Below are 72089 nucleotides of genomic sequence, written 5' to 3' on the forward strand. Positions count from 1 at the left end.
ACCATAAGTTTGTCCCCTTTTATGCCCATATCAGCCAGAGATGCAGATGTTTTATGTGCAGCATGAGATGGTGCATTATCATGCAGAAAAATGATCTTGCTGTGAAATACACGGTTCTTCTTCTTGAACCATGGCAGGAAGTGCTGTTTGAGAAAATCCACATACATTATGGAGTTCATCTTTAGCGCCTTCAGGGATCCTAAAGGGGCCGACAATCTCTCTCCCCATGATTCCAGCCCAAAACATTACTCCACCTCCTCCTTGTTGGCGCTGTAGCCGTGTTTGCGTGGGGTGTCCATCAACCAGCCATCCTCCACTCCATTCATCTGGACCATCGAGCGCTGCACGGCACTCATCCGTGAACAAAACAGTTTTGAAATCAGTCTTCATGTAATGTTTGGCCCACTGGAGCCGTTTCTGCTTGTGTGAAGTGGATAGAGGAGGTCGACAGGATGGCGTATGCACAGCTGCAAACCTCTGAAGGACCCTGCATCTTGTTGTTCGGGGGACGTTGGAGGCACAAGCAGCTTCAAAAACTTGTCTGCTGCTATGACAAGGCTTTTTTGCCGCTGCTCTTTCAACCTGACGTAATTGCCTGTAGGAAAGAGTCCTCAATTTGCCCTTATCAGCACGCACACATGTGTACTGTGAATCAGCTACATACTTCTTGATTGCCAAGACACTTCATCCTGATCATCGCACAATGTTGATTGTAGTCATGCCTTGACCTAAACACTCCACAATTTGTTGCTTCTCAGCAGCCGACACATCCTTTTTCTTTCCCATTTTGGCAGAAAATGTAGGCTGCTTAATAATGTGAGAGAGCCTTCTTAAGTAGTCTTGCCTTTCATTGGACACACCTGCCAAACTAATTAGCACAGGTGTCTGCAATTGCTTACAGTGATATAAAGAGCCCTGACACACATCACCATCAATGAGTTTAACTGACAAACAAACAAATTCTTCCCTTATCACTCCTAAACACTTTTTGCATAATAATTTGGAACGCGGTGTACATGTGCTTTTCCACAAAACACCAGTGGTTCACGTAGTGAATCTTACAGTTCTAACTTGCCAACCGTGGTCTGTATGGAATTGTTCAATAAAGGGCCCAAAATTAAGATAACATAGATGGGAGAGGTCTCTATGAATAGGAATTCCTAAGTATTTGATACCCTGTGAGGGCCAGGCAAAGGGAAAGTTGGACTGGATGGAATCCTATATGGATTTAGGGAGGGAGACATCGAGGGCCTCAGACTTCGCTGCATTGATTTTAAAATTTTACCATGTAACAAAGTGATCTATTTCAGCCATAACAGCAGGGATGGATATATGTGATTGAGTGATATATACTAGGACATCATCAGCAAATAGAGAGCACTTGTACTCGGTGCCTCCCACCTCAATCCACCTAATATTGGGGTTATGGCGAATTGATGAGAGCAGGTGCTCCGTCACTAGGATGTATAAGAGAGGGGACAGAGGACATCCCTGCCTTGTCCCATTGGTGATTGTGAAAGGTGATGAAAATGTTCTGACGCACCCCCTGGGCCTTGGGACACCCGGAGCCGGACCCTTTTTGGTGGATGCTGGTGGTTGTAGTCTTCGTGGCGGCGATCCGGTTCCGTGGCTCAGGGCGGTCAAACCAGTGGCGGAACTATTTATGTGGTTTTGATGTTTAAATGTCCGACTACGCCACCCGTGGATTGCGGTCAGAGTGAACCGCCGCTACAGGGCAGACCGCTAAGGCTGGTGTTGTGGGTGCAGCAGAGCGTAGCATAACTCCCCACGGGAGGAGTATAGCCTCAGGGCAGTGTATGCGGAGGATGGGGGTGATGGTGCAGGGCAGCAGCAGTAACGACACGGAGTCAGTGATGCAGTTCAGGGCCTTTACTCACAGTTCTTATTATCCAGACCACGTCTGCAGGTAACGGCTGCCCACGTCGTACTGTGCTCACCAGGTGAGGGGCTCAGACAACTCCCAGATAACTTTGGAGCGCTTCACAGGACCCCCTTTGTGTGTCCTTTGTCTGGCCTTTCTTACCAACACTTCTGTCCGGCTGCCTCGGGCCTCCTCTTGGTAAACTTGGCGCCAGTTTCCCTGACCCTATGTGGTGCCTTCCTAGCGGGTGGAGCAAGGGGCTGCGCCACATAAAATGTCAGAGCCTCCGGTTTCTAGCTGAGGGTCGTTTCCTGCCTCCACTAGTTCGGGGACCGGTCTCCCCCTTTGGCCTGACCCCTCCACGCAGGTGGATTCGGGCGTGCGGTGGCGACTCGCCCGTCCGCACCCCTGGGATCCCTTCATTCCTCGTTCCTGGAGCCTTCTCCGCTCCTCTTCCTTCCTTCTCCCTCTTGCAGGCCTGGGCCTCTTTTACTAGGCCCGCCTCCGGAGCAGAGCTCATGCAGAGCCCCTGCTCCCTGCCACTTCTGCTCAGACTTCTCTGCACTGAACTAAGATGGTGCCCACCTTTTATACTCCCTTCTCAATGCACCCAGGAACTGCTTCCTCCCTGCTCCTGCACTGCAGGGTTCCCCTTCCTCAGTGTTCCCTCCCCCCACTCCAGCCAGGGACAGGGACTGTCGTGCCCATCTCAGGGGCATATTGGTCGCCCTGCCCCACGGCAATGTGGTGTAATGCATGCAGGTGTCGGGTCCTGATCCACACTCCATCCTTATCTGAGAGTGAGATATCACACCTCTGGGTGAGGTGCAATACGTCTGTAGCAACCGAGCCCTCGGTGCTACAGTTCCATTTATCTTCAGCCTAGGTGACGTATTGTGATACAGGGCCGTGATTTTGGCTATAAAAGGGTCCCCTAGACCCCTACCCCAAGCTTTTTAAGAGAATCATATATGGCGTGCCAGGAGACTCTATGGAATGCTTTCTCAGCATCCAACGAGAGTATCTACTTACAAATTTTTAACTGCATCTAGCCCAGGAAATACTTTGTGCCTAGTAGCAGTGTCTGCTAGTCAGCGGATTATCCCGGCTGTTAAGCAAGCTACACCACCTGTAGTTTGGACACTTAATTTTTTCAAAGGAAATGCTTCGGGACCACGGGATACTTAGTGAAGAGCATCAGGAGGCACCCCAAGGCATAGGGGCTGGGACTGGCAGTAGATGCCTTGCGGTGGAAAGCCGAGCTCGATCCTTATAAAAGCTTTTTAACTGCAGCAGCTTTAGTGGATGCTACTGGAGCTGGAATTACGCGGCTGCTGGCATGAGACTTGCCCTCCAATAGATCCTTGTAAATGGATTTAAAGTGTATTCATTCAAATTAGAGGGACAATTTAAATTAAAAAGCTTAGAGCTGCCTCCACCACAGGGGGGCTCTCTCGACCCACCAGCGGACAGGCACCAGTATTGGGAGAGGGGGGCTGGCCGTCAGGGTTCACCGCGGCTCTGGCACAAACCCGGCGACACGGAGGTGGCATGGGCAGGAGCGGACTGGCCGTCTCGGCTTCTCACTTTTTGGATTTTAGAAGGGCATGACATGCCTATATCTGTGTCTCCCCCTCCTTTTACTCCTCCACCTCTTTTCTTTTCGCATGACTATATGTACTTGTCACTTTTCCATGTGTTAGTTGTGTCTTCTGAGCAGTTTGTCAGCTTTTGGACACCTTTGAAGGTGTTTTCTATGTGTTTCTATGTGTTTTTGTTTGCCTGCCATTGGTTTTAACGGTGTTCGAAGGTGTTCGACGAACAGTTCGACGAACAGTTCGGCGAACACACGGGTGTTCGACGAACCGAACCGAACTCGAACACTACGGGGGTGGCTCAACACTACTAGTGACGCTTACCCAATCTGAGTATATTCCATTTATAACCACCCTCTGCCTTCTATCCTTTAGCCAGTTAGCTACCCACTTGCAGACATTTTCCCCCAGCCCCATCATTCTCATTTTGTATACCAACCTATTATGTGGCACGCTATTGCACGCTTTTGAGAAGTCGAGATACACGACATCCACTGGTTCCCCCTGATCTACTCGAGAGCTAACCTCCTCGTAGAAGTCAATCAGGTTTGTTTGGCAGGAGCGATTCCTCATGAATCCATGTTGGTTCGGGATTAAAAGATTATTAGCATCAAGATGCTCCGTAATTGCCTCTTTAATGAAGCTTTCAAAAAATTTGCCCACAACGGACGTCAGACTCACCGGCCGATAGTTTCCGGCGTCACTTTTCGCTCCCTTTTTGAATATTGGCACTACATTCGCCTGTCGCCAATCAAGTGGCACAGACCCAGTCTCAACAGAGTCCTTAAATATAAGATATAACGGTCTGTCTATCACATTACTTAGTTCCCTTAGTACCCGTGGGTGTATGCCATCAGGTCCTGGTGATTTGTTTATTTTAATGTTACTGAGGCGTTTCTGTACCCCAGCTTGGGTTAGATTTGTCATACTTAGTGGAGGATTAAGTTTGTCACTTCTCATTTCTCCTGTTATTTCGATTTCCTTTGTGAAAGTTGTCGAAAAAAAATTATTTAATAGATTAGCTTTATCCTCATCTTTCTCTATGATTTTGCCTTCCTCACTTTTTATCAGTCCAATATTATCCGATTTAATCCTTTTACTATTTATATACGTAAAGAACAGTTTGGGATTTGATCTACTTTCCCTAGCAATACGTCTCTCTGTTTCCTCCTTCGCTATTTTTATTTGTTTTTTACAGGTTCTCGTTTTTTCCTTGTAACACATTAGTGCTTCCTTACTGTTTTCCTGTTTTAATCTCTTGAATGCCTCTTTTTTGCTATTTAACGCCCCTTTTACGTTCTTGTTCAACCATATTGGTTTCCTCTTATTTCTGGCCTTTTTATTCCCATACGGTATATATCTCTCGCACTGAGTATTCAGAATTCTTTTGAAGGTTTCCCATTTACTATTCGTATTCCTTTGATTAAGAACTTTGTCCCAGTCAATAAGTTGAAGGCTTTCTTTCAGCTGATCAAACTTCGCCCTCCTAAAGTTTAATGTTTTTGTTGTTCCCTTATTGATAACCCTACTGAAGGGCATTTTGAAGTCGATAATATTATGGTCGCTATTACCTAGGTGCCCCCCTATCTGTACCTCAGTTATTCTATCAGGCCTATTAGTCAATATTAAGTCCAACACGGCCTTCCCTCTCGTTGGTTCCTGCACTAGTTGGGAGAGATAATTATCCTTAATATTTGTCAAGAACCTTTTTCCTTTCTGAGATCTACAGGTTTCTGTTTCCCAGTCAATATCCGGGTAGTTGAAATCCCCCATTGCAAACACTTCATTATGTTTTGCTACTTTGTCTATTTGTCCTAATAGCAGATTCTCATTCTCCTCTGTTATATTTGGTGGCTTATAGCAGACCCCCAGTAATATTTTATTATTATTTTTAGTTCCCTCTATCTCTACCCACATGGACTCGACCCCCTCTTCTCCCTCTCCTATATCTTCCCTTAGTCTGGGTTTTAGACATGACTTTACATATAAGCAGACTCCTCCGCCTTTCCCCTGTTTCCGGTCCCTTCTAAATAAACTATAATCTAATAAATTTACCGCCCAGTCGTAGCTATCGTCTAGCCAAGTCTCTGTTATACCTACGATGTCATACCTCTCCTCCGATATAAGCGCCTGCAGCTCATCCGCCTTATTGGTCAGGCTTCTTGCGTTGGTCAGCATGCAAGATAAAACTTTGGGGTTATTTAGCATCCTATTCTTCTCTAACGATCTAACTGTACTATCCCCACCCCCCTCTCCACCCTCATTATATTCACTTCTCCCCTTCCCCCTTGCTTGCCTCACATCCCACCTATTTCCTTGGTTTCCCCCCAAACATCAATTTTGCGGAATCTTTTCACCACTTTTTTAGCCCATCCTTTGCAAGGCCACAGGAGACAAGAAGTCTGACACATAGTCAACGCCTAGAGACGATGGTACAGGAGAATCTCCAAGTAAACATTGAAGCCATGACTGTGTCACTAGACCCTTGCTCTTTTTGGGCTTCCAATCTGGATAAATGGCCGGAGCTCGCCACTTACGCCTTGGAGATCTTGTCATGCCCCGCAGCCAGCGTTCTGTCTGAACGCGTGTTCAGCGCTGCTGGTGGTGTGCTGACAGATAAGCGCACGCGGCTCTCCACTGATAATGTAGACAGACTCACATTCATAAAGATGAACAAATCATGGATCCGAAACGACTTTTCTACCCCTGTGTCATCCTGGGGAGAGTAAAAGCTTGATGATTTGTTAAAATCACCTCACCAACCGTTTTAAGCTTTAAAATTACTAATCATGTTTATCTGTATCTTGGCTGGAAAATAATTTGGGCTTTGTAGCAGTGTGCAGTACTGATTCTATTAGGCTATCTATACTAAGCTCCACCAGATTTAAAATTAATAATAATTTTTATCTGCATCTAGCCCGGAAAATAATTTTGGGGCTCCGAGATGCGCAAGACACATGAGTGCCTTCTTGCTGCACTACCTGCAGCATGACCCTCAGATTGTCAGAATTCGAAGTAATCCTGACTACTGGGTTGCCACACTCTTAGATCCCTCACACTCTTCGATCAACATTTTCATTTTAATAAAGACCAAAAAAATTGTCATTTTTTAAATTATAAGCATTAGCAGGTTATTAGAAACTGAAATCAAACAGTTTTCAACTCAAAACTTTATTCTAGGTGATGTTAAATTTGCACATAGGACTCCTTGTTCGAAAGGAGCTTCTGAACTGTCTCGTCCATTGAATTTGTCAGGTTTTGGATGGTTTCTGCTTCAATTGTTTTGCATGAGGACAGAATACTCTCCCAGAGCTGTTGCTTAGATGTGAACTGCCTCCCGCCATCATAGACACTCCTTTTGATGATGCTCCAGAGGTTCTCAAAGGGATTGAGGTCAGGGGAGCATGGGGGTCATACCATAAGTTTGTCCCCTTTTATGCCCATATCAGCCAGAGATGCAGATGTGTTATGTGCAGCATGAGACGGTGCATTATCATGCATGAAAATGATCTTGCTGTTTAATACACGGTTCTTCTTCTTGAACCATGGCAGGAAGTGCTGTTTGAGAACCTCCACACACATTATGGAGTTCATCTTTACCCCTTCAGGGATCCTAAAGGGGCCGACAATCTCTCTCCCCATGATTCCAGCCCAAAACATTACTCCACCTCCTCCTTGTTGGCACCGTAGCCGTGTTTGCGTGGGGTGTCCATCAACCAGCCATCCTCCACTCCATCCATCTGGACCATCGAGCGTTGCACGGCACTCATCGGTGAACAAAACAGTTTTGAAGTCAGTCTTCATGTAATGTTTGGCCCACGGGAGCCATTTCTGCTTGTGTGCAGTGGATAGAGGAGGTCGACAGGATGGCTTACGCACAGCTGCAAACCTCTGAAGGACCCTGCACCTTGTTGTTCGGGGGATGTTGGAGGCACCAGCAGCTTCAAAAATTTGTCTGCTGCTATGACAAGGCTTTTTTGCTGCTGCTCTGTTAACCTGACGTAATTGCCTGTAGGAAAGAGTCCTCAATTTTCCCTTATCAGCACGCACACGTGTGTACTGTGAATCAGCTACATACTTCTTGATTGTGCGATGATCAGAATGAAGTGTCTTGGCAATGTTGATTGTAGTCATGCCTTGACCTAAACACTCCACAATTTGTTGCTTCTCAGCAGCCGACACATCCTTTTTCTTTCCCATTTTGGCAGTCTTCCCATGTGGGACAGCCTTCTTAAGTAGTCTTGCTTTTCATTGGACACACCTGCCAAACTAATTAGCACAGCTGACTGCAATTGCTTACAGTGATATAAAGAGCCCTGACACACATCACCATCAATGAGTTTAACTGACAAACAAAAAATTCTTCCCTTATCACACCAAAACACTTTTTGCATAAGAATTTGGAACACAGTGTACATGTGCTTTTCCACAGAACACCAGTGGTTCACGTCGTGAATCTTACAGTTCTAACTTGACAACCGTGGTCTGTATGGAGTTGTTCAATAAAGGGCCCAAAATTAAGATAACATAGACGGGAGAGGTCTCTATGAATAGGAATTCCTAAGTATTTGATACCCTGTGAGGGCCAGGCAAAGGGAAAGTTGGACTGGATGGAATCCTGTATGGATTTGGGGAGGGAGACATCGAGGGCCTCAGACTTCGCTGCATTGATTTTAAAATTTGACCATGTAACAAAGTGATCTATTTCAGCCATAACAGCAGGGATGGATATATGTGATTGAGTGATATATACTAGGACATCATCAGCAAATGCAGAGCACTTGTACTCGGTGCCTCCCACCTCAATCCACCTAATATTAGGGTTATGGCAAATTGATGAGAGCAGGTGCTCCGTCACTAGGTTGTATAAGAGAGGGGACAGAGGACATCCCTGCCTTGTCCCATTGGTGATTATGAAAGGTGATGAAAATGTTCTGACGCGCCCCCTGGGCCTTCGGACATCCGGAGTCGGACCCTTTTTGGTGGATGCTGGGGGTTGTAGTCTCCGTGGCAGCGACCCGGTTCCGTGGCTCAGGGCAGTCAAACCAGTGGCGGAACTATTTATGTGGTTTTGATGTTTAAATGTCTGACTACGCCATCCGTGGATTGCGGTTAGAGTGAACCGCTGCTGCAGGGCAGACCGCTGAGGCTGGTGTTGTGGGTGCAGCAGAGCGTAGCATAACTCCCCAAGGGAGGAGTATAGCCTCAGGGCAGTGTATACGGAGGATGGGGGTGATGGTGCAGGGCAGCAGCACTAACGACATGGAGTCAGTGATGCAGTCCAGGGCCTTTACTCACAGTTCTTATTATCCAGACCACTTCTGCAGGTAACGGCTGCCCACGTCATACTGTGCTCACCAGCTGAGGGGCTCAGACAACTCCCAGATAACTTTGGAGCGCTTCACAGGACCCCCTTTGTGTGTCCTTTGTCTGGCCTTTCTTACCAACGCTTCTGTCCGGCTGCCTCGGGCCTCCTCTTGGTAAACTTGGCGCCAGTTTCCCTGACCCTATGTGGTGCCTTCCTAGCGGGTGTAGCGAGGGGCTGCGCCACATAAAATGTCACAGCCTCCGGTTTATAGCTGAGGGTCGTTTCCCGCCTCCACTAGTTTCGGGGACCGGTCTCCCCCTTTGGCCTAACCACTCCACGCAGGTGGATTCGGGTGTGCTGTGGCGACTCACCCGTCCGCACCCCTGGGATCCCTTCGTTCCTCATTCCTGCAGCCTTCTCCGCTCCTCTTCCTTCCTTCTCCCTCTTCCAGGCAAGGGCCTCTGTTACTAGACCCGCCTCCAGAGCAGAGCTCATGCAGAGCCCCTGCTCCCTGTCACTTCTGCTCAGACTTCTCTGAACTGAACTAAGCTGGTGCCCACCTTTTATACTTCCTTCTCAATGCACCCAGGAACTGCTTCCTCCCTGCTCATGCACTAGAGGGTTCCCCTTCCTCGGTGTTCCCTCCCCCCACTCCAGCCAGGGACAGGGACTGTCGTGCCCATCTCAGGGGCATATTGGTCGCCCTGCGCCACGGCAATGTGGTGTAATGAATGCAGGTGTCAGGGTCCTGATCCACACTCCATCCTTACCTGAGAGTGAGATATCACACCTCTGGATGAGGTGCAATACCTCTGTAGCAACCGAGCCCTCGGGGTGCTACAGTTCCATTTATCTTCAGCCTAGGTGATGTATTGCGATACAGGGCCATGATTTTGGCTATAAAAGGGTCCCCTAGAGCCCTACCCCAAGCATTTTCAGAGAATAATATATGGCGTGCCAGGAGACTCTATGGAATGCTTTCTCAGCATCCAACGAGAGTATCTAATTACAAATTTTTAACTGCATCTAGCCCAAGAAATACTTTGTGCCTAGTAGCAGTGTCTGCTAGTCAGCGGATTATCCCAGCTGTTAAGCAAGCTACACCACCTGTAGTTTGGACACTTAATTTTTTCAAAGGAAATGCTTCGGGCCCCCGGCATACTTGGTGAAGAGCATCGGGAGGCACCCCACGGCATAGGGGCTGGGACTGGCGGTAGGACGCCTTGCGGTGGACCGCCGAGCTCGATCCTTATAAAAGCTTTTTAACTGCAGCAGCTTTAGTGGACGCTACTGGAGCTGGAATTACGCGGCTGCTGGCATGAGACTTGCCCTCCAATAGATCCTTGTAAAAGGATTTAAAGTGTACTCATTCAAATTAGAGAGACAATTTAAATTAAAAAGCTTAGACCTGCCTCCACCACAGGGGGGCTCGTTCGACCCACCAGCGGACAGGCACCAGTATTGGGAGAGGGGGGCTGGCCGTCAGGGTCCAACGCAGCTCTGGCACAAACCCGGCGACACGGAGGTCGCACAGGCAGGAACGGACTGGCCGTATCGGCTTCGCACTTTTTTGGCTTTAGATGGGCATGACATGCCTATATCTGTGTCTCCCCCTACTTTTACTCCTCCACCTCTTTTCTTTTTGCATGACTATATGTACTTGTCACTTTTCCATGTGTTAGTTATGTCTTCTGAGCAGTTTGTCAGCTTTTGGACACCTTTGAAGGTGTTTTCTATGTGTTTCTATGTGTTTTAGTTTGCCTGCCATTGGTTTCAACGAACAGTTCAGCGAACATGCGGGTGTTCGATGAACCAAACCGAACTCGAACACTACGGGGGTGGCTCAACACTATTCGGGAACCTTTAGTCTAGTTTCATGTGGACACTGACTTGCACATGGAAAAGTAGCATGTGTATCCCACATAGGCATATAGGTGGTATGGCTATCAGGCGCCCAAAGCGATTAGTTTAACAAAAAGGACTCATCCTTATCTATGCATGCAGTCTAGTAGTCATTCAGTGGGGTCTGCACAATTGGACTCATTGCAATTAGACTTAAATGTCTACAGTTTGTGATATAAAGACTGCAAATTAGAGATGAATGAATCTGTTCAAAGTGAATTGCCGATCTCAAATGTGCCTCCAGCCACCATTCGATACTCTTTGTGTCTTCTTCAACTTTTCCAAGATCTGGGTTCTGGCAGAAAATAGGTTTCAGATGTCACAACATGAATCATGTCAACACAACACGCATCACCCGAGGCCTAGTCAGAGAAGAGGATTCACTTTAGAACCAGACACAGGGACTCTGAGCTCAGGCAGTGAGACAGCTGAGCAAAGAGTTTGTTTTCACCCCATGTTTTTTATGCTCTGAAGACTCCAGAGCATAATAAAAAGGAACATTTGATTCACATTGAATAACTTCTATACAAACTGAATTTACTGTCCAAATTTAAGCAAATTGGCTCATCTCTGCCATAAATCTGCACCTATTGTCTGTGAGATCAAAGATGGGAGAAGGATTTTTTCTTAATAGGGCTACATCTTTTAGCAGTCTTTTCAAGGCAAGATTAAACAAACTTCATGAACCTGATACTGACTATGACTTTGATCGATGGCCGCTGAGTTGTAAGGTCGCCACAAATGTCAGGTATTTGTTTGCAAATCTTGTCCATTCCTCAGGCATTAGATTGTTAGGACGTCTCATCATGACTTTTTTAGCACTGCCAACAAAGATCTAATGTCTATGACCAGTGCTGTAACTAGTCTGATGGGCCCCGATACAAAATTTGGACCTGAGCCGTCACTTGCATGATCGTCGGATTTATGGGTCCCTTTAGCAATTCAGACACTGTGAACACATACAGTACAGACCAAAAGTTTGGACACACCTTCTCATTTAAAGATTTTTCTGTATTTTCATGACTTTGAAAATTGTACATTCACACTGAGGGCATCAAAACTATGAATTAACACACGTGGAATTATATACTTAACAAAAAAGTGTGAGACAACTGAAAATATGTCTTATATTCTAGGTTATTCAAAGTAACCACCTTTTGCTTTAATGACTGCTTTGCACACTCTTGGCATTCTCTTGATGAGCTCCAAGAGGTAGTAACCGGAAATGGTTTTCACTTCACAGGTGTGCCCTGCCAGGTTTAATAAGTGGGTTTTCATGCCTTATAAATGGGTTGGGACCATCACTTGTGTTGTGCAGAAGTCAGGTGCATACACAGCTGATAGTCCTACTGAATAGACTGTTAGAATTTGTATTATGGCAAGAAAAAGCAGCTAAGTAAAGAAAAACGAGTGGCCATCATTACTTTAAGAAATGAAGGTCAGTCAGTGTGAAAAATTGGGAAAACTTTGAAAGTGTCCCCAAGTGCAGTTGCAAAGACCATCAAGCGCTACAAAGAAACTGGCTCACATGAGGACCGCCCCAGGAATGGAAGACCAAGAGTCACCTTTGTTTCTGAGGATAAGTTTATCCGAGTCACCAGCCTCAGAAATTGCAGGTTAACAGCAGCTCAGATTAGAGACCAGGTCAATGCCACACAGAGTTCTAGCAGCAGACACATCTCTACAACAACTGTTAAGAGGAGACTCTGTGCAGCAGGCCTTCATGGTAAAATAGCTGCTAGGAAACCACTGCTAAGGACAGGCAACAAGCAGAAGAGACTTGTTTGGATTAAAGAACACAAGGAATGGACATTAGACCAGTGGAAATCTGTGCTTTGGTCTGATGAGTCCAAATTTGATATCTTTGGTTCCACACACCGTGTCTTTGTGCGACGCAGAAAAGGTGAACGGATGGCCTCTACATGCCTGGTTCCCACCGTGAAGCATGGAGGAGGAGGTGTGATTGTGAGAGGGTGCTTTGCTGGTGACACTGTTGGGGATTTATTCAAAATTGAAGGCATTCTGAACCAGCATGGCTACCACAGCATCTTGCAGCGGCACGCTATTCCATCCGGTTTGCGTTTAGTTGGACCATCATTTATTTTTCAACAGGACAATGACCCCAAACACACCTCCAGGCTGTGTAAGGGCTATTTGACCAAGGAAGAAAGTGATGGGGTGCTACGCCAGATGACCTGGCCTCCACAGTCACCAGACCTGAACCCAATCGAGATGGTTTGGGGTGAGCTGGACCGCAGAGTGAAGGCAAAAGGGCCAACAAGTGCTAAGCATCTCTGGGAACTCCTTCAAGATTGTTGGAAGACCATTTCCGGTGACTACCTCTTGAAGCTCATCAAGAGAATGCCAAGAGTGTGCAAAGCAGTCATCAAAGCAAAAGGTGGCTACTTTGAAGAACCTAGAATATAAGACATATTTTCAGTTGTTTCACACTTTTTTGTTAAGTATATAATTCCACATGTGTTAATTCATAGTTTTGATGCCTTCAGTGTGAATGTACAATTTTCATAGTCATGAAAATACAGAAAAATATTTAAATGAGAAGGTGTGTCCAAACTTTTGGTCTGTACTGTATGTGTTTTCCCTTTCATGTAACAATGTCCACCATCCTGTAATGTTTTTGTAATAATGTCCTCCATCATGAGTCCCTTACCTGTAATAATGCCCTCGATCCTGGCCCCTTCCTGTAATAATGTCCCCCTTCCTGTTCCCCTTTCCTGAAATAATGTCACTCATTCTGGTTCCTTCTTCTTGTATAATGTCTTCATCCTGGACCCCTTCTTGATATAATGTTTCCCTTTCCTGGAATAATGTCCCCCATCCTGGGTCTCTTCCAGTAATATATGTCCCCCATCCTGGTGTAATGCCCTTCATCCTGGGCCCCTTCCAGTAATATATGTCCTGCATCTTGGTATAATGTGGCCCATCCTTGTATAATGTGCCCCATACCTGGCTTCATCCAGTAATAATACCCCTGTTCTGCAGCTCTTTTCCAACAAATGTTAAAAAAATTAAAGGATTCTACTCACCTTCCCCCACTCCCATGATATGTAGTATCCTTTTCCATAGCCGACGTCAGCTGCCGGCTTCTGATTGGCCAGCAGCATGTATTGCAGTGGAGGGAGCCAGCAGGTTCCTGCGTTGCAATCCATTTCAGCTAAATTTGAGTCCTCGAACTGACACTCTCTGTGACCACGATCGTTACGCCCCTGTCTATGACCACCCTAAGACAACAATGGCGAACTTTTGCTACTGTATGCCAAGGTATTTCAGCGCTCAAAGCCCTTGTTTAATTTCTCCTATTGACTTAAGGATTCAGACCATAATGGGCCTGTACTTTAGAATTAATAACTTCTTGGCACGTCAGAGGTCTGTTTGACAAGCAGAACAAGCAATTATAGCACTTAATGTCTGCACAGGGTGTGCCACTCACATACTACATGTTGTACAGGCAGTTCTAGTTAGGCAAAAGCCAAGGAAATGTCATCTACTGAGGTTTCATAGGCAAAGGAGAAACTGTGCACTAATAATGTCTTAATGATGTCTAATCATGCATTGATGATAATTTATTTTAAGTATAAAACAGTATTCATGACAGGCTGCTATCACTAGAGAAGAGCAAATTTGTTTGATGCAAATTGAATTTGCCTCCAATTTTACAAAATATACAGGTGATAAAAAATTACACTTGTCCGCTGCTGCAGCCCACCATCCAGTCCTCCACTCAGTCTGGCCTCTTCTTTCCTCCTTACTCTGGTGCACGACGTCCTCTTCAGGCATCTTTTCTCTGTGCAGGGCTTCCACTGACATCATAGTGTCACAATGTGCCCTGCCCAAAGCGATGACTAGTAGTGTGGCACCCCAGGGGTCTGGTTTCCACAGTAATGTAATGTTATGTCTGAGAGCAGGTGGGAGGTCCTTTGGTCAGGGATCCTGTGCATGCCACACCTCCTGCCCAGTCTTGGGAGGGGAAGAACTTCCCCTATATAAACCCGGGGCTGAGGCAGGGTTAGGAGTCAAGGAGAGTAGAGACGAGAAACAGTCATAGGAAGAAACAGCAGAAGCTCAGTGGGAGCAATACTACTACGAGTCAGGGGCTGGCAGCTGCAGAGCTCGCCGTGACTGAGAAGCTTTCTTACCGGACCCGGCGTCCGAGGCTGTGGGGACTAACTCTTACCCAGCAGCAGAAGCCGACCGGCAGGGGATTTCAGGTCCTCAGGCCCAGAAACCCGAAGGCAAGGTCACACGCGTGGGACCAGCACCGCCATCGTGGAGCGGAAGCCATTAGAAGGCCCCGAGTCACCGGCCATACGGGTGAGCACCACACGGCACACTCAGGGACGTGGGCTACTTATATCCGCTTCTAGCAAGGTAGCCAGAAGAGTACAGTCAGTTTGGGAGGCCTACAACTCCGCCTGGCCAGGGGAGATCCCATCTGCTCAAGGACTGACCAGGCCCCGTTCGCTAGCAAGTACTCCGGGAGGGTCTATCGTTGTTACCAGTAAAGACCCTGAATTACACCGCACCGTCTCTGAGTGGTTCCTGCTACCCCCATCTTCCACGTCGGCTGCCCTGAGGCCATACCCCTCCCGTTGGGGGTTATACTATCACGCTGCACAATTCTACACCAGCCTCAGCGGTCTGCCCTGCAGCGGCAGCTCCACAGCTGCAAATCAACGGGTGGCGTAGTCGACACTCAAATAACACCTATCAAGACTGCCACACACTGAGTTTGACTCCCTGGGCATGGACCGGGTCCCCGCCACTCGGAGACTACAACCCTCATCTGATCCGGTTCCGGGTAAGCCCCCGTGCGCGAGACGCTGCGCGACATAGCAGGCCCAGGGGCGCGTCAACTTTGGCGTAGTCGGCAGGATTTCGTGCCCGCAACCACCGGGTACTGCGTGCCTGAAAAGCAAAGACTGTTCAAACTTACCAGTGGTGAGGTTTCCCGCCATCCGGCGCCATCTTCTGCCTTCTTCCCGCCATCCGCGAAGTTTTCCCGCCATCCGGCGCCATCTTCGGCCTTCTTCCCGCCATCCGTGGAGTTTTCCCGCCATTGGACGCCATCTTGAGGATGCCGCGCGGGAAGAAGAGGGGCGTGGACTCCGAAAGCGCGCGAGAACTGAAGCCCCGCCTCACGTCCGGACGTTGCGTAAGGTCCTGGAAGGAGCCCAGCAGACGCCGACGTCACCGGAGCGCGACGGAAGGTCCTCAACCCTGACGATCTACTGCGGAGCCGCGGCCTACGGAACAGGATCATCGCAAGGTAGGCCACGGTCCACTAGGGGGGAGGAAGGTGTCGGATGCGGAGGAGAGCTTCACTGCCTCAACCCCCGCCAGCGCCACCGCTGCTGCAGTTATGCCCTTCACCATGCCCTATATCCCGGGAGCAGCCTGGCTACCCCAGTACTCAGGGGAGTCACATACCCTGAATGACTTTAAAGAAAAGCTGGATAGCCTCTTCCATGTGTACCCCCTCACAGAGGAGCAAAAAGTGAGCATCCTGGTGGCCCAACTAGCCGGGGCAGCCCAAAGGGAGGTAAAGTCCTGGCCACCTGGGAGGAGGACTGTCGCAGGGATACTAACCCGGCTGAGGGACACCTTTGATACCCGCACCTCAGCCGAGATAAAGCTTAGATTCTATGGGTGCAAGCAGCGAGCACATGAGAGTATAAGGGACTATGCACTAAACCTACAAGAGGCCCTGAGAGCCATTAAGCAGACCGACCCTGACGGCGTGGGAAACGAGGACAGGCTGTTGACCGAACAATTTATAGAGGGACTATATTGCAATGCCCACCGAACCCAGTTGCGGGCAATGGCCTTACAGGATCCTCATCTGGACTTTGCACAGTTCAAGGACAGAGCCATCCGGGTGCTCCGAGAACCGGCACCGGTTGGCGTTGTGACCCACAGGCACCCAGCTATCACTTACCACCAGGAGGCGGCGCCCTTGTCGGCAGGGCCTGTGGGGGCTGATGCGCAGGCTTTGAACAATGACCCGGCTCCAGACCTGCACCATCAGGTCCAAGAGCTAGCTAAAAGCGTTGCTGCGCTAACCCGAACTGTGCAGTCTTTACAGGTTTCCACCCCAGGGAAGATCCAGCTGGCATCCGGACCGGAGGACATCCCGTGGCGTTGACCAAGGAGGACCCCACCGGCCAGAGGAAGACCCAGTGACCGATACAGCGAAGACGGACGACCCATCTGCCGCCGCTGCAATCAACCCGGACATATGGCAAGGTACTGTTCTTTAAACGGGCACAACCTGGGGTAGAGGGCCAACCCCCAGGAAAAAGATCACCAGGCCCATCGAACTGGCGCGACAGATATGTGGGAGGACGTCCAGTCTTGCCTGTGGTACTGGATGGCATTCCTATGAGTGCCCTACTGGACACCGGGTCACAGGTCACCACCATCCCGTACGTGCTCTTTAAGCAGTACTGGAATGACTCGGATATTACCCGCTACCCTGACGACGACTTGAGTATCATCGCCAGCAATGGCCAGCCCGTGCCACAGATCGGATTTAAAGAGGTGACCATCAAAATCGGTAGAGTCGAACTGGCAGCGCAGGGACTGATCATTGTAGATATTGACAAACATGAGAGTCACCCAAAAATAACTCTAGGAACTAATGTAATTGAAAATTGTCTTGCAGAGGTGATTTTCCTTTTACAGCAGGTTGCCAAGAACGCCAGCTCGGCGAGCAGCGGGTGCTCCAGAAAGAGATCCGGGCACTGATGCGACGGCAACAGGTGGAACACTCCGGCGGTGAGATTGGTAGCGTAAGAATGTGTGACCCTTTTCCTATTGCCATGCCCCCAAAAAGTGAAATGATGATTTGGTGCCGGGCAGCTATTGGTCTGAGAGGTAGGGATTACCAGGCAATGGTAGAACCAGTTTACTCGGACAGTAGGCCCACCATTTTGACAGCACGGGGGGTGGTGGATGTACGCCATGGGAGGGTGCCCGTTCGCATAATAAATATCGGAAAACCAGGCAATGTGAACTGAGGTCTAAGATGGTAGACATGCAAGAAATAGGAGCATGTTCACACTAGCAAAAAAGAAACAAAACCTACAAAAGACAAAAGACAAAAATATATCTCATACCCTACCATCATTATATATAAATGTAAAGCAAAGTTGCATAATAAATATAGGGTACTTAGTGAACTATTTTTGATCAAAAAAAGTATACAAGCCGTCCGTCCCACCAGCGGCAAGGTGACCCTAAATTGGGACGGTACCTATACTGCCTATATTAAAAACCTTACTGTATATCAAAGTTGAAGCAATGCATATAAAAGGGTAGACAAATAGGACCGGGTCCTATAAATATAAATATCGGGGAGAGGGAAGTGTACCTGCCCCGGTATGCCACGCTATCCAAATTATATACCATTAACCAAAATTCTATACAATCTGTGGAACCCTTGCCTCCATCTCACCCGGAGGAAGGTAACGGCTCTAAGAAAAACATGGAGGACTGGTGTCAGCAACTACATCTGGGTACTGACTCCACTCCCGCACACCAGAAACAAGGAGTCTATCGGGTGGTTCAAGAGTACGAGAGAGTGTTCAGTAAACACCCGTTAGACTTCGGGCGAGTCAAGGGGGTAGAACACCACATCCCCACGGGAGACCATCCTCCTATAAAAGAGAGGTATCGACCCGTACCCCCTGCCCACTACCAACACGCCAAGGGGATGCTTAGAGACATGAAGGAGGCTGGGGTGATCAGGGATAGCTGTAGCCCCTGGGCAGCTCCACTAGTCTTAGTCAGAAAAAAAGACAACACCATGAGTATGTGTGTAGATTACCGGAAAATCAACCGTATCACACACAAGGATGCGTACCCCTTACCAAGGATAGAGGAGTCATTGGCTGCTTTAAGATCTGCTAACTTCTTCTCTACCTTGGATCTCACTAGCGGGTACTGGCAGGTTCCTGTAGCAGAGGCGGACCGGGAGAAGACCGCATTCACCACCCCGATGGGACTTAGCGAGTTCACCTGCATGCCGTTCGGACTCTGCAACGCACCAGGAACCTTCCAACGACTAATGGAGTGTTGTCTGGGCCACAGAAACTTCGAGACGGTCCTGTTGTACCTGGACGATGTCATCGTATATTCCAAGACGTATGAGGACCACCTAAAACACCTGGCGGAAGTGTTCGAAGCTCTGGCGAGTTACGGCCTAAAGGTGAAACCCTCCAAGTGTCACCTCCTGAAACCAAAGGTGCAGTACCTGGGACACGTGGTGAGCGCTGATGGAGTGGCTCCCGACCCTGATAAGATCACCGCAATTAAGGAATGGCCAAGCCCCTCCAGCGTAAAAGAAGTGCGGCAGTTCCTCGGGTTGGTAGGCTACTACCGAAGGTTTATTCCCGGTTTCACCAAAAAGGCAGCACCTATGCAGGACCTCCTGATAGGCCAGTCCCGGAAGGCCAAGAACCAGAAGCCGCCCTTCAAATGGGAGGAGCTGGAAGAAGAGTCCTTCCGCCAGCTGAAGATGGCCCTCACGGGGGACGAAATCCTGGCGTACCCGGATTATAGCCAGCCCTTTATCCTCTACACCGATGCCAGTAACATCGGGCTAGGAGCCGTACTGTCCCAGATCCAGCAGGGGAAGGAATGAGTAATCGCCTACGCCAGCCGAAAGCTGCGACCCACCGAAAGGAACCCCGAGAATTACAGCTCATTTAAGCTAGAGTTCCTGGCCGTAGTATGGGCAGTCACCGAGCGCTTTAAGCATTACCTCGCTTCTTCCCGGTTCACCGTGTACACGGATAACAACCCGTTGACACACCTGGACACGGCAAGACTCGGTGCCCTGGAACAGAGGTGGATGGCCCGTCTGTCCAACTACGAGTTCACAATCAAATACCGGGCCGGATGCTCCAATACCAACGCGGACGCCCTGTCCAGGATGCCCAACCTGCCGGACGAAGGAGAAGATCCGGAGGGACTGGAAGAAGTTGAACTCCCTGCGTTCCACCATCATGGGACTATCCAGTATTCCCACCGGGTAAGGAGTAAGCAGGCTGCTACGTTGAACCCCTTACCTCACTACAACTGGGCGGAAACGCAAGACAGCGACCCTGCCGTCCGACTGGTGAAGGAGATGCTGACTCGCCCGGAGGCTTGCCTTGAACCAGACGCTCCGGAGGAAGCCAAACAACTATGGGCAGAGAAGAGTCGACTGTTCCTTTACAAGGGGAAGTTGTGCCGCAGAATGGTTAACTCCCGGACGCATGAACTACTCTGGCAAGTAGTGGTGCCACGAAGAGACGCAGCCATGGTGATGGAGGCATACCACGACGGAGCTGGACACTTCGGGTGGAAGAAGCTGGAGTTCCTGCTGCGCGAGCGATTCCACTGGGTAGGCATGAGGGGAACCATTGAGAAGTGGTGCAGAGACTGTGGCCCGTGCAACCTGAGAAGGAAGGACCGTGCCAGCCAGAAGACTCCCCTGCAGTCCATCGTCACCCGGCAACCATTGGAACTGGTAGCCTTGGATCATGTAAAACTGACCCCAAGCAGAAGTGGCTACGTCTACGCGTTAACCATCGTGGATCATTACTCCCGGTTCTTGGTTGTCGTCCCCGTCAAGGACTTAACGGCTCAAACAGCAGCTAGAGCCTTCCAGCAGCACTTCTGCCGTCCACACGGGTACCCGGACCAAGTGCTGACGGATCAGGGACCTGCCTTTGAAGCGGAGGTCTTCCAAGAATTCTGCACTCTGTATGGCTGCCGGAAGATAAGGACGACACCCTATCATCCGCAAACTAATGGACTTTGTGAGAAAATGAACCAGGTGGTGATAGATCTTCTAAAAACATTGCCCCTGGAAGAACGCAGTCTGTGGCCTGAGAGGTTGCTCGACCTAGTGGACCTATACAACCACATCCCGGTAGGTTCCACTAACTGTACCCCGGCTTACCTGATGAGGGCAAGACCTGGTAAGCTACCTGTTGACCTGGAGATGGGAGTCCTGACACCCGAGGACACTTCACCAGAAGCAGACTGGGACACAGAGAGGCAGCAGCAGTACCGGAGAGTACAGGAGAGCGTGGAGCGAAGTCTCTGTCAGGCTAGGGAAAGACAAGAGAAAACTTACAACCAGTATGCTCCCGCTGTTCCCCTGGTACCCGGAGAGCAGGTCTTGAAGAGGAAGAGACGGCTCCACAAGTTGGACGACCAGTGGGAGAAGGACCCGTACACCGTACTGCCCTCAAGCCACGAGAACCCGAAGGTTTGTACCATCAGTAAAGACGGAGGGGAAACCACAGCCATTGTATCCCGGGACCACCTGAAGAAGTGTCCCTAACAACTGAGGAACCCTGAAGAGGAACAAGAAGACCATCGACCCGTAGAGGAAAGGGAAGATATGGTTAGTACTGTGCTCGGGGACTTCCCTCGGTCTTGGACTCAAGTCAATGGTGCAGTTGTGGTACCCGTACTCACCTTCCTCCAACCAGCATCCCAAGCACCTACGGAGCAACAGGTAGAGCTGGAAGAACAGCCGGTCCAGGAGGCAGAAGACCCCACACCCGCAGACCAGGAGGATCAACCCTCTGCTTGCAGTGAGCCTGCCATATCCCTAGTGAGCCAAAGAGCCGGTAGACAGCTGCCCAGTTTACCCTTGACAGCTCCTACACCCTGTAGTTCAGGGCTAGACAGTCAGCTCCGTAGGTCCACTAGGGCCACTAGAGGCCAGCTACCCGCACGTTGGAGGATTTGAAGTGTATAAATTGTTTTATTTATGTTTACCTGTGTATTGTTGCTTGTGTATAATTTTGTGTTTCTAGTTATTTGTAGGAGTCCTTGGTGGATTTACCGGGAATCCTTTGTACATAGTTGGAGCGTAACCCAGGACGGACTAAAGACTGTTAAGGACTCGGGGCAGGACAAACTCCTACCTGGTTACGTCTCCCTGTTTTGGTGAAATGGACACCTTGCTTTTCTTCAAAGACTACACCCGGTTACGGACATGCCGTGACCACCTTTATGTGTTTCTTCTTATTGTACTATTATTGTTGTTATATCTTGTTATGTTTTTCTAAAATATGTTTAGTCCCGGAGTACTAAATTTCACTAGGGGGGAATGTGGCACCCCAGGGGTCTGGTTTCCACAGTAATGTAATGTTATGTCTGAGAGCAGGTGGGAGGTCCTTTGGTCAGGGATCCTGTGCATGCCACACCTCCTGCCCAGTCTTGGGAGGGGAAGAACTTCCCCTATATAAACCCGGGGCTGAGGCAGGGTTAGGAGTCAAGGAGAGTAGAGACGAGAAACAGTCATAGGAAGAAACAGCAGAAGCTCAGTGGGAGCAATACTACTACGAGTCAGGGGCTGGCAGCTGCAGAGCTCGCCCTGACTGAGAAGCTTTCTTACCGGACCCGGCGTCCGAGGCTGTGGGGACTAACTCTTACCCAGCAGCAGAAGCCGACCGGCAGGGGATTTCAGGTCCTCAGGCCCAGAAACCCGAAGGCAAGGTCACACGCGTGGGACCAGCACCGCCATCGTGGAGCGGAAGCCATTAGAAGGCCCCGAGTCACCGGCCATACGGGTGAGCACCACACGGCACACTCAGGGACGTGGGCTACTTATATCCGCTTCTAGCAAGGTAGCCAGAAGAGTACAGTCAGTTTGGGAGGCCTACAACTCCGCCTGGCCAGGGGAGATCCCATCTGCTCAAGGACTGACCAGGCCCCGTTCGCTAGCAAGTACTCCGGGAGGGTCTATCGTTGTTACCAGTAAAGACCCTGAATTACACCGCACCGTCTCTGAGTGGTTCCTGCTACCCCCATCTTCCACGTCGGCTGCCCTGAGGCCATACCCCTCCCGTTGGGGGTTATACTATCACGCTGCACAATTCTACACCGGCCTCAGCGGTCTGCCCTGCAGCGGCAGCTCCATAGCTGCAAATCAACGGGTGGCGTAGTCGACACTCAAATAACACCTATCAAGACTGCCACACACTGAGTTTGACTCCCTGGGCACGGCCCGGGTCCCCGCCACTCGGAGACTACAACCCTCATCTGATCCGGTTCCGGGTAAGCCCCCGTGCGCGAGACGCTGCGCGAAATAGCAGGCCCAGGGGCTCGTCAGTAGCCACATTGAGGAAAGTGCAGGAGCAGAGTAAATACTACACGCTCACTCTCACTGTTAAGGCTCACATGTCCGATTTTCTAATACAAGTGCTATCCATGGTTTTCACAGATAGAAATCGTATATACTGTATGATATTCTATGGGGCGATGACGCGCCCCCTGGGCCGTGGGGTACTCGGTAGCCGGGCCGGTCGAAGCTGGGGGATGTCACGGTGGCAGTGACCCGTTCCGTGACCCAATGTGGTCAATTAAAAGAAAAGAGAAAGGGGAATAAAGTTTTTAAAGATAATGTTCATGACGCCACCTGTGGTATGTGGCTATATGGGGCCACCGCTGCTGTGCAGATCCACTGGAGCTGATGGTGATGCAGCAGAGTTGGTTCAGCTCTCCACAGGCAGAGCTAAGCTCCAGGGCAGTGTAGATGATTTGAAGAGTAGATGTTGTCGGCAGGGACAGTTTCGTGCAGGGCTGAGGGCGCAGGTAATGAACAGACAACACATTAATGGCAGTTTCCTCTAGTTTTACTTGTGGTTTGACAGAGCAGACCAGGGCACGAGTACTAGCTGGTAGTGAAGGACCGGGCGGCCTGAAAGCAAGTTGGGGATCAACCTTGCCAGGTGGAGTTGTAGGCCTTCCCTCTGCGCTAATCTCTTTGGCCCTGCAGCTTGAAGCTATGCTGCGGCCCTCGTCCCTGAGTAAAACGTCTTTTTCCTCACCCATATGGCAGGCAGCTTGGGCCTTCCTCAAGCGTCGCTCCCACGTGGCAGTGCTGGGCCCTTTGATGCTGCTGAGCCTGCCGGGCGTCTGGTGGGGCCAGGAGACCTGCAGTCTCCTGCCCTCCGGATTTAGCTGCTGGGCCTTCAGTGCCCCACAACCACGAACTCTGGTGTCCGGTTCCTTTGCGCTTCTCTCTGGGGTGAACTTGTCTACAGCTCCCTTTCCCAGGTCCTTCCTCGTCGTTCTCCTGTCTCCAACTCCTCTCAACTCACTCTTACTAACCCCACCTCCAGATTCCAGTTTGAAGGGGAGGAGCTCCCCTTCTGGTCTGGAGCCAGGAAAGTGTTGTATGCTGGTATACCTGATTAGGGGACCCTTCCTTGCTTCCAGGCATGGCATCACCCCTTTTGAGGGAGGCAATGCCACTGTGGCAACCAGACTCCTGAGGTACCACAGCGAGAGGTCCGTGGAAAATATCGGGGACATGTCTGATTTTGATATGACCCTCGGTTCCATGAAAAAATTGGACCGCACTCAGATGACATCCGAGTGTGGCCAATTTTCATGGACAGTCAGAAGGGTGAAGATGGAGAAACTTTTTTTTCTCTCTACATGCAAGAGAAACTGATGATACTCGGACAGCATTCTGATCAAACTCTGATCAAAGTCTCATCAGATTAATCAGTTTGATTTTTGGATTTGGAAAATACTGATGTCTGAATAAGCCCTTATTATAAGGATGTTAGAGCCACAGGGAGCGCTGTGCAGCAATGGTTCCAGGAATATCAGATTTGCACAAAGTTCTTATAGACACGGCAAGAATTGTGTGCACACTCCGCTCCTGCACTCATCTCACTGTGGCTGCTAGGAGGCAGAGCCTGCAAACTTTGAAAACTTTGCTCATCCCATACTCAAATTTGGTAGATCTCTACACAAGAAATAATGGATGTATCTAAACTGTTAATGCAGCTCACCACAGCATCTGTTTTCTGCAGGAAGATAGCTAATAAGGGGAACTAATTTACCCTATTAAAATATTTTTAAAAATTATGTTTCCTCCTTTAAAATGGGAATACCTGAAGAAGGCTCATAAGAGCTGTATGCTATGTTAATAAAATGTGGTTATTTAATATATCACCGCATCCTACCTACTGTGTTCCGGGAGCTCATACCACTTGGAGAATAATTACATATGTGGTTTCCTTTAAAATGGGTTAGTTTTAAAGTGGTTTTCCAGCTGATAAAATGGATTCACAAAGAAACCAAAACACTTTTTTTGCAAATTGATTTCTATAAATCCAGCAGGAGAGGTGAGGGTTCAGGTGAGTATAATTCAATTTATTTATTCATTTTCTATATGTCTATTATGCACTGTGGTCTGTAGAGACCTCATAGTACTGTATAGGATGATTCACTTGGAAAAATTGCTGAAACATCTAAAAGAGACCAGGAGGCAGAGGAAAATCCAGCTGTACGAATCTTCTAAAATCAAATGTACTTTATTTGGTCACAGAGGTAATAAAATTACACTTAGGAGGACATTGGCAAACGCGTTTTGAACTATGAGTTCTAAATCAATGCATAATGGAAAACCGCATGGAGATAGAGTCATATGTCATATCCTGTAAGTCACATGTTCAAAAAGAGCCAATCGAAATTGAACAGATACACACAGAAATGAAAACGTATAAACACACAAAAACATTCCAAACTATAAGAATATCATTCAAAGAAATATTTCTAGAACTACCTATTACAAATAAGAAAGAAAATCTTTTATTCATAATGATATATCAGATCATGTCTGATGTTCTTGCCAGCCGGCACACGTGTATTTAAAGTATAAATTTACCAACTTTCTCTACTTAGGAGTTTTCTCTTATGATCACCGCCCCTATATGGTCTTATGACTTTCTCGATGCCTATAATATTAACCTTTGTCCGGCTGAGTAGGTACAATTGTAACTATTCTGTTTTAAAATTGCAATAACTTATTTTCGAAAAGCCGTAGAGGGCTGCAAATTTCATGACATCTCTGAAGTTTTGGTCCAGAATATATTGGCCAAATTTCAATAAAATATCTCCACCCCCTTCCGAGATAAGGGGTCGAGATATTTTTGCATCCATAACAAGCTGCATAGGTACAAATGTACCCTCATATATTTTGAATGAAGATAATGCAAGGAAAAAAGAATAATATTTTTTTTAATGATAATGCTATTTTATTATTATAAACAAGTAAAAAAACTGTTCATTTACATTATAAAAGAAAATGTAAGAAACTTTTTTTATTGATTTTCTTCGCAAGTAATGCATGTTGTCTTTGCTACCGAGTGTTCATCGCAAATGGGTTTCACACAAACCACACAAGACTTTCTAGTCTTACGTTGTTTTCGCCTCAGGTCTCGGCAGACATAGCAACTACCAACAACAGGGGAGGGTCCACGACTACCATGAGGTATTTGAGGGCCAGCTGCTGCTTGCGATGCTACCTGAATGCATCGTCCAAGCACCATTTCTACTGCACCTCGAAGAAAATGGTTTCTCATCATCATTCGGTTTGTACTACGATCTTCAATTGCAGGCATACACAGCTGATTTGCGAGATCTTTCAGGAACTTTCTTCGTTGATCCTTTGTCCTGAAGTTTGGATTGTGTTCTCTGTAGATGATGTAGGATGCTAACCCAGTGACGTCAATCATATTGTAGAAAATTGCCAGAGGCCAACGTAATGTTCGTTGTTTCACATGTATTTCACGTGTATTTTCGTTGTCAAATCTGATAAATCTGAGTATCATCTTGAAGCGGTCACAAGACATGGCTACACGTATAAGAGGTAGAGCAGCAACATTCCACATTTCCTCCAGATTCTCTTTGTTGTCTCTGTGCACACCACCAGCAGCAATCAGTATGCCCAAAAATGCATGGAGTTCAGTTTCAGTAAATTGCTTGAATGTTTTTTGTGGTGGCCGTTCAGAAGAATCAGGAAACGTTGTACCAGTTCGTTGCTGTAAGCATCACAAACTCTCTTGGCCTTTCGATTCGTTTCTCGTAATATGATGTCACACATCTCGGGAGTCATGATTGACTTGAATAGCTCTTTTGCTGTATACAGGTTGCTGATTGCTGCAGGGCCACCTCTTTGTCGTAGGACATTACGAGATTTTGTTTGTGCATTTGGCAGTGGATCACTGCACCATTGAGTTTTATCCTTAGCAGTCCAAATGTCGCCTGCACTTTGAGGCACAGACTCATCCTCAACACTTTCGTCTGAGTCGTATTCTTTTTCCTGCTCTATGACCATTTCTTGTTCAATGTCTGAATCTTCTTTAGTTACATCCACTTGTGGTACATAGTTTTCATCATCAGATGCAACATATGGTTCTTCCTCATGCTCAGAATCAGATTCTTCTAGCATTCGCATTATTTCGTCAGACGTAAATCTGTAAATATGAAAAAATGAAAAATAAATAATTTTCTGAAATACTACACAATACTACATTATTGGCTTTTCACAAAATGATACTAACCTACAAACACGTTTTCTTGGATTATGGCAGAAACTAGATCCAGCATCACTATCACTCATGATGACTTGGTAGATGAATTTTGGCTTCGTAATTTAGTTCAGTAACACGTGGCAAGTAGAATGAAACTCGATTCTAAAGTGCAGATAAAAAAATAAATTATTTCTAGTGATAATTATTTATAAATGTCATTTAAATATTATGTAAACCGTATACGGTTTCAGAATTTTCATTCCATCTTCGACTGTTTTTTCGACCAATAGGAAAATTGTAACAGAGCCACCATCTTTATTTTGTGCTGAATATAAGTAAAACATCGTAAAACAATATGTAGATACTAATTATTATCCATTTTTTGTATAAAAATCATACCTATAGTGATAAGTTTCATACAAAATATATGTAAGCCAAGTCCAGGCTCAAAGACAATTTCTGACTGTTCTGTCCCCACATAAGGCGAAAGAAGGTATAACTGGCTGTTAGATGCTGTGAGACTTTCCTACCTTCGTATCCAAAAAATTGAAGACTTCACAAGCCTAGAAATGTGTGTGCTCACAGCAATGAGATGAACAGCAAAATGGTTACTGAGAGGAGGGAGGCAGGAAGAGAAGTAGAAGCCACTCCCAGTTTGAATCAACTAAATTGACAGCAACATAAGTGAGCAGTAACAACACTGGCCAATAGATATTAGCATAACATTTGTAGCTGAATGAACTTTAGTTTCTGAAACCAAGTAAAGGAGAAAGTCTTCCCACAGTGGAGGTATATATGAAGGTACAATTGTACCTCTGCAGCCTGTTAACGTTGTGAAATTATGCAGCCTGACGAAGGTTAAATGTTGTTGTATCTCCATCATGGCAAATTGAGAAATGTCTAGAGGTGGCAGGACATTTTGTAATTAATTTATTGTGAGCATTTGATAGGTGGCATCTAATATGTGTCTTTAGAGAATTTCTTGTGCATCCTACATATTGCAGACAGCATGCACTACACGAAATGACATATAGTGGGTACGGAAAGTATTCAGACCCCTTTAAATTTTTCACTCTTTGTTTCATTGCAGCCATTTGGTAAATTCTAAAAAGTTTATTTTTTTTCTCATTAAAGTACACTCTGCACCCCATCTTGACTGAAAAAAAAAGCAGAAATGTAGAATTTTTTGCAAATTTATTAAAAAAGAAAAACTGAAATATCACATGATCATAAGTATTCAGACCCTTTGCTCAGACACTCATATTTAAGTCACATGCTGTCCATTTCCTTGTGATCCTCCTTGAGATGGTACTACTCCTCCATTTGAGTCCAGCTGTGTTTTATTAAACTGATAGGACTTGATTTGGAAAGGCACACACCTATCTATATAAGACCTCACAGCTCACAGTGCATGTCAGACCAAATGAGAATCATGAGCTCAAAGGAACTACCCAAGGAGCTCAGAGACAGAATTGTGTCAAAGCACAGATCTGGCCAAGGTTACAAAAGAATTTCTGAATTACTCAAGGTTCCTAAGAGCACAGTGGCCTCCATAATCCTTAAATGGAAGAAGTTTGGGACCACCAGAAGTCTTCCTAGACCTGGCCATCCAGCCAAAATGAGTAATCTGGGAGAAATGCCTTGGTGAGAGAGGTAAAGAAGAACCCCAAGATCACTGTGGCTGAGCTCCAGAGATACAGTAGGGAGATGGGAGAAAGTTTCACAAAGTCAACTATCACTGCAGCCCTCTACCAGTCTGGCCTTTATGGCAGAGTGGCCCGACAGAAGCCTTTCCTCAGTGCAAGGCATATGAAAGGCTGCATAGAGTTTGCTCAAAAACACATGAAGGACTCGCAGACTATGAGAAATAAGATTCTCTGGTCTGATGAGACAACGACAGAACTTTTTTGTAATAATTCTAAGCGGTATGTGTGGAGAAAAAAAGGCACTGCTCATCACCTGTCCAATACAATCCCAACAGTGAAACATGGTGGTAGCAGAATCATGCTATGGGGGTGTTTTTCAGCTGCAGGGAGAGGACAACTGGTTGCAATTGAAGGCAACATGAATGGGGCCAAGATGAAAACCTTTTCCAGAGTGCTCTGGACCTCAGACTTGGCTGAAGGTTCACCTTCCAACAAGACAATGACCCTAAGCACACAGCTAAAATAACAAAGGAGTGGCTTCAGAACAACTCTGTGACCTTTCTGACTGGCCCAGCCAGAGCCCTGACCTAAACCCAATTGAACTTCTCTGGAGAGACCTGAAAAAGGCTGTCCACCAACGTTCACCATCCAGCCTGACGGAACTGGAGAGGATCTGCAAGGAAGAATTGCAGAGGATCCCCAAATCCATGTCTGAAAAACTTGTTGCATCATTCCGAAGCAAGAAGACTGTACTAGCTCAAAAGGGGGCTTCTACTCAATACTGAGCAAAGGGTCTGAATACTTATAACCATGTGATATTTCAGTTTTTCTTTTTTAATAAATTTGCAAAAATTTCTACATTTCTGTTTATTTTCAGTCAAGATGGGGTGCAGAGTGTACTTTAATGACAAAAAAATGAACTTTTTAGAATTTACCAAATGGCTGCAATGAAACAAAGAGTGAAAAATGTAAAGGGGTCTGAATACTTTCCGTACCCACTGTAAATAAAGTATGTAGAATTGCAATTTTATAATTTTTTTTTATGTTATACACTTTGTTGGTAGAAAAAGATATGAAGTTTTTAGTATTGATTATATGAGTGCAGCACGTCCAAATAGAATGACCGCATTTGTAAAAACTGGTTGTATGAAACCAGGTTGTAGAATTACAATTTATTGAATTTAAATACAACCTCGGTGACAACAAATCATCCAAAGTGGGTGCTCTATGAGCTGCAAATCTAATTGGAGATAAGAGTACTTGTCCAAGTTTTGAATCTGCATATATTATATTTTCAATTGCTGAGACGACCTGCTCCTGATATGGGACGGGACAAGGACAGAGGCAGAGGATTTTGTTAAATTTATTAATGGCAACTCCATGAATTACATTTTTACTCATAAATTAAAAAAAATACAAATTGATTTTTTGGATGTGACATTGACTGTCAAGGATACTGAAGTTATTATTAGGCTATGTGCCCACGATGCAGAAATGCTCCGGATCTTTCCTGAGCGTTTCTGCATCTCCCTGGTAGAAAAAACGCATGTGGATTTTACATGCATTTTCCTGCCAGGTAGAAGCGTTTTGCACATGCGATTTCGCATTGCGGGTTGTCAAGCGCTTTTCCAAGCAATTTCAGCATCACTTGGAAAAGCGCTTGACCACTTGGCCACACTATATAAATCCATGCAACCGGCATGGATTTTATATAGTGTGACCATGTTAATAGTTAAAAAATGCATAAAAATGGATTTAAAATAAAAAATATACATTATACTTACCTTCTGATGGCCCGCGGTCTTCTCTCCGGTGCGTCCTGACTCATTTAGTCATGTGACTGGTCACGCGACCGCCGATGTCAGCAGTTGCGTGACCTGTCACATGACTAAATGACGTCATGGAAGATCCTTTTACACCATCGCGAGCCACCGGGTTGCCACGACGCACCGGAGAGAAGACCACGGGCCATCAGAAGGTAAGTTTAATGTTTATTTTTTATTTTAATTTTTTTTTTTTTTACAGGTACTATGGTACCTGGGTCTGGAGGAGAGTCTCCTCTTCTCTAGACCCAGGTACCATCCGCACATCGAATCGCATAATATCCACATGTGCACATGTAGTCATGCGGATATTATGCAATTCAATGCAAGTCAATGGCGGCGAAAATGCAGCGATTACGCAAAATTAATGGACATGCTGCAAATTTTTCTGCAATGATAATCCGCAGCGGAAATTTCCGCAGCATGTGCACAGCACATGCGAGTTATCATTAGGGAACATTGTAGACCTTCTACCAAGCGTTTTTTAAGCGTTTCTGTCGCGGAATTGCCGTTGCGGAAACACTTAAAAAACACATCGTGGGCACACAGCCTTACACTCTTTAGGAAGAGCTTGTCCAGAAACTCAATTTTATTGGCTTCCTCTTGTCATAACAAACAAACTATTAATAATATACCGGTTGGAGACTTAATATGTATAAAAAGGATCTATCTCGAGGAAATTGCTTGGCGGCCCGTACACGTCGTTCAGATTCTGGGGTTTGCTTTGTAGGCGGCGGGTATCTGCCACGCTTTCTGCCATTGACAACCAAACGAACGGTGACCAAGGCAGAATACTAGTCATGATCAGCAATATTCATTGGAAGCAGCAGCTGTTAAGAATAGATTACTAGAGAGAAAATATCCTAACTGGATGCTGAATAGGGCGGATCATATTGTCAATCAGAAAAATAGAGAGGATATTATTAGAACAAAATGTAAAACCATATATAAAACCTCTAATCACATTACATACTGTATGTTTGGGGCTCCAACAATTCAATATCAATGACCTTTCTTAAGGCTGGTCCATCAATATCAAAGTCCTGCATAACCTTGTCAGCAGATTCATACTGCCCAAACCGCTAGCAGTATGAATTAGTTCAGCTGCAGAATTCAGAGGATATAAACTTTAAAGATATAATAGAAAAGAAGAAAATTACATCACTGACCTGTGCATAAAATTCAGAAGACTTGCCGAACCTTCTGATGAGCCTCATTAGGAACATTTATATCGACTAAGAAGACACGATCTGATGTACCATTATGAATAAAAGATTTTCTTTCTTATTTGTAATAGGCAGTTCTAGAAATATTTCTTTGAATGATATTCTTATAGTTTGGAATGTTTTTAATATTTTTGTATGTTTATACGTTTTCATTTCTGCGTGTATCTGTTCAATTTTGATTGGCTCTTTTTGAACATGTGACTAACAGGATATGACATATGACTCTATCTCCATGCAGTTTTCCACTATGCATTGATTAAGAACTCATAGTTCGAAACGCGTTTGCCGATGTCCTCCTAAGTGTGTTTTTATTACCTCTATTACCAAATAAAGTACAATTGATTTTAGAAGATTCGTACAGCTGGATTTTCCGCTGCCTCCTGATTGATTACCCTAGTCGCACTATTGGCTCCATGCTGAGATCTTCTAAGTGGGTGAGCTGATAATTCTTGCTTTCTAAAAGAGACGGTTGACCGTACTAAAATTTCTGACTGTACATACTTTGGTTCATGAGAAGTGAGAGTGCAATGAACCTCAGCGACAGAGACAAGAAACATCCTTGTGCCAAGTGGTCTAGCTGACTTGTCGTTCTGCCGGTTGACTCCACTATGAGATAGACTTGCTGTACGCCTTTCTGCCCGTCGGTAGTTAACGTGTGGTGTTTGCATTTCACTTCCTTCATCAGTTGTTAATAGTGATGAGCGAGCACTAAAATGCTCGGGTGCTCGAAGCTCGGGTCGAGCACATTGGAATACTCGGGAAACGCGAGCATTTTTCTGGTGGTCCCCCCCCCCGGCGGTCTGCAGAAGGTCAAAAATTGCCCAAATCGATGGGAACAGTGCTCAATTAAATGTCAGTCAGGCAGAATATATAGGCAGACAGGCAGGCAGGGTATATAGGAGGGTGCATGAAAAACATAGCAGGGCACTTGGAACACACTAGTGCCCTTCGATTTTCATGCACCAGTCTCTTTAAAAAAGCCGGCAATTCAGCAGCGGCATACACCGGAACCCGACAATTTAGAATAGAAAGAATAGAGCATCACACATAGATTAGATAGATAGAAACATGTCAGTCACATATATAAGAAATACAGTAACAGTGTTGGTTACTGTACTTGTCATTTAGTGTTAAAGGATTTAGTAAAAAAAATTATAGTGTTTTCATACACCCGATTTATTAAAAAAAAAATTGGCGTGGGGTTCCCCAAAATTTTAGTCTCTAGCGGAGGTTAAGCAGACAGCTGGGGCAGATGTTTGAAGCCTGGGAAGGGGGTAATAACCACGGAGCTTACCAGGCTACTAATATCAGCCCCCAGCTGAATACCTAGCCTTTACTAGCTATTAAAATGGGGGACCCCCAAAAAAATTACTTGGGGTCCCCCCTATTTTAATAGCTAGCAAAGGCTAGGCAGACAGCTGGGGCTGATATTAATAGCCCAGGAAGGGTGCCATGAATATTGGCCCCCTCCCAGGCTAGAAACACCAGCCGTCAGCCACCCCAGAAATGGCGCATCCATAGGATGTGCCAATTCTGGCACTTATCCTCACTTTTCCCACTGCCCTGTAGCAGTGGCAGTGGGGTAATAGGGCTGGGGTTGATGTCAGCTTATAATTCCAGCTGACATCAAGCCCAGGTTAGTAATGGAGAGGTATCTATAAGACACCCCCAATACTAACCCCATAGTCTAAGTTAAAAAAAACACAAACACCCAGAATAAAGTCCTTTAATTGAAATAAAGACACATTCCTTTAATGTTCTAAATTAAACCGTACTTACCGTATCGCCCATTCCAGCTGAAGCCAATGTCTTCTGCAATAAAAGTAAAATAATAAACCAACCTCATCCTTACCTTTCCATGGTTCCCAGGACAGCTTCAGCTCTGCTACATTGACATGACAGGCTGGATCACAGCAGAACGCTGCCATCCAGCTTGCCATGCCACAGACACTGAGAAGCTCCTCAGTGAAGCTCCTCAGTGTCTCGCTGTGATGGCATCCAGATGAGCCGAGTTCGTGCCCAATGAAGTCAGCTCACCTCATGCAGCATGGGAGAATTCTCCTGCTCATGCGCTGAGCGCAGGAGAATTCTCACACGCTGTCAGTGACATGCATGAGGTGAGCTGAGTTCATTGTATATGAACTCGGCTCATCGGGATGCCGTCACAGCGAGACACTGAGGAGCTTCACTGAGGAGCTTCTCAGTGTCTGTGGCATGGCAAGCTGGATGGCAGCCTTCTGCTACGATCCAGCCTGTCATGTCAATGTAGCAGAGCTGAAGCTGTCCTGGGAACCATGGAAAGGTAAGGATGAGGTTGGTTTATTATTTTACTTTTATTGCAGAAGACTTTGGCTTCAGCTGGAATGGGCGATACGGTAAGTATGGTTTAATTTAGAATATTAAAGGAATGTGTCTTTATTTCAATTAAAGGACTTTATTCTGGTTGTTTGTGTTTTTTTAACTTAGACTATGGGGTTAGTAATGGGGGTGTCTTATAGACTCCTCTCCATTACTAACCTGGGCTTGATGTCATCTGGCATTATAAGCTGACATCAACCCCAGCCCTATTACCCCACTGCCACCGCTACAGGGCAGTGGGAAGAGAAAGGCTAAGTGCCAAAATTGGCACATCCTATGGATGCGCCATTTCTGGGGCGTCTGACGGCTTGTGTTTCTAGCCTGGGAGGGGGCCAATATTCATGGCACCCTTCCTGGGCTAATAATATCAGCCCCCAGCTGTCAGCCTAGCCTTTGCTAGCTATTAAAATAGGGGGGACCCCAAGTCATTTTTTTGGGGGTCCCCCATTTTAATAGCTAGTAAAGGCTAGGTATTCAGCTGGGGGCAGATATTCGTAGCCTGGGAAGCTCCGTGGTATTACCCCCTTCCCAGGCTTCAAACATCTGCCCCAGCCGTCTGCTTAACCTCTGCTAGAGAATAAAATTACAGGGAACCCCACGCCAATTTTTTTTTTTTATAAATCCTTTATTTTAACACTTATTGACAAGTACAGTAATCAACACTATCACTGTACTTATTATATATGTGACTGACATGTTTCTATCTATCTAATCTATGTGTGATGCTCTATTCTTTCTGTTCTAAATTGTCGGGTACCGGTGTATGCCGCTGACGAATTGCCAGCTTTTCATCTTTCACTGTGAACACTGTTCCCATCGATTTGGGCAATCACTGTAAAGCCACAACCACCATGGCTGTGACATTACAGTGAGTGGCAGACAATCTCTCCATGATTGGTGCTCTAAATAGCGCCAAACATGCAGGACGGGGATCCGAGCTCCCGCCCGAGCATCTCGAAAGTACTCGGCGAGCTCCAAGCATCTTGAGTACTGAGTAGAGATGAGCGTTGTTCTACTCGAACTGTTCGCCAATCTCAAATTCGAGCTGTTTTGGGCGGTGTTCGAGCCGTTCGGCGAACACGAACAATTTGAGAAAAATTCGGCTGTTCGAGGTTATGTTCGATAACTGTTCGTGCACCAAAATCATAACTGGATTTTTTCTCAGTAATGATGAAAATTAATGTTAATACGCAGTTTGAGTGTACAGCGGGGTGGGGGGAGGGGCAGGGGATGGATCTCTGCAGGAACAATGAAGATCTCCATTTTTTTTTCTCTTTCCCGCATTTACAGTGGGGAGGTGCAATCTGTCAGCCTATCAGCAGCGCACACACGGAGCGAAGTGCTTTTTTTCACACAAGCAAGGGCATGTGTCATTGGCAGTGTATGTCACATGTCCTTGCCCTATAAGACCAAGCCATTTTCCCCGTCGCCACCATTTTCTCACTGCTGCAGCTGCGTGTTAGACGGCACCGCTGTTGCTGTGTGCGCTATACCTTGTTAATTTCAAGCCAATTTTCGCACAAATATACAGATAGCTTGGGAGTAGGGAATAGTTGTGATTGCAGTCCTTTTAAGGACTAGGTTACAGCATTTCCTACGACTTTTATCAGGGAGGTCTGTGCTCTTAAATAGATAGGTTGTGGGAGTAAAGACTAATTGTAATTGGAGTCCTTTTCAGGACTAGGTTACATGAGTTCCTATCAGTTTTTGCCAGGCAGGTCTGTGCCAGTGCTGTGCAAGTTTTTCTCACAGCATTTGGCTGAATCTAGCAAAGCTAATCATTTTTGGCCTATTGCAGAGTGTGTTAGTCAGTGGAGTAGCCTATCTGTGTTCCAAGATATACCACCTGTGTATAGAATACCAATTTTTTTACTGCACCTAGTGAAGTAAAATCTTTTGGGCATAGCATCATTCTATTAGTCCATCTATACTGACCTCCATCAGGTTGCAAATTAAAACTAATTTTTATCTGCATCTACAGTACCTCTGAAAAAATATTTGGGCTTCTAGCAGTGTGTGGGACTTGTTCTATTAGTCCATCTATACTGACCTCCATCAGGTTGCAAACTGAATATATTTTTTTCTGCATCTACCTCTGAAAAAATATTGGGCTTCTAGCTGTGTGTGGGTCTTGTTCTATTAATCCATCTATACTGACCTCCATCAGGTTGCAAACTGAATATAATTTTTTTCTGCATCTAGCTCTGAAAAAATATTTGGCCTTCTAGCAGTGTGTCGGACTGTCTCTATTAGTCCATCTATACTGACCTCCATCAGGTTGCAAATTAAAACTAATTTTTATCTGCATCTACAGTACCTCTGAAAAAATATTTGGGCTTCTAGCTGTGTGTGGGACTTGTTGTATTAGTCCATCTATACTGACCTCCATCAGGTTGCAAACTGAATATATTTTTTTCTGCATCTACCTCTGAAAAAATATTTGGCCTTCTAGTAGTGTGTCGGACTTTCTCTATTAGTCCATCTATACTGACCTCCATCAGGTTGCAAATTAAAAATAATTTTTATCTGCATCTACAGTACCTCTGAAAAAATATTTGGGCTTCTAGCTGTGTGCGGGACTTGTTGTATTAGTCCATCTATACTGACCTCCATCAGGTTGCAAACTGAATATATTTTTTTCTGCATCTAGCTCTGAAAAAATATTTGGCCTTCTAGCAGTGTGTCGGACTGTCTCTATTAGTCCATCTATACTGACCTCCATCAGGTTGCAAATTAAAACTAATTTTTATCTGCATCTACAGTACCTCTGAAAAAATATTTGGGCTTCTAGCTGTGTGTGGGACTTGTTGTATTAGTCCATCTATACTGACCTCCATCAGGTTGCAAACTGAATATATTTTTTTCTGCATCTACCTCTGAAAAAATATTTGGCCTTCTAGTAGTGTGTCGGACTTTCTCTATTAGTCCATCTATACTGACCTCCATCAGGTTGCAAATTAAAAATAATTTTTATCTGCATCTACAGTACCTCTGAAAAAATATTTGGGCTTCTAGCTGTGTGCGGGACTTGTTGTATTAGTCCATCTATACTGACCTCCATCAGGTTGCAAACTGAATATATTTTTTTCTGCATCTACCTCTGAAAAAATATTTGGCCTTCTAGTAGTGTGTCGGACTTTCTCTATTAGTCCATCTATACTGACCTCCATCAGGTTGCAAATTAAAACTAATTTTTATCTGCATCTACAGTACCTCTGAAAAAATATTTGGGCTTCTAGCAGTGTGTGGGACTTGTTCTATTAGTCCATCTATACTGACCTCCATCAGGTTGCAAACTGAATATATTTTTTTCTGCATCTACCTCTGAAAAAATATTTGGCCTTCTAGTAGTGTGTCGGACTTTCTCTATTAGTCCATCTATACTGACCTCCATCAGGTTGCAAATTAAAACTAATTTTTATCTGCATCTACAGTACCTCTGAAAAAATATTTGGGCTTCTAGTAGTGTGTCGGACTTTCTCTATTAGTCCATCTATACTGACCTCCATCAGGTTGCAAACTGAATATAATTTTTTTCTGCATCTAGCTCTGAAAAAATATTTGGCCTTCTAGTAGTGTGTCGGACTTTCTGTATTAGTCCATCTATACTGACCTCCATCAGGTTGCAAATTAAAACTAATTTTTATCTGCATCTACAGTACCTCTGAAAAAATATTTGGGCTTCTAGCAGTGTGTGGGACTTGTTCTATTAGTCCATATATACTGACCTCCATTAGGTTGCAAACTGAATATATTTTTTTCTGCATCTACCTCTGAAAAAATATTGGGCTTCTAGCTGTGTGTGGGTCTTGTTCTATTAATCCATCTATACTGACCTCCATCAGGTTGCAAACTGAATATATTTTTTTCTGCATCTACCTCTGAAAAAATATTTGGCCTTCTAGTAGTGTGTCGGACTTTCTCTATTAGTCCATCTATACTGACCTCCATCAGGTTGCAAATTAAAACTAATTTTTATCTGCATCTACAGTACCTCTGAAAAAATATTTGGGCTTCTAGCAGTGTGTGGGACTTGTTCTATTAGTCCATCTATACTGACCTCCATCAGGTTGCAAACTGAATATAGTTTTTTCTGCATCTACCTCTGAAAAAATATTTGGCCTTCTAGTAGTGTGTCGGACTTTCTCTATTAGTCCATCTATACTGACCTCCATCAGGTTGCAAATTAAAACTAATTTTTATCTGCATCTACAGTACCTCTGAAAAAATATTTGGGTTTCTAGCAGTGTGTGGGACTTGTTCTATTAGTCCATCTATACTGACCTCCATCAGGTTGCAAACTGAATATAGTTTTTTCTGCATCTACCTCTGAAAAAATATTGGGCTTCTAGCTGTGTGTGGGTCTTGTTCTATTAATCCATCTATACTGACCTCCATCAGGTTGCAAACTGAATATATTTTTTTCTGCATCTACCTCTGAAAAAATATTTGGCCTTCTAGTAGTGTGTCGGACTTTCTCTATTAGTCCATCTATACTGACCTCCATCAGGTTGCAAATTAAAAATAATTTTTATCTGCATCTACAGTACCTCTGAAAAAATATTTGGGCTTCTAGCTGTGTGCGGGACTTGTTGTATTAGTCCATCTATACTGACCTCCATCAGGTTGCAAACTGAATATATTTTTTTCTGCATCTACCTCTGAAAAAATATTTGGCCTTCTAGTAGTGTGTCGGACTTTCTCTATTAGTCCATCTATACTGACCTCCATCAGGTTGCAAATTAAAACTAATTTTTATCTGCATCTACAGTACCTCTGAAAAAATATTTGGGCTTCTAGCAGTGTGTGGGACTTGTTCTATTAGTCCATCTATACTGACCTCCATCAGGTTGCAAACTGAATATATTTTTTTCTGCATCTACCTCTGAAAAAATATTTGGCCTTCTAGTAGTGTGTCGGACTTTCTCTATTAGTCCATCTATACTGACCTCCATCAGGTTGCAAATTAAAACTAATTTTTATCTGCATCTACAGTACCTCTGAAAAAATATTTGGGCTTCTAGTAGTGTGTCGGACTTTCTCTATTAGTCCATCTATACTGACCTCCATCAGGTTGCAAACTGAATATAATTTTTTTCTGCATCTAGCTCTGAAAAAATATTTGGCCTTCTAGTAGTGTGTCGGACTTTCTGTATTAGTCCATCTATACTGACCTCCATCAGGTTGCAAATTAAAACTAATTTTTATCTGCATCTACAGTACCTCTGAAAAAATATTTGGGCTTCTAGCAGTGTGTGGGACTTGTTCTATTAGTCCATATATACTGACCTCCATTAGGTTGCAAACTGAATATATTTTTTCCTGCATCTACCTCTGAAAAAATATTGGGCTTCTAGCTGTGTGTGGGTCTTGTTCTATTAATCCATCTATACTGACCTCCATCAGGTTGCAAACTGAATATATTTTTTTCTGCATCTACCTCTGAAAAAATATTTGGCCTTCTAGTAGTGTGTCGGACTTTCTCTATTAGTCCATCTATACTGACCTCCATCAGGTTGCAAATTAAAACTAATTTTTATCTGCATCTACAGTACCTCTGAAAAAATATTTGGGCTTCTAGCAGTGTGTGGGACTTGTTCTATTAGTCCATCTATACTGACCTCCATCAGGTTGCAAACTGAATATAGTTTTTTCTGCATCTACCTCTGAAAAAATATTGGGCTTCTAGCTGTGTGTGGGTCTTGTTCTATTAATCAATCTATACTGACCTCCATCAGGTTGCAAACTGAATATATTTTTTTCTGTATCTACCTCTGAAAAAATATTTGGCCTTCTAGTAGTGTGTCGGACTTTCTCTATTAGTCCATCTATACTGACCTCCATCAGGTTGCAAATTAAAACTAATTTTTATCTGCATCTACAGTACCTCTGAAAAAATATTTGGGCTTCTAGCTGTGTGTGGGACTTGTTGTATTAGTCCATCTATACTGACCTCTATCAGGTTGCAAACTGAATATATTTTTTTCTGCATCTACCTCTGAAAAAATATTTGGACTTCTAGTAGTGTGTCGTACTTTCTCTATTAGTCCATCTATACTGACCTCCATCAGGTTGCAAATTAAAACTAATTTTTATCTGCATCTACAGTACCTCTGAAAAAATATTTGGGCTTCTAGCTGTGTGCGGGACTTGTTTTATTAGTCCATCTATACTGACCTCCATCAGGTTGCAAACTGAATATATTTTTTTCTGCATCTACCTCTGAAAAAATATTTGGCCTTCTAGTAGTGTGTCGGACTTTCTCTATTAGTCCATCTATACTGACCTCCATCAGGTTGCAAATTCAAAATAATTTTTTTCTGCATCTAACCCAGCCAATAGTTTTGGCCTAATACCACAGTTTGGCCACTCAGCTCTGCTCGGTTACCATCCATTGTTTTTTTGTGCAAACAACTCCAGAGTTGTGAATTAGTTAACCACCAAAATGAGTGGAAAAAGGCCTGCTGCTGGTGGAAAGGGGAATAGGCGTGTTGGGAAGGGGAAAAAAGGTTGTGTCCGTGGGGTAGGTGTTAAAGCAACAGTAACATCTGCAGAAGAAAGACCATCTTCCAGCCAAACTAAAATGTCTACTTCTTTTAGCGGACAATGTGATAAGATCCCTTTCTTACGGCCACGCCAATCGCTACAAATTCCAGATGAGGCACAAAAACAGCAGGTGCTTCAACGGATATCAAGTGCTCCTTTAAGTGGGCTCTCCTCCACATCAACTTCAACATCACAAATACTCCAGTCCTCAAAGGTGTCACCCAAATCGCACTTGCTTCCTCACAGCTCCCAAATCTCCAGCTGCCCGTCTGAGTATGAGGTAGAACAGATGGTTGAGTCTGCAGAGCTGTTTACTCATACTATAGCCTGGGAATCAGAGGTCGACTCCAGCGCTTCTGTGAATCCAGACGAGGAAATGATCTGCACTGATGCCCAGAATCTTTATGAGTCGGATCCAGGACCAGACGCAGAAGGTTCTGACCATAATGTAGACCCTCATTCCCAAACTGTAACTCCTGTTGGTGGAGACAATGAGGAAGACGATGATAACACTCAAATACCTGATTGGAGCGACAACTTTAGTTTTTTGTCAGGGCAGGAACAGGTTGGCTCTGAGGACGACGGGTGTGATAACGCACAGGGTGATGATGATGAGGTCGGAGATCCCACTTACTGTCAACCCACAGTCAGCCAAGAGATGAGGTCAGCAGAGGAGGTGGAGGAAGATGCTAGTGACGACGAGGTCAGGTTGCGCCTTCCTGGACAGAGACGTAGTACTGGAAGCACGTCAACAACTGCATCCTCAAACACAACTCTGCATCTCACCACAAGTCGTGGTGGCTCTTCAGGTCGCATGGGTGCTAAGCCTTGCATAGCCTGGGCATTTTTTCAGATCGATAAAGATGACCCAACTCGTGTTATCTGTAACATTTGTCAGCAAAAGCTAAGTAGAGGCCAAAAAATACATAGTTTGAGTACTTCATGCATGAACCGGCACATGGACATGAAGCATAAGTTGCAGTGGGAAGCTCAGTGTGCTACAATGCCGCCTAGCCGGCCGGGCCAACCACCGTCTTCCATATCTTGTGCATCCGCGGCCTCTTCATCCTCTGTGACTGGGGGGACAGCAGTCACACCTGTTTTGGGGCGCAGACCTGCCACCTCTTTACCCGCAACAGCCAGCGTGATTGGCAGGTCATCATTTTCTTTGGAGGTGGTAACACCAGCTGGTGTTGAGCGCTGTCCGACATCGATAGCACCACCTTTGGATGAAGGCAACCTAACATGTCCGCCTGCATCTTCCTCACAGACCGGCAGTTTGCCGGGGACACCCTTATCAACCCCGTCTAAGCACAATAGCCAGCCCTCGGTCCCTCAGATGTGGACAAGTAAAAGACCATTTCCTCCTAGCCATGAGAAAGCTAAGAGGTTGAATTTCACCATCTGCAAGCTCTTGGCTACAGAAATGCTGCCTTTCCGCCTGGTGGACACAGAGGATTTTCGAGACCTTATGTCCGTCGCAGTGCCCCAGTACCAGATGCCCAGTCGGCACTACTTCTCAAAGAAAGGTGTGCCTGCGCTCCACCAGCATGTCGCACACAACATCACCGCTTCTTTGAGAAACTCTGTGTGTGACAGGGTGCATTTCACCACAGACACTTGGACGAGTAGGCATGGACAGGGGCGTTACATGTCGCTGACTGGGCACTGGGTAACTATGGTGACAGCAGGACAAGGGGCTGCTGTCCAAGTCTTGCCGTCCCCACGAGTTGTGCGTCAATCCTCTTTATGTCAAAGTTCCTCCACTGCTTCTGCCTCCTCAACCTCCTCTCGGTCTTCCACCTGCACCCAAAGCCTGTCTGGTCATGCCACAAGCTTTCTAACTGCGCAGAAGGGATCCTGCACACCTCCTTACTATGCTGGCAGTAGGGCTCAACGTCATCAGGCGGTTTTTACATTGAAATGTCTGGGAAATGTGAGTCACACAGCTGAGGAGTTGTGGTCAGCTCTGGAGAACCAATTTCATGAATGGTTGTCTCCACTGGACCTGAAACCAGGGAAGGCCATGTGCGACAATGCTGCAAACCTGGGTGCGGCCCTTCGCCGGGGCAATGTCACACACGTGCCTTGTATGGCTCACGTGTTGAACCTGGTTGTCCAGCAATTTTTAGCCCACTATCCCAGACTAGATGGCCTTCTGCAGAGGGCACGGTCGCTGTGTGCTCACTTCCGCCGTTCGCATCCCGCAGCTCAGCGACTTACATCTCTACAGAAGTCGTTGGGCCTGCCACTTCACCGGCTAAAATGCGATGTGCCTACCCGGTGGAATTCAACTCTGCACATGTTGCAGCGACTGTGGCAGCACCGACAAGCCCTGGTGCAATACGTTCTGACGTATAGCCTGGGCCAACGAGATTCAGGGGTGGGGCAAATCACGCTGGAGGAGTGGTCTCAGATCAGGGACCTATGCACCCTTCTGCACAGTTTTGAAATGGCGACGAAGATGTTTAGTGCTGACGATGCCATTATCAGCATGACTATTCCGGTGATTTACATGCTGGAGCACATGTTAAACAGAATTCGGAGACAGGTGGTGGCACAAGAGGAGGTGGAGGAAGTAGAGGAGGAGGAGTTGTATGCGGAAGGGCTAACATCTGCAAGGTCCAGAAGGTCGGCAGCACCAAGGCGGCAGGCATGTGAGGGTGGGGGAGATGGTTTTACCAGGGCGCATGGTAGCAGCCAAACTAGTGAGGAAGGTGCAGGAGCCCAGGAAGAAGTGGAGGACGAACTGATGGAAGACTCATCAGATGAGGGAGACCTTGATCACATTTCTGTTGTGCGAGGTTGGGGGGAGAGGACAGAGGAAGGAAGCATGATTGTTACCTCGCCACCAACACAACAGGGACTTGGTGCTCCTGGATACGCAACACACATGAGTGCCTTCTTGCTGCACTACCTGCATCATGACCCTCGAATTGTGAGAAGTAGAAATAATCCTGACTACTGGGTTGCCACACTGTTAGATCCCCGGTACAAAAGTAAATTTGCAGAAATTATTCCTGCCATAGAAAGGGATGCACGCATGCAGGAGTATCAGCAGAGACTGTTGCAGAATCTTACATGTGCTTTTCCACAAAATACCAGTGGTGCACATAGTGAATCTCACAGTTCCAACTTGCCAACCGTGGGACCGTCAAGTGTTCAGCACTCAAACCGTAACAGAACCACAGTATCTGCTGGTAACATCAATTTTGCGGAATCATTTCACCACTTTTTTAGCCCATCCTTTGCAAGGCCACAGGAGACAAGAAGTCTGACACATAGTCAACGCCTAGAGACGATGGTACAGGAGTATCTCCAAGTAAACATTGAAGCCACGACTGTGTCACTGGACCCTTGCTCTTTTTGGGCTTCCAATCTGGATAAATGGCCGGAGCTAGCCACTTACGCCTTGGAGATCTTGTCATGCCCCGCAGCCAGCGTTCTGTCTGAACGTGTGTTCAGCGCTGCTGGTGGTGTGCTGACAGATAAGCGCACGCGGCTCTCCACTGATAATGTAGACAGACTCACGTTCATAAAGATGAACAAATCATGGATCCGAAACGACTTTTCTACCCCTGTGTCATCCTGGGGAGAGTAAAAGCTTGATGATTGGTTAAAATCACCCTACCAAACGTTTTAAGCTTTCAAATTACTAATCATGTTTATCTGTATCTTGACTGGAAAATAATTTGGGCTTTGTAGCAGTGTGCAGCACTGATCCTATTAGGCCATCTATAATAAGCTCCACCAGATTTAAAATTACTAATCATGTTTATTAAAAATAATTTTTAGCTGCATCTAGCCCGGAAAATAATTTTGGGGCTCCGAGATGCGCAAGACACATAAGTGCCTTCTTGCTGCACTACCTGCAGCATGACCCTCATATTGTCAGAATTCGAAGTAATCATGACTACTGGGTTGCCACACTCTTAGATCCCCCAAACTTTTCGATCAACCTTTTCATTTTAATAAAGACCAAAAAAATGGTCATTTTTGAAATTATAAGCATTAGCAGGTTGTTAGAAACTGAAATCAATCAGTTTTCAACTCAAAACTTTATTCTAGGTGATGTTACATTTTCACATAGGACCCCTTGTTCGAAAGGAGCTTCTGAACTCTCTCGTCCATTGAATTTGTCAGGTTTTGGATGGTTTCTGCTTCAATTGTTTTGCATGAGGACAGAATACCCTCCCAGAGCTGTTGCTTAGATGTGAACTGCCTCCCACCATCATAGACACTCCTTTTAATGATGCTCCAAAGGTTCTGAATGGGGTAGAGGTCAGGGGAGCATGGGGGTCACACCATAAGTTTATCCCCTTTTATGCCCATATCAGCCAGAGATGCAGATGTTTTATGTGCAGCATGAGATGGTGCATTATCATGCAGAAAAATGATCTTGCTGTGAAATACACGGTTCTTCTTCTTGAACCATGGCAGGAAGTGCTGTTTGAGAAAATCCACATACATTATGGAGTTCATCTTTAGCGCCTTCAGGGATCCTAAAGGGGCCGACAATCTCTCTCCCCATGATTCCAGCCCAAAACATTACTCCACCTCCTCCTTGTTGGCGCTGTAGCCGTGTTTGCGTGGGGTGTCCATCAACCAGCCATCCTCCACTCCATCCATCTGGACCATCGAGCGCTGAACGGCACTCATCCGTGAACAAAACAGTTTTGAAATCAGTCTTCATGTAATGTTTGGCCCACTGGAGCCGTTTCTGCTTGTGTGAAGTGGATAGAGGAGGTCGACAGGATGGCGTATGCACAGCTGCAAACCTCTGAAGGACCCTGCATCTTGTTGTTCGGGGGACGTTGGAGGCACAAGCAGCTTCAAAAACTTGTCTGCTGTTATGACAAGGCTTTTTTGCCACTGCTCTTTCAACCTGACGTAATTGCCTGTAGGAAAGAGTCCTCAATTTGCCCTTATCAGCACGCACACGTGTGTACTGTGAATCAGCTACATACTTCTTGATTGCCAAGACACTTCATCCTGATCATCGCACAATGTTGATTGTAGTCATGCCTTGACCTAAGCACTCCACAATTTGTTGCTTCTCAGCAGCCGACACATCCTTTTTCTTTCCCATTTTGGCAGAAAATGTAGGCTGATTAATAATGTGAGAGAGCCTTCTTAAGTAGTCTTGCCTTTCATTGGACACACCTGCCAAACTAATTAGCACAGGTGTCTGCAATTGCTTACAGTGATATAAAGAGCCCTGACACACATCACCATCAATGAGTTTACCTGACAAACAAACAAATTCTTCCCTTATCACTCCTAAACACTTTTTGCATAATAATTTGGAACGCGGTGTACATGTGCTTTTCCACAAAACACCAGCGGTTCACGTAGTGAATCTTACAGTTCTAACTTGCCAACCGTGGTCTGTATGGAATTGTTCAATAAAGGGCCCAAAATTAAGATAACATAGATGGGAGAGGTCTCTATGAATAGGAATTCCTAAGTATTTGATACCCTGTGAGGGCCAGGCAAAGGGAAAGTTGGACTGGATGAAATCCTATATGGATTTGGGGAGGGAGACATCGAGGGCCTCAGACTTCGCTGCATTGATTTTAAAATTTTACCATGTAACAAAGTGATCTATTTCAGCCATAACAGCATGGATGGATATATGTGATTGAGTGATATATACTAGGACATCATCAGCAAATAGAGAGCACTTGTACTCGGTGCCTCCCACCTCAATCCACCTAATATTGGGGTTATGGCGAATTGATGAGAGCAGGTGCTCCGTCACTAGGATGTATAAGAGAGGGGACAGAGAACATCCCTGCCTTGTCCCATTGGTGATTGTGAAAGGTGATGAAAATGTTCTGACGCACCCCCTGGGCCTTGGGACACCCGGAGCCGGACCCTTTTTGGTGGATGCTGGTGGTTGTAGTCTTCGTGGCGGCGACCCGGTTCCGTGGCTCAGGGCGGTCAAACCAGTGGCGGAACTATTTATGTGGTTTTGATGTTTAAATGTCCGATTACGCCACCCGTGGATTGCGGACAGAGTGAACCGCCGCTACAGGGCAGACCGCTGAGGCTGGTGTTGTGGGTGCAGCAGAGCGTAGCATAATTCCCCACGGGAGGAGTATAGCCTCAGGGCAGTGTATGCGGAGGATGGGGGTGATGGTGCAGGGCAGCAGCAGTAACGACACGGAGTCAGTGATGCAGTCCAGGGCCTTTACTCACAGTTCTTATTATCCAGACCACGTCTGCAGGTAACGGCTGCCCACGTCGTACTGTGCTCACCAGGTGAGGGGCTCAGACAACTCCCAGATAACTTTGGAGCACTTCACAGGACCCCCTTTGTGTGTCCTTTGTCTGGCCTTTCTTACCAACACTTCTGTTCAGCTGCCTCGGGCCTCCTCTTGGTAAACTTGGCGCCAGTTTCCCTGACCCTATGTGGTGCCTTCCTAGCGGGTGTAGCGAGGGGCTGCGCCACATAAAATGTCAGAGCTTCCGGTTTCTAGCTGAGGGTCGTTTCCTGCCTCCACTAGTTCGGGGACCGGTCTCCCCCTTTGGCCTGACCCCTCCACGCAGGTGGATTCGGGCGTGCGGTGGCGACTCGCCCGTCCGCACCCCTGGGATCCCTTCATTCCTCGTTCCTGGAGCCTTCTCCGCTCCTCTTCCTTCCTTCTCCCTCTTCCAGGCCTGGGCCTCTGTTACTAGACCCGCCTCCGGAGCAGAGCTCATGCAGAGCCCCTGCTCCCTGCCACTTCTGCTCAGACTTCTCTGCACTGAACTAAGATGGTGCCCACCTTTTATACTCCCTTCTCAATGCACCCAGGAACTGCTTCCTCCCTGCTCCTGCACTACAGGGTTCCCCTTCCTCAGTGTTCCCTCCCCCCACTCCAGCCAGGGACAGGGACTGTCGTGCCCATCTCAGGGGCATATTGGTCGCCCTGCCCCACGGCAATGTGGTGTAATGCATGCAGGTGTCGGGTCCTGATCCACACTCCATCCTTACCTGAGAGTGAGATATCACACCTCTGGGTGAGGTGCAATACGTCTGTAGCAACCGAGCCCTCAGGGTGCTACAGTTCCATTTATCTTCAGCCTAGGTGACATATTGCGATACAGGGCCGTGATTTTGGCTATAAAAGGGTCCCCTAGACCCCTACCCCAAGCTTTTTAAGAGAATCATATATGGCGTGCCAGGAGACTCTATGGAATGCTTTCTCAGCATCCAACGAGAGTATCTAATTACAAATTTTTAACTGCATCTAGCCCAGGAAATACTTTGTGCCTAGTAGCAGTGTCTGCTAGTCAGCGGATTATCCCGGCTGTTAAGCAAGCTACACCACCTGTAGTTTAGACACTTAATTTTTTCAAAGGAAATGCTTCGGGACCACGGGATACTCAGTGAAGAGCATCAGGAGGCACCCCAAGGCATAGGGGCTGGGACTGGCAGTAGGATGCCTTGCGGTGGACAGCCGAGCTCGATCCTTATAAAAGCTTTTTAACTGCAGCAGCTTTAGTGGACGCTACTGGAGCTGGAATTACGCGGCTGCTGGCATGAGACTTGCCCTCCAATAGATCCTTGTAAATGGATTTAAAGTGTATTCATTCAAATTAGAGAGACAATTTAAATTAAAAAGCTTAGAGCTGCCTCCACCACAGGGGGGCTCGCTCGACCCACCAGCGGACAGGCACCAGTATTGGGAAAGGGGGGCTGGCCATCAGGGTTCACCGCGGCTCTGGCACAAACCCGGCGACACGGAGGTGGCACGGGCAGGAGCGGACTGGCCGTGTCGGCTTCTCACTTTTTGGATTTTAGAAGGGCATGACATGCCTATATCTGTGTCTCCCCCTCCTTTTACTCCTCCACCTCTTTTATTTTCGCATGACTATATGTACTTGTCACTTTTCCATGTGTTAGTTGTGTCTTCTGAGCAGTTTGTCAGCTTTTGGACACCTTTGAAGGTGTTTTCTATGTGTTTCTATGTGTTTTTGTTTGCCTGCCATTGGTTTTAACGGTGTTCGAAGGTGTTCGACGAACAGTTCGACGAACAGTTCAGCGAACACACGGGTGTTCGACGAACCGAACCGAACTCGAACACTACGGGGGTGGCTCAACACTAGTACTGAGATGCTCGGGCGAGTACCGAGCAGTGGCGAGCATGCTCGCTCATCACTAGTTGTTAACAATCTACAGTTAAATTTTGGAGGAGAGTGTTTTCATTGTGAAAACTTATTGGAAAGCTGAGTCTTTAAAGAGGTGACAAAATGAGTTTCTAAAGAAGTTTGGAGGTCAAAATCCACTGTCCAAACTGTTTGTTCTGTCCTTGGTGAATAAGCTGGAACATTACTGGATAGGCATGATGGAGGGTGTCCAAAAATGTCTGAGCAGACAAGGAAACTGAGGAAACAATTCAAGATGTGAAACAGCGACTTCTGGCATCTCCTTGTTAATTGTTGCACAGGCTTTTCCTGGCATGTCGTATTCCACATGTCAACGAGTGGCCAAAAAAGGTTGTGTTCGCCTTTTCCAAGTCACTGTACTTATTTAACACCGCTGGATTTTTTTCCTTTGGGGCCATTTGAAGAGTCTGGTGTACAGTAACAAGCCACAAACATTACAGGCACTCTGAGAGAACATACAGTGAGAAATTCAGGCAATAAACCCAGACGTCCTGCAGAAGACATTCGACAGTATTGAACGGCGCATGCAGGCGTGCTTGGATGAGAACGATGGACTAGTGATGGGTGAGCACTAAAATGCTCGGGTGCTCGATGCTGGGGGCTAGCAAACTGGAATGCTTGGGTGCTCGACCCGAGCAAGGAGCCCAATGTAAGTCTATGAGAAACTCAAGCATTTTTCAGGCTGCTCCGCCCCAACGGTCTGCAGAGGTCCTAAAAATTGCCCAAATTGATGGGAACAGCATGGAGAAGACTCCTGGAAGCATTTCTGACTCCCAGGCCACTACTGTCAACAATGTTGTTAGAGGTATTACGCCACTTTTACAGCCTCACAATAAAACATAGCAAAACGAAACTAAAATGGATTTTTCTGGGAAATATGTTAAGGAACATCCTTTGCAGGATAATGACTTATATATAAGGCAAAATAAATATACAAAAACAAAAATGCTCCTCCACACCCTGGGCTATGTTCACACGTAGTGTTTTTGATGCGTTTTTGCACTTTTGCATTGCTTTCAACCAAGACAAATGCATTCACCGGGAAATGTCATTTTAACATTTTACAACCTTATCTGATCATGTGGTGTGTGACACATCATCAGACACATGCATACAGACCCCTGGAAGCATCTCTGACTCCCAGGTCACTGCCTAAAAGTGAGCCCATCATAAGTGATCCTTGGTGCATGCGAAGATGGCTCCTGCCATGCACCTGTCTTTGCAAACTTGCAACAATCACCATCCACGTCTTGTACCAGTGCAGCGTTCAGTTGTCCCTACCCCATTCCTTGGAATGCAAGCGCAAGTATGCCACCCACCCACCCACAGGCTGCAATACTATACTGCCAATTTTTTGACAACTGCTTGCACTTGAAATGTGGCCTTTTAGGCTCGTGGAGGCGGAAGCTGTCCATAGCCTCAAGCCAGCGTCGACCGGGTATCCACACTCGGTCCCCAACTGCCACTATTTGTCCTGGTGTCGTCTTCGCCTTCCAGTTTACTTACTGGGAATGACCGCCTAACCACAAACATGTGGACAAGTGAATGTGGCCATGGACGGTACGGAGCCAGTCCACAGCTTGTCGGTGAGTTGTATTTCACCACAGCCATAATTTTTAGCTTGTGAAAGGACTTGAGAAATCGTATCTACTCCAGCTGTCATTTATCCCAGGAAGTCCTCTAATGCTGCTTGCACTTGAAATGTGGCCTTTTAAGCTCGTGGAGGCAGAACCTTTCTACAACCTCATGAAAGCGGCGAGCAGGTGTCCATACTCGTTCCCCAGCCGCCACTATTTGTCCCGGTGTCGTCTCTGCCTTCCACAAGAACGGGTCCTACAACATTACCCGTGCCCTCCCCAGTTTATTTATTTGAAAGTACCGCCTAACCACAAACACGTGGACAAGTGAATGTTGCCAGGGACAGTACAGAGCCAGTCCACAGCTTGTTGGTGAGTTGTATTTCACCGAGCCATATTTTTTAGCTCGGTGAAAGGACTGACTTTTGGAAACCGTATCTACTCCAGCTGTCATTTCTCCCAGGAAGTCCTCTAAAGCCGGTGTCCCAGTGTCCCGGTGTCGTCTCCAACTTCCACAAGCACGGGTCCTAAAACATTACCTATGCCCTCCCCAGTGCACTCACTGGGAAGGACCGCCTAGCCACAAACACGTGGTCAAGTGAATGTGGCCAGGGACGGTACAGAGCCAGTCCACAGCTTGTTGGTGAGAGTTGTGTTTCACCACAGCCATATTCTTTAGCTTGGTGAAAGGGCTTGGGAAACTTTATCTACTCCAGCTGTCATTTCTCCCAGAAAGACCTCTAAAGCTGCTTCTTGAAATGTTGCCTTTTAGGCTCGTGGAGATGGAACCTGTCCGCAACCTCATGCCGACGGCGGCCAGGTGTCCAAACTCGGTCCCCAGCCGCCACTATTTGTCCCGGTGTCGTCTCCGCCTTCCACAAGCATGGGTCACACAACATTACCCGTGCCCTCCCCAGTGCACTCACTGGGAAGGACCACCTAACCACAAACACGTGGTCAAGTGAATGTGGCCAGGGACAGTACAGAGCCAGTCAACAGCTTTTCAGTGAGTTGTATTTCACCACAGCCATAATCTTTAGCTTGGTGAAAGGACTTTGGAAACCATATCTACTCCACCTGTCATTTCTCCCAGTAAGTCCTCTAATGCTGCTTGAACTTGAAATGTGGCCCTTTAGGCTCATGGAGGTGGAAGCTTTCCACAACCTCATGCCGACTGCAGCCAGGTGTCCATACTTGGTCCCCAGCCGCCACTATTTCTCCCGGTATTGTCTCTGCCTTCCACAAGCAAGGGTAGCGAAACATTACTGCTGCTACTTTTCTGTGGGAATCTGCTTGCCTCCTACCATCCTGGAATATTTCCAGTGAACTATGGTACGGCTCCATGGTATTAGCACTACCCCGAGCACCAGTAGCAAAGCCATCCCCAATTTCTTTCTCAGGGATTTTATTTGGTAAACTGAGTGTCTGCCCAAATACATTAGTTTCTCAAAGGAACTGAAGATAGAGTGGCAGTAGATGGAAGTTTCGCCAGCCTGCTAGATATCACAGTGTGAATGGCAGAACATTGGCTCAGTGGTTAGCACTGAAGTCTTGCAGCGCAGGGATCCTGGGTTCAAATCCCAGCAAGGACAACATCTGCAAGGATTTTGCATGTTCTCCTCGTGTTTGCGTGGGTTTCCGTCTCAGTGAAAAAGGAGCTATAGAGTGTCCGGGAACCTTCCCGCACACTTTTCTTAGCCAGGACTGCTTCTCCGGTGGGCCCTGGTTTCTCCATCAGGAGAGTTCATGTTAGCGCAAACTTTGCAGCAGCTATGAGGCCCTTCTGGGGGAGAAAGGTGAACCCTCAGAATCAAATCCTCTGGTGGGCCCAATGTTTTTCAGTTTGAAGCTGCTTCTCAGTGGGAGTTGTATTTCACCACAGCCATATTCTTTAGCTCGGTGAAAGGACTGGCATAGAGGGAAACCGTATCTACTCCGGCTGTCATTTCTCCGTCACCAGATTCCGCCCATTGTCACACATGACCATGCCTGGCTGTATGTTCAGCAGTGAGAGCCACAGATCAGGCTGCTGTGTTACAGCTTTCAGAGCTGGGCAGTTTGTCACCTAAGCATTAAGCATGTTATCTTCAGCACAGCCTATTGCAGCTTGGCCAAGGCAGTGCTGCAGTGCTTTCAGTACTTTCAGTCTATGTATCTTCTGTAAAATACAAATACATTTAGAAGATACATAGACGATCTGATCTTCATCATTGACAGGAATATCACTGGTCCCACAATGTTCTTTAATTTCCTCAATACAAATAATTGTAGCATTTCTTTCAATCAGGACAGTAATGAACTTACGACTAATTTTTTAGATCTAGTTTTATATGTAGAGGTAGACAGAATACTGAGCAACACTTTCTTCAAATCAGTGGACACTAATAGCTATTTCATTTCACTAGTGGTCACTACAGAAAATTGCTCACCAATATTCCCCATAATCAGTTTCAAAGAATTCGTAGAAGCTGCTCAACAGAAATCGAATATGACAAACAGAAATTTTCAAAAAAAGGTTCTTCCAACAGAAATATCCTGAGACATTGGTTATAGAATCTTGCAAACAGATTAAAGAAAGATATGACAAGTGCTCATTATTTATGGGTTCAATACACAAAAAAGATCTTACCGCGCTGAAATGCAGACCAGCGGACCTCAACAACCATCAGCTGTCCCATCAACTGCATCCTCTGCTTCTTCATCTTCATCTGTTACCAAGCCAAGTGTTGTCACGCAGGTTTCTCACTGCAAAACCTTTGGTTCTCTACCCGTTCCAATCAGTCTGAGTGAGAGCCCGTCAGCTGTAATGGAAGCGGACATGCCTGCTGTGTTTGTTTCATCAAGCACACCACATGTTTCTCAATCCACCATAACATCTGCACCTGCACCTCACTCATGGTCCACCAGTTTGTCTGGTTTGCCATAGTCCACCCTCTCTCAGCACTGCAGCCAGCCCTCGGTCCGGCAGTTTTGGTCACGTAAAAGATTGTTTCATGCTACACATGAGAAAGCTAAGAGGTTGAACTCCACCATCTCCAATCTATTGGCCAGGGAAATGCTGCCTTTCCTTCTGATAGATACAGATGGTTTCCAAAAGCTGATGTCCAACGCAGTCCCAGTTGCCATTACTTCTCTAAGAAAGCTGTGCCTGCGCTACACCAGCATGTCGCAGACAACATCACCCATTCCTTGACAAAATCTATGTCTGCCAGGGTGCACTTCACCACAGACACCTAAACAAGTAAGCATGGCCAAGAGCGCTACATCTCGCTGACTGGTCACTGGGTGACTCTGATGGCTGTGGGGGAAGGTGGAGAAGGGGCTGCTCCACAAATCTTGGAATCCTCAAGGCTTGCAGAACAAACCTTTGTATTTCACACTTCCTCCACTGCTTCTGCCTCCTCCACTTCCTCTAGGGCCTCCACCTGTGCACTCAACCTCTGCCTTAACGAGACAACAGTGCAGATTGAATCCACACCACCTCCGTACTGCACAGCCATGGCTCACTGGAAATCAGGCAGTCTTAAAATTAATATGCCTTGAAGATTACAGTCATACAGAAAAAGAGTTGTGGACAGCTCTCTAGGCTCAGTTTGAGCAATGGCTGTCTCCGCTGAACCTAGAGCCAGGGAAGGCAGTTTGAGATCATAGTTTGAACCTGTAGGCAGCCCTAAGCCGAAGCAACCTCACACACGTGCTTTGCATGGCTCACATCCTCAAACTTGTGATACAGCGATTTCACGACCACTATCCCGGCCTGGATGAGCTGCTGCAGAAAGTACGGAAGCTGTGTGCTCTCTTCCACCATTCACACTCCTCATGTTATCGACTTGCATCGATACAGAGGCCCTTGTCCATGCCAGTTAACCTGTTGATATGCGATATGTCAACATGGTGGAATTCCACTCTACATATGTTGCAGCAATGAGCCCTGATGCAGTATGTCATGTCGTATAGCCTGGGCCAATGCAGTACGGATGTGGGGAACATCACGTTTATGGAGTGGGTACAGATTAAGGACCTCTGCACCTTTCTGCACAGTTTTAAAATGGCTACTAAAATTGCATCATCAGCATCACTATTCCGGTCATCTACATGCTGGAACACACTTTGAATAGCCTGTGGCAGGAGGTGGTGGTCCCAGAAGAAGAGGAGGATGCGGAATGGCTAAGAATGTCTCAATGTTCCAGATTGCCATCACACAGGCGGATGCCAAGTGATGGTGGATTACTACTGGTGATACCAGCCAAATTGTTAGTGAAGGTGCAAGAGCCAAGGAACAAATGGAGGAAGAAGAGGTTATGGGCGAGCAACAGTCAGAAAATGAAGAGGATAATCATCCCCTCTCTGTTGAACATGGATGGCAGGAGCAAATGGGGGAAACAAGAATCAGTGTTACGCAGCCATCAATACAGCCTGTACTTGGACCTCCTGGAAGAGACCGACATATGAGAGTGCATAAAGAAGGCAATCTGCAACATGATCCCTGTATAGTTAGGATTCCAAATAATGATGACTACTGGGTTGTCACTCTGTTAGATCCACGTTATAAGAGTAAATTTTGCCAGATGCTTCCCGCCCTGGAAAGGGACTCGCTAATGTTGGAGTATCGAAACAAGCTTTTAAGCAACCTTCAGAGAGGTTTTCCCCAAGATAACAGTGAGGCACACAGTCTGAATCGCAGCTGTAGTCTTTCAACCTCCGGCACATCAGTTCATCAATGTCAAAACATTAGCAGCAGCAGCAGAGTAAGTGGCAGAAGCAATTTCTGTGAGTCCGTTCACACAAATTAAAGTCTTTATCCCATACAAAATACAAGCCCAGAGACAGAACCTCATTCTGCTCCTTGGTCAAAACTTGCCGTGATAAGTTCAAAACATTTGAGAACTGACATTGTATCATAGATTCTTCTGGCAGCGGGTAATCCTGCCTGTTAGATTTGACATGTTTCAGTCCACCACGCCTTTTGTGTCTTTTAACTGTTTGCGGTTTTTAGATTTACGATAATAAGTGAGATTATTTAAAAATTTGTATCAGTGACATTGCCATCTGTAGACTCTTCGTCAGAGGAGCTGAAGCTAAAGTAGTTCAGGAGTAGTGTTGAGCCACCCCCGTAGTGTTCAAGTTCGGTTTGGTTCGTCGAACACCCGTATGTTCGCCGAACTGTTCGTCGAACTGTTCGTCGAACACCTTCGAACACCGTTAAAACCAATGGCAGGCAAAAAAAAACGCTTAGAAACACATAGAAAACACCTTCAAAGGTGTCCAAAAGCTGACAAACTGCTCAGAAGACACAACTAACACATGGAAAAGTGATAAGTACATATAGTCATGCGAAAAGAAAAGAGGTGGAAGAGTAAAAGGAGGGGGAGACACAGATATAGGCTGTAATGCACATGCCCGGGCTGAGCGGCGTGTGCGTGTGATTTCACTGGACCGTGCCGGAGAGTGAATGCCTGGAGGGGCGTAACTAGGTATTCACCCGATCCGACCAGGGTCGCACGACGGCGTACGACGCCAGTGCACCAAGGAGGAACCGAGCAGAGGGACCAGGTGCTACTCCAGGACAGACCCCGGACACGGCTGTTGACCCACACAGGGGAATACAGGAACAGGCTGGTTAGGCTGGCGCACAGACTGGTGGGTATAGGCAGGCACGACTGATAGGCAGACACGACTGGTATGCAGGCAGGCGGGTATGCAGGCAGGCGGGTATGCAGGCAAGCACGGCTAGAATGCAGCCAGGGAGGCACTAGCATATAGAAACACTGGCGGGATGGGACCCAGTAAACACTGGGACTCAGGAACAATACAGTCAGAGGGGTACAGGCAAGCACAGCTAGAGTGCAGACAGGGAGGCACTAGCAGGTAGGGACACTGGCGGGATAGGACCCAGTACACACTGGGATTCAGGAACAGAACCACAGATGTGGCGGACAAACACAGCAGAGTGAGGCCGCCCAGAGAGGTGAGCGAGAAAAGGGCAGGACAAGACCACCTGGAGCGGTGAGCAAGAGTAGAGCAGGACAAGGCCGCCAGGAGCGGTGAGCAAAGGGTCAGAGCTGAGCGAGACTGCCGGAGCAGTGAGCAAGAGTAAAGCAGGACGAGACCGCCTGGAGCGGTGAGCAAGAGTGGAGCAAGACTGCCGGAGCAGTGAGCAAAAGGATAAGAGCGGAGCGAGACTGCCGGAGCAGTGGGCAAAAGGGTCAGAGCGGAGCAAGGCTGCCGGAGCAGCGAGCAAAGGAGTCAGAGCAGGCTAGAACCGCCGGAGCGGTAAGCAAAGGAGTCAGAGCAGGCTAGAACCGCCGGAGCGGTAAGCAAAGGAGTCAGAGCAGGCTAGAACCGCTGGAGCGGTGAGCAAAGGAGTCAGAGCAGGCAAGGCTGAGCAGGGGGGACAGGGCTCTGTTCACACAGAACAGACAGGAAGGGAAAGGCAGAGCCAGATACCCACAGGCTGCTTGCAGTGAAGTAGCGAGTGGACCACAAACTCACAAACGGGAGTACAGAGACAACAAGCAGGAGTTAGGTACGAGTTCAGACTCTGCAGAAAAAGGAAGGGCATGGACATAGAGGCAAAACAGGTAAAGGATAGGAGAGAGTTCAGACTGGAACTGAGTGTACGGAGGAGACCGACACTGCAGCGGAATACAGGAGTGGGTCTGGGAATACGGCCCCCGGAGAGGCAGGACGAACAGGCAAGGAGCGTGTTCAGACAGGACAGACAAGATACAGGAGCGGGTCTAGGCAATCGGCCCCTAGAAGGCGGGAGGAACAGGCTAGGAGCGTGTTCAGACAGGACAGACAAGATACAGGAGCGGGTCTAGGTAATCGGCCCCTAGAAGGCAGGAGGAACAGGCAAGGAGCGTGTTCAGACAGGCCTGGAAATACAGCCTCCAGGATAGGCAGACAAGAGAACACAGAACGGGACCTGGCACCTTCAGAGTGCAAGCACACACTGAATGAAACACTATGCTCAGGCAGGGATAGATGGAAGCAGCTGAGCTATATACCAGGTGACAGACAGCAATAGGCTGAGGACGCACAAGGGGTGTGACCCACAGCAGGTACAAAAAGCAGGAAGTGATCGGGCGCCGCCCTTAAGCAGCAGAAACAGACACAAACAGACAGCATGGAGGGAAGCCAGAGAGACATTCTGGACTGGAGATCAAGTGCGCGCTCTTGCACAGTGGGAGATTAACCACTATGCAAGGACGCCGCCAGGTATGTTACAGTACCTCCCCCCTTACGCCCCCTCTTCTTCAGGCCTGCCAGAATCTTCCGCAGGGAATTTGAGGGCCAATTCTTCACTTCGAAGAGATCACTTCCACTGTCCACCGGAAAAACTGGTCTCCTCTGGGTAGCTAGGATGCTTCCTCCCATCCAGCCATCCTCAGCAACAGACGAAACGGGTGGAGTACCAGGAACAGCACACAAGGAGGTCTCTCTCCACATATTTTCAGGTGGCACCCCAGAGGGTACAGGAGACAACTGGAAGTCCTCCACCGGGTTGGAGGGGGACAGAGACTTGGGGGTAATCTCTGCTTCGAGGTACATCTTGTCAAGCTCACAGGAAGAAATAGACGGGTTATCAGGTGCATAATGAGGAAAAGTCACTGTCTCTTTGTTATCTGGTGGTACCCCGGAGGATTCAGGAAACAACTGGAGGTCCTCCGCCGGGTCAGAAGAGTGCAGAGGCTCAGAGAAAACATCTGCTTCAGAGTACACTAGGTCGGACTCACTGGACGAAGCAGGCGAGGTATCGGGTACCGAGTATAGGAAAGTCTCTGTCCATTCACCACCAGGTGGCACCCCGAAGGGTTCTGCAGACAACTGGCGGTCCTCCGCCTGGTCAGAGGGGTGTAGAGACTCACGGGTAACCTCTGCTTCAGAGTACACTAGGTCAGACTCACTGGACGAAGCAAGCGAGGTATCAGATCCAGGATATAGGAAAGTCTCTGTCCATTCACCACCAGGTGGCACCCCGAAGGGTTCTGGAGACAACTGGAGGTCCTCCGCCTGGTCAGAGGGGTGTATAGACTCATGGGTAACCTCTGCTTCAGAGTACACTAGGTTGGACTCAGTGGACGAAGCGAGCGAGGTATCAGGTACAGAGTATAGGAGAGTCTCTGTCCTTTCGCTACCAGGTAGCACCCCGAAGGGTTCTGGAGACAACTGGAGGTCCTCCGCCTGGTCGGAGGGGTGTAGAGACTCGGGAGTAACCTCTGCTTCGGAGTACACTAGGTTGGACTCACTGGACGAAGCGAGCGAGGTATCAGGTACAGAGTAAAGGAGAGTCTCTGTCCTTTCGCTACCAGGTAGCACCCCGAAGGGTTCAGGAGACAACTGGAGGTCCTCCGCCTGGTCGGAGGGGTGTAGAGACTCGGGGGTAACTACCACTTTGGGGTACCCATTGTCAGGCTCACAGGACAAAGCGGACAAAGTATCGAGTACCGGGTGTAGAGAAGTCTCTCTCCATTTGTCATCGAGTGGTATCCCGGAGGATTCAGGAGGCAACAGGGGTTCCTCCGCCAGGTAGTAGAGGTGCACAGACTCTGAGGTAACCACAGCTTTGGAGCATCTTTGGACATGCACACCGGTTAAAGTGGGTGAAGCATCTGATGCCGGGTGCAGGAAGTCCCCCTGTGTGGAGTCTGGATGGGCAGAAGTCTCTTCGGGCAGGAGAACTGGTGCACTACCCACGCACATTACCCGTTGGGGCTTCTCCGGGATACATGGAGATGAAGCTTCAGTAGGGACTTCAAGGTTGGGGTCAGGAGGTCTCAGGGAGGACAGACCCTGGCGTGACGGCTTGCCTCTACGTCTAGCACGTCTGGACTGCCTCTTGAGGTTGGGAGAAGTATTCCGGAAAGCGTTGTCACCCTGTGAGGATTCTGGGTGGGCAGTAGTCTCATTGGGCTGGAGGACTATTGCGCTACCCACACACATTACCCATTGGGGCTGCTCCGGGATTTTGGGAAGTGAAGCTTCAGCAGGAGCCTCCGGGTTAGGATCATCGAAGACCATTAGAAAGGCCACCAGGAAGGCCATTAGGTCCAGGAGGATCGGATCCTGTGTTTCATATAGGGGGTTGATCCATTCCAAGGCATCACCCGCCAGGTAAGACATAATGAATGCCACCTTAACCCGATCGGTGGGAAAACATAGAGGGTAGAACTTGAAGTGTAGCATGCATTGCTCCACAAATGCACGACTTTGTCTTGGATCCCCATAATAACGTAGCGGATCCGCAGGAACGAGAGCAGATAGATCCATCTGGATGGGTGCGTAATTCGCCTGGAACTCAGCTAAAGGGAAAAAAAAATTTATTTATTTATTTTTAATGCATGTATTCACTAGAAAACGTCTCAGAGAGCGAAGGCCGTGGGGCTCAACGGGAAGTTTGGCCTGAGCATGCTGTAATGACCATGCCCGGGCTGAGCGGCGTGTGCGTGTGATTCCACTGGACCGTGCCGGAGAGTGAATGCCTGGAGGGGCGTAACTAGGTATTCACCCGATCCGACCAGGGTCGCACGATGGCATACGACGCCAGTGCACCAAGGAGGAACCGAGCAGAGGGACCAGGTGCTACTCCAGGACAGACCCCGGACACGGCTGTTGACCCACACAGGGGAATACAGGAACAGGCTGGTTAGGCTGGCGCACAGACTGGTGGGTATAGGCAGGCACGACTGATAGGCAGACACGACTGGTATGCAGGCAGGCGGGTATGCAGGCAGGCGGGTATGCAGGCAGGCGGGTATGCAGGCAAGCACGGCTAGAGTGCAGCCAGGGAGGCACTAGCATATAGAAACACTGGCGGGATGGGACCCAGTAAACACTGGGACTCAGGAACAATACAGTCAGAGGGGTACAGGCAAGCACAGCTAGAGTGCAGACAGGGAGGCACTAGCAGGTAGGGACACTGGCGGGATAGGACCCAGTACACACTGGGACTCAGGAACAGAACCACAGATGTGGCGGACAAACACAGCAGAGTGAGGCCGCCCAGAGAGGTGAGCGAGAACAGGGCAGGACAAGACCGCCTGGAGCGGTGAGCAAGAGTAGAGCAGGACAAGGCCACCAGGAGCGGTGAGCAAAGGGTCAGAGCTGAGCGAGACTGCCGGAGCAGTGAGCAAGAGTAAAGCAGGACGAGACCGCCTGGAGCGGTGAGCAAGAGTGGAGCAAGACTGCCGGAGCAGTGAGCAAAAGGATAAGAGCGGAGCGAGACTGCCGGAGCAGTGGGCAAAAGGGTCAGAGCGGAGCAAGGCTGCCGGAGCAGCAAGCAAAGGAGTCAGAGCAGGCTAGAACTGCCGGAGCGGTAAGCAAAGGAGTCAGAGCAGGCTAGAACCGCCGGAGCGGTAAGCAAAGGAGTCAGAGCAGGCTAGAACCGCCGGAGCGGTGAGCAAAGGAGTCAGAGCAGGCTAGAACCGCCGGAGCGGTGAGCAAAGGAGTCAGAGCAGGCTAGAACCGCCGGAGCGGTGAGCAAAGGAGTCAGAGCAGGCAAGGCTGAGCAGGGGGGACAGGGCTCTGTTCACACAGAACAGACAGGAAGGGAAAGGCAGAGCCAGATACCCACAGGGTGCTTGCAGTGAAGTAGCGAGTGGACCACAAACTCACAAACGGGAGTACAGAGACAACAAGCAGGAGTTAGGTACGAGTTCAGACTCTGCAGAAAAAGGAAGGGAATGGACATAGAGGCAAAACAGGTAAAGAATAGGAGAGAGTTCAGACTGGAACTGAGTGTACGGAGGAGACCGACACTGCAGCGGAATACAGGAGCGGGTCTGGGAATACGGCCCCCGGAGAGGCAGGACGAACAGGCAAGGAGCGTGTTCAGACAGGACAGACAAGATACAGGAGCGGGTCTAGGCAATCGGCCCCTAGAAGGCGGGAGGAACAGGCTAGGAGCGTGTTCAGACAGGACAGACAAGATACAGGAGCGGGTCTAGGTAATCGGCCCCTAGAAGGCAGGAGCAACAGGCAAGGAGCGTGTTCAGACAGGCCTGGAAATACAGCCTCCAGGATAGGCAGACAAGAGAACACAGAACGGTACCTGGCACCTTCAGAGTGCAAGCACACACTGAATGAAACACTATGCTCAGGCAGGGATAGATGGAAGCAGCTGAGCTATATACCAGGTGACAGACAGCAATAGGCTGAGGACGCACAAGGGGTGTGACCCACAGCAGGTACAAAAAGCAGGAAGTGATCGGGCGCCGCCCTTAAGCAGCAGAAACAGACACAAACAGGCAGCATGGAGGGAAGCCAGAGAGACATTCTGGACTGGAGATCAAGTGCGCGCTCTTGCACAGTGGGAGATTAACCACTATGCAAGGACGCCGCCAGGTATGTTACATAGGCATGTCATGCCCTTCTAAAACCAAAAAAGTGCGAAGCCGACACGGCCAATCCGCTTCTGCCCGTGCCACCTCCGTGTCGCCGGGTTTGTGCCAGAGCCGCGATGGACCCTGACGGCCAGCCCCCCTCTACCAATACTGGTGCCTGTCCGCTGGTGGGTCGAGCGAGCCCCCCTGCGGTGGAGGCAGGTCTAATCTTTTTAATTTAAATTGTCTCTCTAATTTGAATGAGTACACTTTAAATCCTTTTACAACGATCTATTGGAGGGCAAGTCTCATGCCAGCAGCCACGGTTGCAGGAGGAGGAAGAGGTGGAGCCTGCCATGTGCTGCTGTGTTTGGTGTGTGGAGAGACCTCCTGGGAAGGGAGGTTTTGCCTTTACCATCTGGGACTTTTTGTCTGCCCCCTTCCCAGGAAAGGAGGCTTGCTGTGGGATTGGCCTCCGGGGCTGGGCCCCCAGCTCCTGCCCCCCGGTCCAAGCTGGCGGGGGGCAGGAGGAATACCATCGTGGCTGGGATGACCAGGTCCGGAAAAGGCAAGGCGTCCGGCATGAAGACCAGAGGGACCCCCGAGGCCACGGCCGCGGCAGCTCCTCCCCCCGGAGGTAGGCAGAGTACGTGCAGGGGTGCTGCAGTGGTGCCCCCTGATTGGGGCACCAAGTTGGCGAAGGAGTCCACTGTCATCTATGGCTCCCGCATCCATGCGCACCTCTGCGAGTATGAGGACGCCTCTAGGAAGCTAAAATCCCTCTGGGGGGAGTTGAGGGTAGCTCAGGAGAGGTCCGACAGGGCCTCTAGCAGCAAGAAGCCTGAGCTATCTGCCGCGGTCAGGAGGATTAAGAAGGCCATCCAGGAGGTGGAGAACCGGCGGTGTACCATCCTGGCCGGCAGCGGGCCATTCAGAGAAAAGTTGGAGAACGACGACCGGTTCAGAGCCATGGCCGGTGGATCTCTGGAGGGGTCACGGAGCTCCAGCCAGGTGGTGGCGGTGGAGGATGAGGAGAAAGAGGACTGTGAGGAGGAGGTTGCACCCTACCCGCCATCTGGTGGCCTGGTAAGTGATCTCCAGGCATCGCATAGCGGGATAGCCCCTCAGCAGATGGCTCTCCCGTCTGACTCTAGCCCTTCAGAGGGCAGCGGGAGCGAAGGGGAGGATGAGGATGGTGGTAGTACTAGTGAGGGGGGCTGCCTCGTCATGAAGCAGATCAGGCAGATTGAGTCCCCGGTACGTTTTAACCAGCTGACGTTCGGGGATGAGATCTGCGAGGACGAGGCAACCGGTAGGGGGATGAAGAGGAAAGCGAAGAGAGCTATGAAAAAGAAAACATCGGTAACACATAAATTTGTGTATGTCCCCCTCTCTGGGGCTCCCCGGTCCCGTTGTGCGGCACCCGCCACCCACCCCGGCTCGGGCCCTGATGTGGGTCTGCAGCGAGGGGGCGGGGAGACTATAGGCCATGGTACGCAGAGCGCCGCCTCTGTTTGTAGTAATGAAGGTGGTGTGTCGGATGTGTCTGACATGGAGCATGGCACGGAGGGCGGCCCGGCGGCGGGCAAAAACCATGGTGGTGCTCAGGCTGGGTCCCCTGTGAGAGAGGGGGCTGGCCTGGCACCTGGTGTGCCTGCTGGCGTGCGGGGGGCGGCGAGCGTAACTGCCGCTGCCACCTGCTCTGCTGGCGGCACACCGGCAGCCGGGGCCGCATCTCCGGCGGCGTGTGCTGGGAAAGTGTCTGGGTCCCTCACTCACGGATCCGTTAAATCTGGATCACTTTTGGGGACCCAGGCATCCGGTAAGGCATCTGGCGGGGCAAAAAGTGCGGGGCCTGCAGCTCCGGCAGAGCCGGTTCGTAAAAGGAAGGTGGTGGGGCCTGCTCCCCCGGCGGGGTCCATGGCGAAGTCGGGGCCCCCGGCGCAGGGGCCCAGTAAGGGGTCGGCGCTGAGGGTTCTGCCGCCAGTGGATGCCGAGGGGGAGTGGCCTAGCCTGGGGCCGGCCGCCGGAGTTGCTGTGGCCAAGCTCTTTGTGGCTAAGGGAGTGACGGTGGGGGGAGCTGTGCCTCCGGGAATTGGTGCCGCTGGATCAGGGACCCCCGAGAGTAGACCCGGCTCCGGGCCAGTTTTGGGGGTCCCGTCACGGCCATTTTCGGGGGGCGTGGCCTCCCTGGCATCCCCCACCCATGTGGGAGTGGCCACGGAGGGCCGCACTGTGCTGCAGGGTGCAGGGGGTGTGGCTTCACAGGTGGGGGCCGCCCATGTAGGAGTGGCCACAGTGAGCAGTACTGTGCTGCCGGGCGCTGGGGGCGTGGCTTCCAGAGCCGGGTCTGCCCATGTGGGTGTGGCCACGCCCGGGGGCGGGGCTTAGCGCCGGCGCCGGTGGCTGCTCCTGGAGCAACAGACACCACAGCTGCGGCCAGTGCCAGTGTGGGGGCTGCCGCTGTAGCTGATGCGGGTGCCTGTGTGCCTGGGTCCGCTGTGTCTTGGGGCTTACCTGGGGCAGGGGATCCGGCACTGCGGGTATCCAGGAAAGCTGCAGCAGGGCTGGATGGTGCAGTGGGAGGAGCTACACCTGGCTCTCTTCCTGCCAGTAAATCAGGAAGCTCCAGGTATGCTGGGAGCAGTGGTGCTGCACTGCTTAAGTCCTGCAGTGTGGTGCTTGATAGGCCAGCAGCATTAAAAGTGAACCCCCTGGCAGGGAAGATGCCACCAGCAGGCGGCAGTACTGGCAACACAAGTAATATGGACGGTGGTAGTGAAACTGTGCCCAGAAAGTGTACACAAAAAAAGAAAAACATTGACCCCGGTGCACATGGGAGTGGGAGCGGGGCGAGTGGGGTGATTGTAGACACAAATGGGGATGGTGTGGGTACGAATGTGTCTGTGGCTGGGGATGCAAATGGTGGGGTGTCTGCGGTAGGGTGCGTAAATGGAGTGTCTGTTGGTAGCGGGGAGCACGGGGGGGGGACTGGTCCATCTGCTCCCCCGGCCGCGAGCCCCCGGAGTTTTGCGGGGGTAGTGGTTGGGGCCTCGGGGTCCTCTCGGGGGGTTTCCTCGCCTCTGGACCTCAGGGACGGTGACTTGTGACGCCGTTTTCTGGAGGCCCTCAAGAAGGGAGAACGGACGATCACAGTAGAGGGAAGAGAGATGGATCTGGCCTTTTGGCTGGACAGGCATGGCCAGGCTGCCTTCCAAGATAAAAGGGAGGGGGAAACAGTGTGGTCCCTCCCGACAGCCGGGCAGGGGGTGGCCAGGAGGAATGTAGTCCGTCTTCGGTGGAGGGGTAGTGAAGCGTGCCCGCCTAGAGCGAGGGTTGTGGAGCTCCTCCTGAAGATGGACTTCAGGGCAATTGACATCTTTGCCCTGATCCATCCTTTTGGTACCTCCATCTTTGACATCAGTTTTGTTCGGCCGGAGGGCTTAGAGCTTTTCTGGTCGAATTTTGAACTGGTGAAGGGGGAGCCCGGCTGGCGAGACTTTGCCGTACAGGCGGTGTCTCACCAAAATGGCGTAAAGAGGGTGACCGTTCTAACAAATAACGAGTCACTCTCAGGGATCGATATTATGACGTGGCTTTCTCGTTATGGGGAAGTCACAGAGGTCCCAAAGAAGAACAGGGACGAGTTCGGCATTTGGTCAGGGGGCTGGACCTTCATGATGAAATTGAAGGTTTCAGGTGGTACTGTCACTCACATCCCCTCCTCGGCATTCCTGGGGAGGGACAGGATCCTGATCTTCTACCAGGGGCAGCCGAAGGTCTGCCACAGGTGCGGTGACCCCCGCCACTTCAGCGCGGGCTGCAAGGTGCAGAAATGTGTCTTGTGTGGTGGGGTAGGTCATCTGGCCGCGGCCTGTGGTGACATTAGATGTCACCTGTGTGGTGATCTAGGTCACCCGTATAGCCGCTGCCCACATTCCTTTTCCAACACCATCTCTGGTCAGGCGGAGGAGGGCCGCGGGGGGGTCCCCAGTGGTTCATCTTCTGCTGGAACTGGAGGTGGGGGCGGGAGGGGAGTTGAGGGGTCAGGGAGGAAAGGCGAGGCAAATACACCTGCCCACCAGTGGCAACAGGTGAGGCGCCGAAGGGACAGGGGGCAGGATAAGCCCCAGGCGACTGGGGTGATGACTGTCCCCTCCCCGGAGGTTGCAGCCGGAGACTCTGAGGCCCTGGGGGAAAAGGCGGTGAGCGAGGAGATCAGGAGGATGGAGAGGGAGGAGGCGGCTGCTTCCGATAACTCCTCCCAGTATGAAAGTCTGGATGAGGAGGTGGTGGAGCAGCCAAAAAAATCAGGTGACAAAAGTACCAGTAGTCGGAGGAAAAAGAACAGGAAAAGGGTAAAAAAACCTAAAGCCCCCCCCCCCTTGACCACTACGGTGCCTACGGAAGGGCTCCCCGGCTCCCCTCTGATCCCCCTCTCCAATCGGTTCCAAGCCCTCGATGACTCTGCTGTGTCGGAGGTTGGGGGTAAGGAGCCGAAGACAACATCTGGGGTGCCTTCAGGGGGCGGCGGGGTCTGTCCCCCGGGGGACTCGGCTGCCCCTGGGGGGGGGACTGCCTCGGGGTCTGGAGGCGAGGAAACCTGTGCTAGGAAGGAGGTGTCCGATGCTGGAGGGGCGGGCATGGACACCTCGGTATCCCTAAAGAGGAGGGGTGACTCGGGCTCCTCCTCAGAAGGCGAGAGGAAAAAAGGGGGTACAGGGAAAAAGAAGGCCATCTAACTCAATCACCCATGATGGCGGAACCTACCCCGTTGACTCTGGCATCGATTAATGTCACCAGTATAAAGTCAGATGCGGCCAGATTTACGGCCTTTGATTTTTTCACCCGAGTTGAGGCTGACATTTTATTTTTGCAGGAGACCAGACTAACGGACATGGGGGCCATTTATAAAGCAAAGAGGGAGTGGAGGTGTGGGCCCTCATACTGGTCTCTTGCGGCCGAGCCGTATAGCGGGGTAGCGGTCCTTTTTAAGGCCGCTTCGGTGGAATGCAGATGGGTGATTGAGGTAGAAATGGGGAGGTGCTTGGTTCTTGACGTCTTCATGAGGGGACAGGAGCTCCGGCTCATTAATATCTACGGCCCGCAATCTAAGTGGGACCGTAAATGTCTCTTCCTGAAGGTCAAGCCCTATCTTTTTACAAGCCGGCAGGTGGTCTTCGGTGGGGATTTTAACACTGTAACTAGATCCCGTGATAGGGGAGGCCCCGGAGACCGGCTGGCTTATGATAGCATAGCCCTGAATAGCATAGCAAGTGAAGCTCGCCTGGTGGATGTCCACATCCGGCACACCCCAGGTCACGGGGGTTTCACCTTTCATAGGGGTAGCAGTAGGTCTAGGATAGATAGGTTTTATTTAAAGGAGGAGGCCGTCTCTTCTGCAGTGTCAGCTGTGGAGGTGGAATTCTCCGATCACTGTTTCATTTTCTTTTCCTTGAATGTTACAGAGACCCCCCGGATGGGGAGAGGCCTGTGGAAGCTGAATTCGTCCCTGTTGGAAGAAGCTGATGTAAGACAATCCTTTGAGGAATTTCTTCAGAGCCAGGTACCTCTCTTGGGTCTCTGTAGTACTAAGTCTGAGTGGTGGGAGATCTTCAAAAGAAGGGTTGCTAGGTTCTTCCGTCAGCTCTCGAGCCTCAGGTGCCTGAACAGGCACCGCCTGTATTGGGATCTGGGGAGGAAACTCGAGCAGCTCGTCTCGACTGGAGGGGACCGTGAGGAAGTCTCTAGGGTGAAGGCCTTGCTCAAGGGGTGCCAGTATGATAGGCACACATCCTTGGTTTTTGAGAGGGATTTCGGGAGGTACCGCTCGCCCGACCCTTACAGGAACTGCAGGATGTCAGTGAGTTGTAAGGTGGTAACAGGACTGATCGACAGTACGGGGTCCCTGAACAGATCCAAATCAGGGATCCTGGAGGTGGTCAGATCCTTCTACTCGCACCTCTTGGGGGGGAGGGAACCTGATCGGGATGAGATGTCGGCTTTCCTGGCTGAAACCATCCCTGAGCCAGGGGATGACCCCTCTCTTCATGTTTTGGCGGAAGCAATCAGGGAAGAGGAAGTGAGACGGGCGGTTGATGGGCTCCGGCCCAAAAAGTCGCCTGGTCCGGATGGCTTAACATCCGAGTTTTACAAGACTTTTAGGGACTCCTTGGTTCCCCTCTTGACTGAGGTGTTTAATGAGTGTCTCTCCTCGGACGCTCTGCCCAGTTCAATGAGGAAGTCAGCCCTGATTATTCTGTCAAAGGGTAAAGACTCGTCACGTATTGAGAATTGGCGTCCCATAGCGCTTCTCAATACGGACCGAAAGGTTCTGGCAAAGGTGCTTTTTAATCGGTTGGTGAAATTTGCACCCCGGCTCCTTTCGGGGGCCCAGCACTGCTCTGTTCCAGGCCGCAGCACATTTAGTGTCCGAGAGGCAATGGAGCAGAGCAGGTCAGGTCACTGGAAGGGGTACTTGCTGTCCTTAGACCAGGCGAAAGCCTTTGACTGGGTTAACCACGAGTACCTCTGGTCCGTCCTTCTGAGGTACGGTCTGCCCGGGAGGTTTGTTGATTGGTTGAGAGTTTTATACAATGGGGCAGAGACTTTTCCACTTGTGAACGGTTGGGTCGGACCCCCTTTTGAGGTGAAGTCTGGTGTCCGCCAGGGCTGTCCACTGAGCCCACTGTTATACGTATTTGCGATTGACCCCCTTCTAAGGAGGGTGGAGCGTGGACCGTTGGTGGGAGTCGGGATGGACCAGGTGGAGCCAGATGCCACCTTGAGGGTAGTGGCGTACGCCGATGACGTTTCCCTTTTTGTAACCTCGAGAGGGGAGGCAGATTGGGTCATGTCTGAGGTTGAGCGCTACTCGGTGGCATCCGGGTCAATGATCAACCGGGATAAGTGTGAAAGTCTCTGGCTGGGAGGGGGAGATCCTAGTTTTGATCTCCCGGACACTCTTCCAGGGCCTCAGGCCACAGCAAAAATACTAGGCATCAGTTTCGGCCCGGGGGACTACCCCCAGCAAAACTGGGAGGGCAGACTTAAGATTGCCGCCCAGAAGGTGGATCAGTGGAAGGGCTGGTCCCTGACCCTGAGGGAAAGGGTTAGCCTGGCCAAAGGGTATTTACTTCCTTTACTAATATACCTGGGCAGTGTCTGCATCTTGCCAGAGCCTCTTTGGACACGGGTCTACAGCCTGTTCTTTCAACTATTATGGGGGAATAGGCTGAACCTAATCAGGAGGGAGGTCACGTACCGCACGAGGAGACTTGGAGGGTTGGGTATGGTCAACCCAGTGGTGTTCCTAGTAAACACCTTTATTAAGGCAAACATCGCCAACCTCTGGTTAGAGAGGGCTCCTCCGTGGGTATTCTCCTGTAGGGGGTGGTTTCGGCCTTTCTTCCAGGAATGGGAGACAGGAGGGCAGGTGAAGGACCTTCGAACGCCTCATGGGCATCTTCCGGCTTATGCTACCCCGGTTCTGAAGGTGATCCGTCGGTGGGGTCTGGGAGTGTGGGAGATCAGGACCTTGTCAAGGAGGTTACTTGACAATAGGGTCCTGTTGACCCACTTTCAGAAGCCCCTGGCGCTCAAGGATTGACCAAGCCGGGATCTGGAGGTAGGGCTTGGGTTATTGAACTCTAAACGGATCCCCTTGAAGTTTTGGGACTTGGCTTGGCGCTGCTTCCATGTGAGACTGTATGTGAGGGACAACCTGAAGTACAGGAACTCTGATGACCGGGATTGTCCCCGCGAGGAGTGTGGCGGCATGCTTGAGAGCATGGAGCACTTCCTGCTTCGGTGTCCCTTTAATACAGAGGTCTACAGTAGGGTGGGTGCTTCCATTGGCTGGCCCAGGCTGGCAGGCCTTTCCTATGCGGAGTGGGCCTATGGGGCATTCATGTCCCTGGGTGGCCGAGATCGGGGCACTGTTTTCTTAGTTAGCTTAGTGACTAGGTTTTACACGTGGAACGCACGGTGCTTAGTGTCCACCCAGCAGAAAGCCCTCCCCCGGGAAGAGGTGATTAGGAACATCCTGGGTGACCTGGCAAAAGTGCGCTCGCTGGAGTATGAGAGGCTGGGTGCAGGGAGGGCTTCCCTTCTGTGGAGGGGGTTCTCATTCAATGTGCCCTAGGGAGAGTTAGGTTATGCGTGTCTGTGATAGGGTGAGTTAATCTCCTTCTATACTTTATATTTTTTTTTTGTAGGGTCAGGTCGTTGTGTAGGGTCAGGGAGGGACAGACAGGGACAGTCATCAGGGATAGGTAGTTTAGTATTAGGTTGGTAGTGAGGGTCAGTGAGGGACAGGTAGGGACAGGTAGGGAAAGATTGGTAGGGCGCTAGGGACAGGTTTTTTTCTTTTCTTTAATAGGGAGGGACAGGGTGTTGTGTGTTAGATTAGGGTGAGAGCCTCTGTAGTCTCCAGTTTCCTGGTGGTGGGCTGCTCCCCTCACATTGTAGTTTTTTGTTTTGCGGTATTGGAATCGGAATATAGGGCTTGCAAGCACTGAACTTGGGTCTGATTTTTGATTTATGGTTGGTTCTTTGTGGTTTGAAATTATCATGTTACTGCTAAGTGTTAAAACAGACTTTTTATGTTGTGTATTGTATGTATATGTGTATTATATGTATATATATGTGTATTGCGCGTGGGGGGATGTAGTTTTAGGTTGGGTAGGGGGTTTCGGGGGGGAGGGGGAAGGGGTGTTTTTATAAAAAAAAAAAAAAAAAAAAGAAAAATGGACATCCTGCGGGATGCGGGAAAGGGACCCTTTTTGCGCGTAAATGGCCACAAACTTTCGTGGGACCTTGTTGGTGTTAAGAGGCCACAGACTTTCGTGGGACCTTGGGTGTTTAAAAATGGTGGTGGGGGAAAAAAAAAAAAAAAAATTGTGTGTAGAGTGTTAGTTTTGGCCAGGTGGCCCATCTCTTATTTTTTGCGGTGGGCCGGTTATTTAGTTTTCCTTTTTGGGGTTAGGTGTGAATGTGCAGGTATGAATGTTGCGGATGTTAGGGGTCTTGTGCGCTTTAGGGCGTGGCCTGGCTGGTAGGTACGGAAGGTCTTCCCTTGCTGGGGGGTCTTTTGGAAAGAACGAAGACGTTTTGTGTCTTGTGTTTCGTGTCAAGTGTCATGTGTTAGTTTGTTGGACTCTATATAATTTTTGAATTTGGGCTATGTCTTGCTGGGGTTTTTTGTTTTTCTTGTATAATGTTTGTATTTGTGGTTTATATTTGTGTTTTGTCTTTGTGTTTTTGTACTTTTATATAAAATAAAAAAAAGAGTTCCAGCTCCAGTAGCGTCCACTTAAGCTGCTGCAGTTAAAAAGCTTTTATAAGGATCGAGCTTGGCGGTCCAAAGCAAGGCGTCCTACCGCCAGTCCCAGCCCCTATGCCTTGGGGTGCCTCCCCGATGCTCTTCACTGAGTGTCCCAGGGGCCCGAACCATTTCCTTTGAAAAAATTAAGTGTCCAAACTACAGGTGGTGTAGCTTGCTTAACAGCTGGGATAATCCGCTGACTAGCAGACACTGCTACTAGGCACAAAGTATTTCCTGGGCTAGATGCAGTTAAAAATTTGTAATTAGATACTCTTGTTGGATGCTGAGAAACATTCCATAGAGACTCTCTTAAAAATCTTGGGGTAGGGGTCTAGGGGACCCTTTGATAGCCAAAATCATGGCCCTGTATCGCAATACGTCACCTAGGCTGAAGATAAATGGAACATTTTCATCACCTTTCATAATCACCAATGAGACTAGGCAGGGATGTCCTCTGTCCCCTCTCTTATACATCCTAGTGACGGAGCACCTGCTCTCATCAATTCGCCATAACCCCAATATTAGGTGGATTGAGGTGGGAGGCACCGAGTACAAGTGCTCTGCATTTGCTGATGATGTCCTAGTATATATCACTCAATCACATATATCCATCCCTGCTGTTATGGCTGAAATAGATCACTTTGTCACATGGTCAAATTTTAAAATCAATGCAGCGAAGTCTGAAGCCCTCGATGTCTCCCTTCCCAAATCCATACAGGATTCCATCCAGTCCAACTTTCCCTTTGCCTGGCCCTCACAGGGTATCAAATAGTTAGGAATTCGTATTCATAGAGACCTCTACCGTCTATGTTATCTTAATTTTGGGCCCTTTATTGAACAACTCCATACAGACCACGGTTGACAAGTTAGAACTGTAAGATTCACTACGTGAACCACTGGTGCTTTGTGGAAAAGCACATGTACACTGTGTTCCAAATTATTATGCAAAAAGTGTTTAGGAGTGATAAGGTAAGAATTTTTTTGTTTGTCAGTTAAACTCATTGATGGTGATGTGTGTCAGGACTCTTTATATCACTGTAAGCAATTACAGACACCTGTGCTAATTTG

This window comes from Phyllobates terribilis, unplaced genomic scaffold (genome assembly GCF_046119375.1).
Source record: "Phyllobates terribilis strain yellow unplaced genomic scaffold, ASM4611937v1 Scaffold_7__3_contigs__length_470593459, whole genome shotgun sequence".
NCBI lineage: Eukaryota > Metazoa > Chordata > Amphibia > Anura > Dendrobatidae > Phyllobates > Phyllobates terribilis.